Source organism: Porites lutea, chromosome 6, assembly GCF_958299795.1.
Source record: "Porites lutea chromosome 6, jaPorLute2.1, whole genome shotgun sequence".
Classification (NCBI taxonomy): domain Eukaryota; kingdom Metazoa; phylum Cnidaria; class Anthozoa; order Scleractinia; family Poritidae; genus Porites; species Porites lutea.
In genome coordinates, this window is record NC_133206.1 from 4,791,245 (window position 1) to 4,863,333 (window position 72,089).

The 72,089-nt window shown below is 38.8% G+C and overlaps 3 protein-coding genes across 4 annotated transcripts; all 3 read right to left on the bottom strand.

The window, feature by feature from the left end:
* Window positions 1–5,160: 5,160 nt before the first annotated feature.
* Window positions 5,161–8,977, bottom strand: LOC140940739 (uncharacterized). The gene is made up of 3 exons (XM_073389701.1): window positions 8,617–8,977; window positions 7,453–7,771; window positions 5,161–6,605 (listed from the first exon to the last, which is right to left on the bottom strand). Exons 1-3 carry the CDS (start codon window positions 8,725–8,727, stop codon window positions 6,220–6,222), a joined length of 816 nt encoding a protein of 271 aa, XP_073245802.1. The 5' UTR covers window positions 8,728–8,977; the 3' UTR covers window positions 5,161–6,219.
* A 4,627-nt stretch (window positions 8,978–13,604) lies between these two features.
* LOC140940727 (E3 ubiquitin-protein ligase TRAF7-like) lies at window positions 13,605–42,067 on the bottom strand. 2 transcript variants are annotated; one of them, XM_073389690.1, is made up of 25 exons: window positions 41,797–42,067; window positions 39,704–39,764; window positions 38,367–38,494; window positions 36,675–36,779; window positions 35,507–35,599; window positions 33,733–33,825; window positions 32,559–32,686; window positions 32,354–32,429; window positions 31,847–31,905; window positions 30,972–31,041; window positions 30,040–30,105; window positions 29,680–29,761; window positions 28,880–28,953; window positions 28,148–28,190; window positions 27,619–27,671; window positions 27,411–27,479; window positions 26,749–26,831; window positions 26,006–26,045; window positions 25,665–25,781; window positions 25,050–25,166; window positions 24,523–24,642; window positions 24,358–24,400; window positions 14,805–14,893; window positions 14,330–14,449; window positions 13,605–14,018 (listed from the first exon to the last, which is right to left on the bottom strand). In XM_073389690.1, exons 1-25 carry the CDS (start codon window positions 41,863–41,865, stop codon window positions 14,007–14,009), a joined length of 2,010 nt encoding a protein of 669 aa, XP_073245791.1. In that variant the 5' UTR covers window positions 41,866–42,067; the 3' UTR covers window positions 13,605–14,006. The 2 variants fall into 2 exon arrangements, with proteins under 2 accessions (XP_073245791.1, XP_073245792.1); XM_073389691.1 differs by lacking the exon at window positions 36,675–36,779.
* A 2,881-nt stretch (window positions 42,068–44,948) lies between these two features.
* Window positions 44,949–46,089, bottom strand: LOC140940946 (probable G-protein coupled receptor 45). Its single transcript, XM_073389909.1, has one exon. It carries the CDS (start codon window positions 46,087–46,089, stop codon window positions 45,124–45,126), a length of 966 nt encoding a protein of 321 aa, XP_073246010.1. The 3' UTR covers window positions 44,949–45,123.
* Window positions 46,090–72,089: the final 26,000 nt, after the last annotated feature.

Sequence of the window (72,089 nt, forward strand, 5' to 3'; positions counted from 1 at the left end):
ATTAAATGATGAAATGTCCCGTACCTTTCTATTAGTGTCTCCAATACGTAGTTAAGTAAAGATATCACTTCATTAGGACCACTTCCGCCAATGGTTCATCGTAAAAAAAACAGTTCATAATATCCTCATTGGCTGAATAGACCCCGAAAAGATTGGTCCTTAACTTTCTCAAGTAAAAGGAATCTTGAGAGGAAACTTTTGGCGTCGGAAGACACTTATGATAGTCCATTTGGAGAACCAACACTCTTGGCATCATCGTTAAATGGCACCCCTGGGTTACAATCCGGTCGAAACGGAATAATAGTTCAATGGGCCGAAGATTTAACAAAGGTCAGTAGTCGGATGGGCGCATTATTTATAAGTGTGTTCACTTGCTTGTTTTGTCGCAATATTAAAAAAAATGTAAAGTCGCGAAAACTCTAGATTTTTCTCATAAAATGCAGCTATTTTGTAGAACGTGTTTCACAACTCGGGAATTACACCTGAATTCTAGACTTTTCGTGAATCACGCAGTTGAATTTCCTTAAGGCCGACTGTTTCAAGGGCGAAGTTGATAAAGTATTATCATTATTATGCAAAAAGTGAGTGCATTTCTTATTTTTGATGGAGTAATATTTGTGTCTTTTAGGAGGAAAAATTACACAAAAATGCATTTTTCTCTTCTCATCCCACACGATTACAGAGGCTATTTTTAATAAAACTATACTGATAAGTAGCGAAACTGTTAACACCTGGTAGATTGGTTATAATTGACGTCAGAAAACGTTTTTATAGTTACTTTTTTATCACGATGCTAGAAAATTCTAGTAAGCTCTATCTTCCATGAAGAATATAAAATGAATAAGAATTACACGGGTGAGATTAAAACATTTTCCTTTCCTTCAACAATGGGCTCTTTTGCTCAGCAAGAAACAGAGATGAACTTAAGTGGGGTTGATGTTAATCGCCTATTGTACATTTTTGACAGTTCGAATCCGTGGCAATATTTTAGACAAGGTAAACCTCTTGCAAGCTCGGTAGAGAAAGGAAGGAGAACTTTGAGTTCCAGAAGCAAGTTAAAAAAGGTTTACGTGCCAAAGGCGAACCGAGTGAACCGGCGCAAAAATGCTGCCTTTGGTTTGCACAATTTGAACTTGACCTGTTGTGACAATGGATGCCTCCTGAGACACGGTCTGTGTAATATAAAACGCATCATACGGCAGCAAAGGGACCTGCTTTATAAGAAACAATACAATGAACAAAATTATCTTATGTCAAAACTTGTGGAAGTGAAGATCACGCAAACCGGAAAACGAAAAATAACATACAAGTCCCCATCGCTGGGTGAAGTATGCAAGACTGCGTTCCTCAAGGTCTATGGTATCTCAAAGCATAAAATAGAATGTCTGCTAAAAAAAATGAGCCCTGAAGGACCATTTATAGAGCCCGACCAAAGAGGGCAAACCACTCCTCGAAGACTTTTGCCTGAAACAAAACAGACCGTCATCGACTTTATACTTTCACATGACGCGTCCGAGTCTCATTATAGAAGATCGCGAAGTGGCAGCAAAAAGTATTTTGAATCCAATGAAACACTACGAAAAATGTGGTCGGAATATGTTCGTGAACATCCTGATGTCAAGACGACCAGGTTAAAAAGAAAAAACAAAGGACCTGTTATAAGTTTTTCAACTTTTAGAAATATCTTTAACACCGAATTGAAAGATGTTCTTAGCTTCAGAAAATCTAGGCTCGATACCTGTCAAGTTTGTGACAAGACTAATAACCGACTTAAGTATCTAAAATCTTTACGAAATCGAAGCGTCAAGCAAGATCAAGAGATCCGCGATCTGACTCATTCAAAGAACTCTCATCTCAGAGAAAGTGAAGCAAGGTTTGCTTCCTTGAAATATGACGTAACAGTATTGGCTTTAAAAGTGCAGTAAACCCGAGCTGAGACACTTTTTTTAGTTAGTTTAAATAGCAAAAATAAAGAAAAGATAAAAATACGACTGAAATAGATCTTTTTACAGTCTTATTTATTTTTAATTGTGATTATTACAGTTTTCATTTCTGTAACTTTTTTTGTCTCTCTCTTACCATTGCTGAATGATCTGATTTTTATATATTTTTTTTCTGTTAATAGAGGGCCACAAATAAATGAGTTTTAACTGTAAAAAGGTTATCTGCTGTCTAAATAAAGTCTTCACTCCACTTTATCCGACTGCATAATTTGCCAGCCAGATCATAATTACATCATATGGATCATTCCCCTTAACAGGAAGGACGTTTCTATGTTACGCTACGATATACATATGCCCCTTACTGATGTACGTTTGTAGTCTACAAAGAGGCAACACTTGTAAATGGTGAGAAACTATCTTCCCGCTCGTTCGAATCTTTTTGCAATCAAAGATTTAAAGATCACTGTCTAAGTCACAAATTTAATGGGAAGCTTAAAAAAAAAACACGGGAGGAGAAAGAAATAACAAGTATCTTTCGTTGCAGCATTTTCATTTATTTTTGTTGCAGTCAAGTAATATTAAGATAATTTTACCTCAACGGTACCGAGACTTTAACAAAAGCAAGGCTCATATCACTTCCGTACATAATTTTTTATAACATAAACTCCTTTGCGCGGGCACCCCCAACGACAATTTCCTCCTAATATATTTTAAACACTTCTTAGGCTATCCAGAGTATTTTTAAATCTCTAGAAATGCATCGTCAGTGTCGCTATAAAATTTTGTGTATCAGTTCGGTCATCCTACGGTATTTTGAGTCTTTTGAAAAATACGAGGGCTTCACCGTTAATTTACCGTAAATATTAGATGCACTTAAAGGTTTTAAAAAAGTTAAAACTGCATAATTGATTCCTGTTAGGAACATCACATTTTAGAGTCCGAAATTTTCCATTTTTTCTGCCTACGATAAATAGCCTAGACTGGGGGGTAAAATGTGAAGAATTAAACTTAAAATAAAATAATGGAAATTCATTAACTAAGTTTCAAAATTTGTATATGAATAGATCAATATTCATAAGCAGATTTTAAGCAATCCTCAAGCAGTAGAAAATAATAGGCCTGTTCTCCCTCTCCGTAGAGAAATTATAAAGTAAACAGTCGCTGGGTGTGCCTGTTTTAAAAATAAGAAAAAAAGGCTAAAGTTATTTAAGAGTCATCTCCAAAAATTCAATGACTTAAAACCTATCAAAAAACTTATTTAAACAAAATTAGTCGACTAATAAGCCAAGAAACTCCAAATGCATACCAGATGATAGCCCTGTGTCTGTGCAACAACATGACACTTAGTTTGACGGAAGCCCCCCTCAAAAAATATTATCTGGGCCAACGGGGGCAACAGCCCGTCCCTACGGGACGGACTGTTGCCCCCCTCGTGCAAATTTTCTGGAATTTGCACTGATTTCTGTCACTTCCAGGAAGTTATTTGAAGCCCATGGTTAAGAGGTGAGGGTGGTTAGTCCTGAAGAGCGAGATTGTTATTTTTACACTAAAAGTATCAGGGCTTTAAGCAAATTAAGTTTTAAAAGATTGCCTGCAATGTGCTGGACTTGACTTAAGATTTCAGGCAACCCGGTTTTCAAAACTCCAGCTAGGTTTGTATTGCTCAAAATCGCGCGCATTTACAAGGCTGTAAAGTTTTTTTCTGACTTGCAAGGACCCATCTGTTATAAAGATCCCAAAAATAAAGAGATAAATCTCATAGTTTATTTGATATCATCGTGTAAAGTTTCCTTATCATTTTCACATAAATTTGGAAACCGCTAAATTTCTCGCATTGGGTCTTTCCGATTCTGGTAAAAATCTGTTCAACGCAAGGCACTAATGGGCACTATATGTAGCCGAGAGATTTTCACGAAAAAATGCCGGCAACAGCAGAATTTCGACTCAGACCGCAAAGAGGCGTGGCACTATAACCACGTGACATTTACTCCGATCGCCAAAAATTTTACGGCTATATTGTAGATTGATCTATATGTTACCCATGCTATATGTTAGACTTACGATCAAAGTAAAGGTGGGGATACCAGAGAGCTTCAAAGTAGGATGGGACCCTCACAAAATAACTGGGTCGAGTCACCTTAAGAGATTAGACTTCTAAATATCTGTATGCCAGAATGTATGATAACTCATTACTACTGTATATAATAACCATACTGAATTTCGTGTTCAAAATGTTTTGAATCGTATTAACCAGAGCTCGTCGTTGTTTTTGTTTTAGAATCGAAATCTCATTCGTTCGGTCTTCTCACTAACGATCTGTGATACGTCAATACCGCACGCACGTAATACCGCACGCACGCAATACCGCACGCACGCAATCCCTGTTACTTTAAACAATAAATTGTTGGTGTTTTACTATCTGTTATGCCTTTCCAAACCTATTCTATGTCACTACTTACGTATATGCTGTTGTCCTTTTTCCATTTCAACGTCTTGTTATTCGTTCGCCAAAGACGAAAAAAATAAAAAAGGGCGTGTTTGTTTTGTTATCAAAGCCTGCCACTCCTGATTTTTGACGCCACACGGTTAAGATGAAAGAAACTCCCGAGGAGCCTTCTGTGTATTAAAATGGCATCCTTCACACGCACTCGCCACATTTAATCTCAAGAGGTAGCCTTCTGTTAGACCTAGATATCATGGCCACAAAGGAGAAAAGTCTTGCTCAACAACGAACGCCCAAAGGGCAGTCATCAAGTCAAGGTGATCGTTCCCTTAACACACAGCAACATCAAGCGCTGCCAAGGGGTACAAGAAAGAGACATAACCACACCATGTCCTGTGAAAGTTACTTTAACAACGAACTTGCGACCAAGTTCTTGAGTGATCCTCGCGTGGTGACTGAAAATGCCATAAAACTGACTCCAGATGAGATGCACGCAATTTACATGGACATCTTCAAACCTCTGGACTCCTTCGAAATGTTTTACGAAAGGCTGAAAGCTCAAGAAAAGGAGAAAAAGAAGGACGAACAAACTGGATGAAGAGTGAATCAGGTGACCGAGTATGCTGTAAATTGTGACACTTGACATGTGTGTCGTACTAAAACTGATACCGTTTAGGAAATAAACAGAGCAGAAAAAAAAAAAAAGGAAGGAAGGAAGTAAGCGCATAAACTTACCCACTTTATACTTCATGTAAAGGATACCAGGAACATTTAAATTACCCGTTAGTACTCCCGAAGGTTTATTTTATTTATCAGTTTAAATAAATATACACTTCAATATAAAGTCAACATTACTGAGATTGTACATTAATTTACCGGAATATTTATAAGAAAGAAAAACGATTTAATAATTGCTAATTTATAAATTTACCCACTGAAAGATGTATTAACTGCTGTATTGTACGTTTTTCTTCACCCTAGTCTCGCTTGTAAACATTTCAACGTCTTTTCGTATTAATGTCGTACAATGCCTAAAATTAGAATTTATTCTCCCATCACGATTTAGATTAAGCTAAGTTTGAACCCTTTCCAAGTTAGCAATACAGTTTTAACCCATAGCCTACTTTTTCGTGTTGATCGAAATTTACAGTGAAACGAAATAAGTTAAACTTCATACACTTTCCACTTCTTAACTGGATAACACTACTTGGAAATAATATCCATACTTATGAAAAGGGACAACATGGCAGATATACAGCTATTTCAAGAAAGGGTGTCGGAAAAAGTGCACGCCACAATCTCGAAAGGTATTGTGAGTGGTTTTGAGTTCGCTGTTCTGCAAAGAAATTTGAAAGAATGGCACGAGAGGCCATGGAGTATGTTTGCGCGTGCTAAAGGAAAGCAACAAAAGAAGTCTTGACAGCTACAGTGTCTGGAATAGTGTATTGATCATATGTAGCTTTTCCGAATCGAAGTAAGCGATATATCCCATATTACCTTTCGGGATCGTCGCGTGCACATTTTTGCCGACACTGACCTTTCTCGAAATGAATGTCGGTCGTTTCGCCAACGAGTTTGTCAATTTCAAAAATTCTTAAGTGTGGCCTTTTTAAACAGCCACTCAACAGGAACTTCCTGTAAAGTTGTTTTGGATCAATTTCGGTTTCTGGGAAACTACCCACCTGCCCCTCCACTAACTCAACGTTAACATTTGGGTCTCACTTGGGACAAAATGTTGGGTTATGGGAGGGGTAGGTGGGCAGTTTCGTTGAAACCTAAATTGATCCATTGTTTTCTCACTTTCTTTCAGTAATTGGCAAAACAGAAGGAATTTTAGGTACAAGTTGAACACGATAAAATTCCTCCCACCCAACCAGGTGCAATATGTGTCAAAATAAAACAAGGGATGGGATTCATGTTTTCTAAACCAATACCTATGCGAACACAGGGTGAAAATATTTGTTGAAGCCATTCAAAGAAAGAGCAAGCTTTTCTTATATCCACATCATAGGATGTGTGGAGTGTGTTCCAGCTCACATGTCCTTTGACATCACCTTCAACTTTCATTCCTCTTATGTCAGTTTTTTCCATTGGGTTTTTGTGCATCTCAGGATTGAAGTGGAACATTGACATCATATCTTGTGCAGAGGGCAGAGAGTCTTTGCTCCAAGGAAACAAACAGGTTTCAATGAGGCCAACACCCTCATTACCCCACATCACTGTAAGCAGAAAAAACACCACGATTGACGGTATGATAAACCAACTGACTAGTAAATCAAGAAGGCAATAATATGTTCAGTTTCCACAATGTGAAGTGATCAGTTATTTATTTGTAAGGCTGTCATTAAAATTCAAGAGGGGGGTGAAAAGGGGCAGGCAAATCTGCCAATCCGTTATTATTTATTAACAAAATCTGCCATTCCATTTTTGCCCTGAATCCAAAATCTGGGCAAAAACATTTTCCGCCGATCCGTTCGCCTATTCATGCCCCTCTTTCAAGTTGCCGGGTAAATGATACAAGTAGGAGGGGATTCAATCAAAACAACTGGGATACTGTTTGGTTCTATTTTTCTTCTATTTTCCTACTAAAGTAGGTGGGGGTCACATTCACACTAGCTGGGGAAAATCCCTGGCCCCTGGCCCTAAATGAAAGCCTTGTATTTGCTACCAGTATTTCTATGGAATGGGAGCTGGGCTCTTGAGGTAATTAATATTTCACCTGTTCATATTTGTCATCCCTAGATAAGGGGGCAACAAATGAGGTAAGAACTGAGAATGTATTACTGCTGACAAGCAAGTGACAAGGGAAATATGAATCAGTCAGAAATCAAAATTAATGGGAGATGTCTGTTACTGGAGATTTGGCTGTAGTATATTATTGTGGGGAGAGAATGCTCATGTTAGCGTCACAAACATTCTTTGTATAAATAAGGCAATGACTTTCACTAGAACACTGTAGTTCCCATAGTGCAAAGGAAATGATTAGTTTGTTTAAGTTTAAAAAGCATGCAACATCACTTTGATAGTTTGAGTGTAATGCATTTAATTTTGGATAGAGGCACTTACTACAGTCTAATCGTAGTTCCTCTGGTTCTGCTGCCTTCTGTATCCTAGACAGAATGTAAAGAGCACGACAGAAATCTTTATACCTCAGCTCACAATGTGTCTCAAGTTCATATTCTGCTAAATGAACCACTCCACACTTCCAGCGCTTGGGTGGATCAGCAAAGACCCAATAATTAGGATCACTCCTTCGCGCCCAGTAACAAAACCAATTATCAGGATCGGTCCACATGTTTAGAAGACCTGATGGCTGCTCTTCAAGTTCCAGGTTAAAATGGCTTAATACATATCTTTTATAAAACTGCTCTGATGAGAGAAGTTCCTGAAATAAAGAGAAATATTAAGGCAACATGGATTAATGGATCAGTATAGATGATGACGTGGATCAGTATCTGTCAGTACAAATTTTACAATTCAAAGTAGACAGACTGCAAATTATATTAGTTGCTAAAAAATATATATCTACGTGTAGCAACTGTTCATCAACAGTTTTGTTTAGATTTGCCAGTTTGGAAGGGTCACTGCAACAGCATGAAGCCAATTATTACTGTGGGTGGGTAACAGTCCCCTTTCTCCATAAGAGATACACAACGGGGGCTTAACATCCCCTACTCTAAATGAACAATGAGCAGTGTGGGTACTCTTACATTCCCTACCAACTGATAGGGGACGTACTGATAGAGAGACAAAATCTCAAATTACAGTCAGTGATCTTACCAGTTTTTTTTAAACACCACGTGTAGTTGTTGGTCTGCCCGGCCGAGTTTGAAACCACACCCTTCTGCTTAGCAGACCAGCACTCTACCAGCTGAGCTAACTGGGCAATGGTGGGTGAGAATATATATTACCTTAACACAGAACTGGAGGCAAATATTACCTAGACAGCAGTGTTACTTGCGAAAACAAGTCTAGAGATGGGTTGATGTAATCTTATAGATTGCACTGTAGTTCTGGTCTTATTTTTGTGTTTCTTTCTGTCTTTCTCAAAGTTTCAAATGTTATGTTGCAAGGACAACTGGTCAAACCCCCTAAAAAATTAGACTGAAATATTACAAATATGAGATAAAATTGCTCGTAAAAAATTAATTCAACTTATTAAAATATATTTTAATTATGTGTTTACCATAATTTTGGCTTGAGATCTCTCAATAATTGACAGCTGCTCACCTTCCATTGCTTGCAAACTTGCATGCATCTGCTGACATCTGGAAGTGGCAAAAACAGAGCAATCTTCTGTATCAGCTCGGGCAACAGGATTGGTACTTCTCTAGATGCCATGATTCCAGTCACAAGGCTCTCAAAACTTTGCCATTACTCTAAAAAAGCAGCTACCTTTACTGCAGCTGATCTCAAGAGGAAAAAGTAAAAAACAAAAGTATTACCCCAAGGAGTATTTTTGAGAAAAATGGGCACCATTTAGATTTGGATTTGTTGGGCTTAAAATTTTTTGAGTCACTTCCTACACATAATCTTACAAATTACTTTAATCAGGTCAGTAGTTAGACAGGTGGATCCAGGAATTTTTGATTGGGGGGGTCCAAACTTTGGTTCAGAAATGACTGTTGAACTTTTTTGTGGCAAATTACCTCTCACAGAGACACCTGTGGTTTGAGAGAGAGAACGAGGCACATCGCCATTGGCGTGGGAAATACTGCTTCGCAAGCAGAGACAAACAGATCCTATGAGGGTACCCAAAAACAGTTCATTTTTGAATGTCCCTGGAATTTCCCGTACGAAACTTGCAGGGCTGTACAGCGCAACAAAATCGCTTCAAAATAGCTGTACAGCTAAATTACAGCTATTCAGCAGCCTTTTAGAAGCCAAACAGCAGCTTCATTCAAGTTGCAGAGGGATGCAAAAGCGCTGTGCAGCCTTTGAAGGCTCTTTGAAGCTCTCAGCAGCGGTTTTGCAGCGCAGTTGCCGACTTTCAAACACTGCGAAGTAGCTGCAGTAACGCTACAATTCAGCTGCGGTCGATCTGACTTTCTTGAGCGCCAATAACATGAATCGCCAGATAAAGCCTTGGCACAGATTACGGCTTTTATAACGGGAAAACTTTGACTGTACCTCTAAGAAATGTGAGTAAGCTTGTGCGCAAGGAAGATCACTTATTGAATAAACCTCCAAATTCTATGCTTTTGGAATAAAGATTTCAATAAATTTCATTCCGTGACCGGTGAGTGTGGGAATGTTATCCCTAATTCCCTGGAGACATTCTAGGCCGTAATCTAATCGGTCGGTCCTTTCGCATGAGATCCCATTACAACTCTAGACAAACACACGATCGCCCAAACATTTGTGACCGTTGAATGAAAGGCGCAAACATTCTAAGTTTTTTTGCATCTAGTTCTGTTTCGAGATGGAAGTTCTGTTGAAGGTTTTGGATGGAACAGCTCAAACGTATTTGCAAACAATGCACTGAACAGTGAATTCTACGCTTAATATCGACGAATCGAACCAGAGCAAGCAACACAGATACAAGAATCTCAGATGGGGTTCGCACTTACAAGATTCTTATACGCTCTTAGTAACGTTTGTTCCTTAATAGTCCATTGTAAAATTTAACGACGACCAAAGTAAAATTGGGTTGATTTCTTTCATGAAAAAAGTGTAGAAGATCGTGGATCATGGACAAAACGTCAAGGTGAACAATGTCCAGCTTAGCCCGTTGCAATGAATCAAAATATCATTTGGCTGCTGTCCGTGTAAACTTTATGTAGAACAATCGCTGTTATTCTCTTTGTTTTTAAAAAAGATGATTTTCAATGTCTGCACGTTAATGCATGTTCTTACATTCAGATGAGTGACCGTGATTGCTAAATATTTACAAAGCAAGACTGCTGCAGATTTGTTCAATGTCACATGCTTTTGTAACGTGTACGCGTGGATACTAATAAAGTATAAGTTGCATTTTGACTTTCTAGTGGTTTTTACTCTGCTACTAAGGCCTTGTCAACTCCTCTACCATGTATCATGATTATTGTATTATTGGAGCCTGCATTTCTTTTTTTTGTACTAACGAGTGGTAGGCCATTACCGGTAACAACATTCTTTGTCTTTTCGAAGCCACTTTGCAGCGCAGATCGTGATTCGGGAATTTTCTGCACTGCTGCAAAAGCAGTGTTTATCGCTGTCAAAGGGCTTTCCACTGCAGCCAAAATTTGCGGCTGCTGCAGCCCAGCACTTTTACAGCTCTTTTGTAGCGCTTCTTGAAGCCATTCTGCAGCGCTGCAGCAGCGCTGCTCGTTTCGTACGGGTTAGTCTATTGGCAAAATGCAATGCATATTTCTCTATAAAAATCAGCCACTTAAAAAGTGATATCCGACCTGTCGATGTAAGAGTTTCAGTCTCAAACAAGCGTCAGGAGGAGTTCGGACCCCCCAGATCCTTCCTCTGGATCCACCACTGTTAGATTACAGAGTGAACAAAAACAAGGATGTGGTGGATTTCACTTGAACCTACATAAAATTGCCAGATCGGTTGAAAAAGGCAGCAAGAGACAAATTTTGGTACTTTTGGTAAACCCATTTCCCCCTGATCTGCCCATAACCACCTCTCTGGATCCACATCCCTTATATCGCTCAGCTCATGACATCATCTGTTTCAGACAACTAACTTAAGCAGAAGAGGAAATCTTTAAAACCATACCCAAATTACCATGATTTAGTCAAACAGGCTGGTTGGAGAAAAATGCACAAAGCCAAATAATTTATGTTGACCCAAAAATTCCATTGAAAATCTGGTCGTACTATACACCTGCACCATCAATCGTCCCACACAAAATTGAAAATACAAACAGGGCCACCAACTACATCAACCCTGCAATTTGCAGTGATCAAAGGTCACAAAACTCATGAAGCTGAGACGATATTTAAGTTTTGTCGCCATGCGACCACAACCTTCTCCTCGGGTACGGTCGACATTGTAGTTTGATTTGTTTCACCGGCCACGAGGTGAACATTTCTGTCAAAAAAAAAAAAACAGATAAAGGCCAGAAAACTGTCTTCGATGCATGATAGTTGCTGTATAAACTATAACTGTGTTCTAATTAAGCCAATTTTTTATAGTTTTTGATTACACTCACCTTGACTTGTCGGCCATATTGAATTGAACTTGCACCTTGTACCCAGTCTCTCAGCGAGGCGTCTTTTTTTGTGGGGCGAGCGGGTGGTGGTGGGGAGCACGAAAGTTGGAGCAACCGTAAAGGAAGAAAAAAAGAAACATCCCCTCCCCTTAGTCACAGTGTGCAAAGAAGGCGTAGCTGGTGGGATTGTCGTCGCTCGGGGTACTTTTTTGGGGATACAACGAATTCAACTCCGGGGGGAGCGGGGGGTGGGGGTTCACCTACTTTTGCTAACATATACAGCTGTTTCGAGAAGGTTGTCGGAAAAAGTGCACGCGACAATCCCGAAAGGTATTGTGGGTGGTTTTGAGTGCACTGTTCTTCAAAGAAATTTGAAATAGTGGCACGGGATGTTTGCGATGTTATGTTTGCGATTGCTAAAGGAAAGCAACCAAAGTAGGTTCGACAGCTGCAGTCGTTAGGAACAGTGTATTGATCATATCCCATATTACCTTTCGGGATTGTCGCGTGTACATTTTTTCCGACAACCTTTCTCGAAATAAGTGTATATGCAGCAATCTCTGTAGGCTAGATTTCCGCCGCTCTCTCAAGTCCTGTCTTTGTTCCTCCCGGTTCACTTTCCCGAACAGCGGCTGAATTGATCGAGCCTGTCATCTTTGTACATGCATGTGGTTTTTATCCGGCCTCGATCTCATGTTGACGCAACTAGGAGCTGCTCGTAAGGTCTTAGCTGATTCGTTCTTTTAAACAAAGGTAATTAATCTTTTATTATTGTTTTCCGGTTTGGGTAGCAAACCAATTGGCTTTCAGCTTCCGAGCAGCTGCTACATACCCAGAAAAGTACAGGAAAGATTTTTGCGAAAAGATTATCACTATTCTTAACTGGAATATCTAGAATGTTTTAATTGGCGAGAAACATTTCTGGCGTTTACAAAACACCATTTTTTATTGTTTAAGCCGCATATTGACTTTTTTTTTATTTCGACCCAACCAAGAGTCAACCTGCTTCCCAGGTTCTCTCCCCTATCCTCTCGCTCTCGCTCCGTAGGGATGGGTAGGAGAGAACCCTGGGAACGAAGTTGACCAAGAGCCATTACGGCTCTTGGCCTAACGTATTAATTTTCTTGGAAAGGAATGCTAGATTGCACTGTCTATAAGATAACTTTTGGACTGACAACATTCTGAACCTCTGGTATGCCACAGAGTAAACTTGTTAGCTTCATCTTTTTACCGGTCCACTCAGGAAAGAAGACAACATACCTTTCGCGAAAGGATAAGTTCAGCATTATTGGCCACTTGAGAAACGAAAAAGGAAATGCGTCCCGCAGTTGTTTCTGGGTTCGTTACTGGGGACGCGGCCGTCAGCTATCGGCCAATTTTTTTCCCTTTCCCTAATAATAGTCCCAGAAGTCTTTGCGAAAGTTAACTCGGTCCAGCCAGTGTCCCTTCTCGTTTCTAAAGAGGCGAATTGTAGCAGAAAATACTACAAGATTATCTTCGTGGCTAAACGAAAAAAGTGAATAAATAAAACCCAACCATTGACGTTGTGTGAGAGTAATCTGTTTGACTAGGAGATACATTGGTGAGTTTAAGTAACCAAAACGACGTAAGCATCAAAAACGTAAACATTATAAAAAAATTCGGCTTCTTTTAAATTTCAACGCGATTATTCCAACTCGCTTATCTTGCCGACTAAAGGCGAATTTTTATGGAGGCGTTTCAAATGAAAAAGCCACAGAAAGTGAGATAATTTCGCTTTAGTCTATAATGTAAAACTTCGCATGAGGAAATTTGAAGTCGTGAGGCGCATCTACGATGAACGAAAACTTGCTTGTGTAAATTCTTTGTCGTCGTTACCGTCGCCGTTTTCGTTCTTAAGCTCCCTTATGATGTTAAATTCCTCTTCGGATTCTTCAAATCTAGTTAAATTTTAACAACCTAAAAATCTCTATGACTTAAAACGAATTTGTTCTCAGGAAGCATAAAACAAAAGTTAGCCGGCTAAAGAAACTTTTCAAGACAAGAGTAATTTGTTGGACAGCTCTTCAGTAAAGGTACAGAGACTTCCCCATTCTCCTTGTACAATTTATTTGATCAAAGCGGGATAGCAAGAATATTTCCCAACCCAGACTGGGGAAATAAGCACCTCTTTTGATAATTTCTCGTACAAGTGATTAAATGGCTTCTTACTAATCACTCCACGTGACAGATGGGCTGAATCATGCTGCTTAGAAACAAATATTGGTTAGCAACCTCGGTCAGAAGTCTCCTATCTACAGTTTATTTTTCCCGATGAGCTCGAGAACTAAGCAGATTCAGCCTTCTGCAGAAGACTCGATAACATCTTTCCTCCATATTAAATAGAAAAGTTCATGCCGGGGACAGTTGCGGTAGATCACTTGTTAAAAGCATGTACCAACGCAACCGCAGGTAAACACAAAACAGCGTCCGAATAAACAGGCTCAACTTCACATCACTGCCACACCTAGAAAACAAATGAACAGTTAACAGACATTTGCTTTGAAGGGATCAGGTCACGTGTCACACAGTCCTCTGCAAGTTTGGCACACTCGTTCCCAGTCTCAAACAGAGATCTCACTTACAACTCTACTAGTTACATGAATTAAAAAGTATGTAGAAACAATTCCATAAATGCTCATTCTTCAGCTTGGAAATGAAAATTGAATAAATAAATTCTAGTCTCAATAGGTTTTAGTTTTGCGTTTTACTCATGTGTACTCCCCCAAATGGAGAGTTTGCTCGCAGGCTATCTGTTACACGAAAAACTCTTCTCACCTTAACTGTGCTATCCACCGCTCCAGAGAATATCCTGCCCTTATTGAATGCCAAAGCAGCCACGCTCCCTTGGTGACGTAAAAGGGTCTGGACGCAAGTGAAACTTTCTAGATTCCACACCTATCATAGAATGGAAGTTCAAAAGTCTCAGATTAATTTGTGACTCTGCTTCCATGCACTCGTTTCAGTTATCTAGTTAGAGGGGGGTCGATCTGGAGACCGTTCGAGATACTATCCATTCACGTGTAGAGACAGCCCAGTCCTAAGGCGTGCTCTATTACCCTGAAGTCTGAGAAAGGGTGGCCCAGTCTCTCTCGGTAACGTCACAGCCCACGGTAGAGTCCAGGATTGACCGAGCCCAGAACGCCTGGGGACTAAGCTGGAGTAGACGGAAACTGCAAACAGACGCGTCTCTAGGAGTTCACAAACTTAACAAATCCTTCAGAGATAGAGTGAACTGATCTGATCAAATTACCCTGAGTGATCTGTCATATGAAGCACTGAACAAACGCGTCTGCCCAGGGGCACTTAACACAGCAAGACCATACACTATACCAACGTGACCTGGTAAGAGGAAAGAAAGAAAATTATTCAAGACTATACTATACTTTTCAAAAGGGACATATAAGGCTTAAGCAGAAAAACTGGGGGCAGGGGCGATTCCAAAGTGGTTTCTATTATTTTAGGGGAATCAGACACCAATTTATATAGTAAGACGCTGTTCACACGGGTCCGGACAAATTTTAGAACGAAACGAATTTTTTACGTGTGCAACTTTACACGAAACTGTGCAAAACGCGTTACAGATTGCAGTAATGTTTGCCATTCAAAAACAAGCACGGTTCCGCGGGTCCCGTGTAAACGAAAGGCGCATCCGTGCAAGTGTTTGTCCGTTCAAAAATTTGTCCGGACCCGTGTAAATGGGGTCTGAGTTTGTTTCAAAAAACATGGCTAAATAAATTTTCAATTGAAACTGGCCATTATCCCAGCTGGGTAATCCGAAAAACACAGGAAAAGGGAAAAACTCGCATTTTTTTCGGTAAGTCACCCAAATGGGTGTAGATTAGGTGGTATGCACCCCACGACCACGGTGTATTATATTGACACTTCCGCAAGGTATCGGTCTTTCTCCCTAATAATCGTCATTTTTCAACGCAAGTTAAATATGAATATTGGGCACAGTCATTAATTATAGGTAACGAAAGGGTACGCATTAAGAAAATTAGTGCTTTCGGATTATGAAATTTATTTCTGTGGCTGGATGTGTGTTCAAATTCCTCTGCTTATAAATTGTGCATGACACGCGTGTCCGAAGCGCCCTGAAGGTCTCTTGCCTCTCAGATATTTTCTGGGAATTATTCGAGTTCCAGTTCCCTAAAATTTATACAATATTTCTTGTTCTTTAAGATTATATCAGTCGCACCCCAAGGCACCCCTTTATCTTAAGTCGCAAACCTGGGCTGGGTGTAGACAAAACACGAATGGTTTTGACTACATTCCGATTGGCCGAGAAACGACGCATGATCTTTTCTCAGCCAATCAAAAGCGACTATATACGAAAAAAATGTTTGTTCTTGTATTTAGGAGGAGAGTGTTTTGAAAACTACGATGACTCTGACTGATTTCAAAAGCAGGCATTTATTTACAAATCTAACAAGAGTGAAAATGAGTCGCTGATTAAGTAAAACGAGTCTCGCTGTGTGGATCGAGTTGTTGTTGATTTCCTTCAACTCGACTGTTTTGGACGCTAATTGCATTAAAAATTACCGATACTAACTAATTAACTATAAAATACTTTGTTTTGAAAAACACACGCCAGATTTTTGCACATAAATTTAATTTAGTTTCTTTCAAATTTTAGTTTAAGACTTCCTCAACATCAATTGCGCTTCGCTCAGATTTTTCTTGCTAATCATAAAACAAAACGTTCAGATTTTTTGTGCTCCTCCTTGTTTTCGTGCGCAGCTCGACTTAGACAAGGAAGGTAAAAAACAACGACGTCGGCAGCCCGCATACCACGTGATCCTCAAAAGGATTAAAAGAAGAAGATTTTAAATCCTCCTTCAAAAATACTGGCAAACAACCAAAAGACAAGATCTAAAAATCGAAGACTAGGCAAAGAGAGTGAACCGTGATCGAGAGCAAAATGGACAGACTGGAGGCAATCCAAGCGGAAACAAATGACCCTTTACAAGTTCCCTTAGATCCTAAGCCACGAGCTAACTCAGACTGTATGGCAAAACCACCACGAGGCACTGAAAAACAGCCGCAGTTGGGTATGCCACTCGACAAGCCGTCCAGCGAACCCGCCATACCATCGTCGAGGACACAGTACGGCCACGACGACAGCACCCCGAAGAAAAGGAATAGAAGCGGATCTGAACCGGTGACGTACGACAGATCAAAAGCTTATTTTTTCCACCGCAGCGACTCACTCACAGAACAAGCAAAACATCTGTCCGATGAAGAAATACAGGCCCTAGAGATCGACATATTCAAACCCCTGGATTTCTACGAAATCTTGTTTGAGAGAATCAAGGCTAACGACAGTGGCATGGTGATTACGTCTCTGAGTGAACTAGACAATTTGTGCACGTAGCATATTTCGTGCGAACTAAGCGAGTCTAAAATCAAGCTTTATTAACGATAAGTAGAATGTAACACGACAAATAAGATATACTTTTTGACTTCCATCGTAAGAAGAAGAAGTTGGAGCAATAACAATGGTAAAAATAACAGCAAAAATTTTAAAGGAATAGACAATGAGTACTTCAATGAATTGTAGCAAAAAAGGGCGTGATTAAAACGGAAAAATTTTCCGTGCATTTGATTTACTTTTGACTGAGAGGTCTTTACTAATTAGTTTATACTTCGCTAGTGAACACCAACGCTTATATACCAGCTGATCAAATTGTAAATATACATTAAAAAGTTAAATAAATATGTAGAAATAAAACTGATTGTCCTTCTTAAGTTTTTTTCAAAAAGCTTAACCCACAAATTGGCAGTCAACAGAGAGAGTTTGAGATTTCTTTGTGCCGGCAACTCGTCCAAATAAGTCGAATAAATAAAATAAATCAAATTGGATGTTAAGGTCCAATCCGAAGACTACTCTTTCAAAATTAAGGGAATCTCTCCTCAAAGTTCAAAAGCTGTGCGAGATCTGTCAAGTTACGCAAATTCAAACATAGCAAATTAAAGGTTTACCGAACACCGAGTAGTACCTGCGCGAGATCTGTATGTTTCAAGGCGAAACGCGAAACAACAGCCCATATCTACTAACTATATGGACAGCCCGAAATACCGTTAGTGTTTTCAGATTAAGAGTTGAGTCCCTTAACTGTGTTTTTCTGTTTTCTGGAAACATCAAACTTAGTATTGGCAATTTTGGAAAGCTTGTTTGTTGATTATGAGCCCCAAAGTCGGTGTCAGTGCGGCACTCAAGTGAAAAAACAGCCAAATACACAAACTACTGTTGACGAGAAAGAGGATAAGGCATAACATCTCAACAAATGGTGTAAATAGGGTCAGTAAAACACAATCAAAACTTGAAAACTTTGCAAATGTATTAAACATTTTTTATCACACTATTTTGTACTTTTCTTTGCACGACTTCAACTTCAAGAGAGTTTGACTACATTTGACAAAGTAGGCGAGTTGGACTAATCGCGAAAAAGATCGAAAGAACGCGAATTCACTTTTTAAGCGACGTCTTCACTGTCGTTGCCGTCGCTACCTACTTGAGGCAACCATGTTCTGAACGCTTTTACGAACATTTCAGTAATTTTCATAGAATTTTCATTCTTAAGAACAGAACTAATAGTATAGAAGTCACCGTCCTTGGATGTCCTAAATTTTCTCTACAGAAATTCGACAACTTGTACATTATATCCGAAATTCAGAAAAAAAAAAGTCAGCTAAACTAACGGACTGATCAGCTCACGATTTATTTAGTCTAGAACTCCTCTTCCCACTTTTTTAAATTCAACAAATTAGCACACTAACCAAAAAAGAATTGGAGAAAAAACTGGCACACGAGCAGGACCAAAGTTTTTCCGCACTCGCGGCAACGCAACGACTCAAAAGACAGGCGGTGAACGAGCTTAATTACCAAAGGGCGTAACGGACTCGTTCAAAACGAACAACAAAAAGAGATTTAATGGCAATAATTCCTGTAATAATAAGTAACTTCAACGAACTGTAAAGCAAAACGTAAATAACAATGAGGTAATGTGGAGATGTGTACTACCACTTCAATCATTTATTTCCTGATAATTATTCTCGCGAAGCAAGTTTATAATTTTGTCGCGCGCTGCGCGCGCGGATCACGCGAGTATCGCAAGCGAAGTGCGATTTCGCTTTGGTCATAAATCTTTTTTTTCTACCGGTTGCCTAGCAACAAGCCATAAACAAATCCTAAGGACGCCATTTTGCATTTTGGGTTTCCAGGCAACCCGACCACCGACTAGTGCTCATTTTATTCATCCTCTGTTTACAGCAACAGCACGTTGGTGAATCGCCTGGCGAATCTCAAAGCATTTCTGAGGCAAAAGAACAGCGGGCTGCAAACACAACAGTGGCCGATTGGACAAGTGGCTGGAAAACCTTGCCGCTTTGAGCTTTAAATCCTAACGTGTTTAAATAAAGGATATGTATGTATGTATATAGGCCGCTCGATGAAACACTGGTTTTAAAGAATAGCGCCGCTATGGCTGATAGAGTTAAAACATTAGAACATGCGAGCTAAAACGCAGGACGATTACGTTATTACTCCTTCTGAAGTTGTACGCAGTGCAAAAAATTTATAATAGAAGATTAAAGTATTCCAGTTGGAGTGTCGGTATACTTCCTCAGTAGGCATATCGCGGGGCAAGCTGTATATTATTATAATGGTTGCCCTACGGTGAATTACTTCCAGCGAATGTTAAAGGTCTGCATTAGGGCAGACGCCCCAAATGGCCAGTCCATATAGAACTGCTAGTAATATTATCTTGAAGTACAAGTCCAATAGGGCGTGTCTGCTCAAGAAAGAACTCATTTTCAGGAGGTTCAGTTTGTTTGATGTAAACAGGAAAGCCTGTCATCGATAGTAACGCCTAAAAGACGAGTGTGTTTCACCCACTCGATTCTCTCCAATACAGCTGTAGTCACATAATTTAGCGGCCCGCAGTGCGGTTTTCTCATCAATAGCATAGCTTCAATAAATATCAGGCCCGAGAGTGAATAAACACGGAAATAATGCGAAATGGTTTTAAAATACTCGTTTAAGCTATTTTTCCTCAAATGTATCTTTGAATTCATAATAAATACAGCTCCAGAAGGTTCAAGGTAACACTATTAGTAACACTAGCCCTCAACACTATTAATTTTAAGAATTGTACAGCGTTCGAATGGCCCAGTGGTATGTGACCTCACTTTTTGCGTTGGAGGAAGTTAGGGTGCAGCTTCAAATCCCGGCGGGGCTACTTAAAGTTTTTTTTTTTTTCCCGTTTTTTTTCTTTCATCGTATTTTTACCCTTTGGCTTGTTTCCGTTAATTCTCACTGCTGACCCTTTTTAGCTTCGCGAGAATTTTGAGATAACGTATTTCAAGTTTGTTTCTTACGAAAGTGCAAAGACGGCTGATATTAAGGACATAATACGTTAACACACTGACTCAGAAAAAGCAGGCCGAGATCAGAGTAATGAAGCGGTAAACCGGTTATACGGTTTAATTAGCGATCAACGTAACAAGCCTCGTTCAAGACAACAACAAAAAGAAAATAAATGGCATTATAATTACTGAAATAATAAGTAACTTGTGCGCAAGTTTCAACGCAGCGTCAAATAGAACGTAAACAACAACAAGCCAGTCTGTATATGTGTTACCACTTCAATCATTTATTTAGTCTAGAACTTAGAGTCCCATGATGATATCCGTAATTTCCCACAACTCACTTTTTAAAAAGACGAATTTTATTACCAGATTATAGGTCCTTGCATAATTAGACGACACCCTCCTGAATATACATAAGTTTTTGAATAACAAGACGACACGAGACCGGACACGAGACTAGCCTTTCACGCCACGCAGACAACCTTTTGCTCGCCTGCGTTGGAGGCTACCACGAGACCTGTTTCACTAAAGAAATTTTCCCTAAAGAAATTCCTTCCACTGACTTTTTTAGTTACACGAAATTTTACCAGATTGTAGGTCCTTGCACGTGACTCAATTGAACAATACTGCCTACTGAATACTGATAAGTTGTTAAGAAGGCACGAGACCGGACACGCGGCCTGTTTGAAAGATAAGGTAAATCGCACAAATAAACAGCCAGTTACACGTATCTACACGGTGAATACAGCAGCTCGACTACCTGTACATTATGGCCGAATTTCAGAAAAAAGTCAGCCAATCGACTGGACTGATCTACCGCGAGAAAATAAGTGACGAGAATCACCTGCCCAAAATCCATAAAAGAACAATTTCAGAATCCGCAGCAGACAAAAGAAGACTTCACAAACAGAATCAGAAACAGAAATTATACCGCCAAATCTCGTGGAACGACTGCAACACTCGCAACCGAGTAATTTTTGCTGAAGGATGGCAAAAGCTGACGGACGAGGAGAGAGCCAAACTGGAGATCGACATCTTCAAACCTCTGGATTTCTACGAAATCTTGTTCAACAGAATAAAGGCCAACATAGTGGCAAGGTTATTACTTCTCTTAATGAACTGGACCTTATGTAATATTTGTAGCAGCAACCTATGTTTAACAAACGGGTCGCTCCCGCCTTGTTTTCTCTGCTTATACTGTTGTAATGTTCCTTTTTCCTGTTCCATTATTATAATAAAAATAATTGTAATAAGATAATTTTTTGAGAAGGCAATCCCTTTTTTTCCGACGAAAATACAATGCAAAACAATAAGAATCGTCTTTTTACTTGTTTTTTAAATAAGCAGAAAAGAGAAAAATTTGGCGCTCGGGTAGCACAAAAGTTTTTCTGCAAGCGTCAACGGACCGAGTTTAATTAGCCATCGACGTAGCAAGACTCGTTTGAAACAAACAACGATGGGATTAATTGATCGCCTTAATTACTGTAATTACGTTACTCTCGGTAAGTGTTATCAGCCTTCGGCTCGGCTGATAACATTTTCCTCGACATTGATTATTCCAGAAATTACATCAAAACCTCATCCAATAATTATTTATTTCCGTTAAAACAAGAACTCTCGTAAAAGGTGAAGTCGGGCTGGCTACAATTCAAGGGATGCGAAGTGGGCAAATTAAGGTCATATTTAGGACTTAAGCCCTGTCCATACTAATGCGTTTTCAAAACGATCCGTTTTCGTTTTCATCGAAAGCGCATTGATCGATTCGCGTACACACTACCGTTTTGATGCGTTTTCGATTGTAAACACTACAAAGTTCGAAAACGATAGATTTGCACGTTGTTACGCAAGTTGAACACTATGTGCATGTTACAAACACACGTGCCTGCGATATTTTACAACCCACGTGGTACATATGACGTCATCGTTTTCATTTTGATGCGTTTTCGACCGTCCGCACTGATACGATATGTATGCGTTTTCGTTTTGATCCACTTTCAAGAGCGTTTTCAAATCGATGCGTTTTCGATGAAAACGCTCAGCGCATTTGAGTGTGGACGGAAGGCCTGAACGCATCGAAATGTATGCGTTTTCAAACGAAAATGCCTTAGTGTGGACGGAGACGCTCTGATTCCTACAATTCGCCTGTAATCAAGAAATCAAGTCAAGGCAAGTGCATTGCTCACTGTCTCTTCTCAGGCTTTCGCGTCTCATCGCACCTTCCCCAACGGTGACCAACGACTTTTCCAGCAGTTTTTTTCGTCGTTGGATAAATAAAAGGCATGGAAAAATAATACAAATATATATGTGTATATATACACACAAGAATCAGTGATATAATATGGGATACCACCCAGGCAAGAAACCGCACCGGCTATCAATTCATGACCTCTTATTACCATAAGAGGTAAACAAACTCGTGAAAACAACAAAAAGGGAATAAATGGCATTATAATTATTGTAATAATAAGTGACTTGTGCGCGACTTTCAGGGCAACGTCAAATGAAACGTAAATATTACAACAACGAGCCAGTCTGTATATGTGCCACCTTACCGATCATTTATTTAGTCTAAAACTCATGGTCCTATCAAGATATTAGCTTATTAGCTACCCTAAAATTCGAGTATATATAAAGTCTATGTTATGTTATGTTATTTTTATGATTTTCGTAATTTCCCTCCACTAACTTTTTTAGTTGGACGAATTTTACCAGGTTATAGGTCCTTGCACGTGATTCGATTAGACGATATGCCTACTGAATATTAATAAGTTTTTGAATAACAAGACGGCACGAGACCGGACACGAGACCAACCTTTAACGCCAGGCAACCACGAGACCTGTGTTGTTGTCTTTTGATTTTGTAATTTTCTTTTTTCTTTTCCACATTACATGTTTTAAACTTTTATAAATAGCGTTCCCAAATCATATAATCAGGTTACCCCAAACTTCACTTTTAAAAGATATTAATCGTTAATATTAATAAGGTGGTATCAATTAATAAACGCTGAAAATTTGAGTTTTCACAGATCTTTGTTAAGTAAATAACAATTTGGACTAATTACAAATTAGCGTGACGAGACGTCATTTCGTTGTAATAGGATAATATGTCTTAAAATTAGCGCTATCAATTGGCATTGAGGGAACAATAAAATTTCGACAAATATTATTTCAATAAATAATCATAGTACTTAGGATAACCGGCTGAATTAGTCCTTAGATCATTCGACTAATTGAAAATCAACGTGAACAGAAGACACGTCGCTGTTATATAAATAGATGTTTACAAATTAGCGCTATCAATTTGCAGGAAACAATACAATTTCAAGAGATATTATTAAATCGAATGACCATAGTACGTAGGATAACTGGTTAACATATCCCTTTAATTATTTTACTAATTACAAATGAACGCGATGAGACCCTCAAGACCCATTTAAAAAAATTTACTTGGCACAGATAAGCAGTCAGTCACTCGCATCCAAGAAGAATACAACGACTCGAGCAAAATTTGACAGCTAGTACGCTATGGCGGAACCACAGAACAAAGGTAGCCAGTCGCCTGAACTGCTCGTCGTTTCTTGCGACCGCAGAGGCAAGTGCAGCTCCGAGACGACAAGTCCTATAGATTTCCCACCCAAACTCTGTCAAAGGCCAGTTTTAGATTCAGCAGCAGAAGGAAAAGCAGGTCAGAAACAGAAACAGAATCAGAAACAGGAAATCCACCGCCAAATCTCGTGGAACGACTGCAACACTCGCAACCACGTAATTTTGGCTGAAGGATGGGAAAAGCTGACGGACGAGGAGAAAGCTAAACTGGAGATCGACATCTTCAAACCTCTGGATTTCTACGAAATCTTGTTCAACAGAATGAAGGCTAATAATAGTGGCAAGATTATTACTTCTCTTAATGAACTGGACATCTAATGTGTGTTGCATCAGTGGATTATCACGTTCACGCATGATATTTTGTCGAGTAGCTCTTTCAGCCAAATTGTAATGGGTTAAGTAGTTGGCTTAAATAATTATCTGAAATAAAATTGTTTTTTGCACTTTTTAACGATACGTAGTCGTTCATATTAATGTGTTTTCCTCGCCTTCTCTTTCCAGCTCCATTTGTATAACCAAAGTTATTGAAACAACGACATTTTTGGTATGGAGAAAACTCATTTGTTTCCGGCCGCACTGAATAATCTTTTTGCATGCGTTAATATCGAACGCATCAACAACTCGGGATTCCATGAACTACCAATCAAAACTGAAAATGTCATGGAGGAGAAGCAGCGAAACAAGAAACGTCGCTGCTTTCGTGACGAAAAAGAGGATATGAGCCCGCGTGAAATTCAGCCTTTCACGTGTCTCCCTCGCTTTCGAGTGTTATCGAAGTAGCGCCTAAAGCCACAAGAGGCGATTAAAAGTGACTACAAGTGACTCACCGTTCAGCGTTTCCAAGTGTTTGTGTGTGCTTATATCATACACCTTAAGACAAAAGGGACGGTTATTGGTATCATCATCAGTCATTGATTGTATTTACTCTATGAGCTCCACAGCCATTTAGTAAGCTACAACTCAGAGAAAAAGAAAGAACTCAGTTCTGTTACCTGTATTTGATTCTCATACGTTCCACATACTATATAGTCCTTGGTGACTGCCAAAGAGTACACGCTGCCCCCTGAAGTCTGAAGGACTCGAACACACTCTAATGTATCTAGATCCCATAACTGCAAAATAACATTTTAAGTTTTAAGTGAGCTGAAACCAATATTCCACGTTCTATGTACAGCATAATAAACAGTACTACAATGAAGTACTGCTCAGTAGCTGTTATTTCAATGGCAACACTCTAGGTCCTCATCCCACGAACTCAAATCACCTGGTAAGCAGGCTCAGAAACACCTAACTGGCAAAAAACAATACATATACCAATAAGATGAACTTGTATTTTCGCGTTTATATGGCCTTTAATAGCAACACCTGGAAAATAACTTTAAATCCGAATAATCAAACTTGGGAAGTTTGTTAGCCAGCTCTGAAGTATGTGTCGTCTTATCAGTTACATCGAGGAAAAAAAAGGTTAACAGAAAGCACCAAAACTGTAATCACGGTGAGGACATAAAGAATTAAGTACCTTAATGGTTTGGTAGGAGCCACTGAAGAGGTGCCTTTCTGATGCCACCAACGCACGCACCCAGTGATTAAGGCCTGTTAGTTCTTGGATAAGCTCCATGGTTTTTAGATTCCAAACCTGGAAAATCAACGAGAGAAATAGAACTCACAAGACGAGTTAGAAGGAACTGTAGGTTGCGTGAAACGTCCTCCTAAGGGCCTGGATATCCCAGTTCCCAGTCGTTTGTGTGAAAAAGCCCAGTAAGTATTTGTAGCGTCAAGTCCAGGTGGTTTGCTGTAAACGCGGCAAAGGCACTTCAATAGTTTTGACAGCGAGGAAGGTTTCATTTTTCGTTTCTTTTCGGACGATAATGTAAAGTTTCACGACAACATGGTGCCGTGTCTTTCACGTATTTTCCAAATTGAAAAATAAGAATATTTTTGCGTTGTTTTCCACACATGTCAAGTTGTGATCTTCATCAAATGTTATCGACCTAAACCAGTACTTTCTCCTTCTTCGGCAAGCGGAAGAAGCCTGGCTTGCGACAAAAATCAGTTTTGCGGCCCCAAGTAAGTAAGCTAGTAGTTTTTCTCGCTAAGTCTTTAAGAACAAATAAGAAGATTTCATTCAGCCTACCTTGATTTTCTTGAGCGATCCACTAAACAGCATGTTCCGTTTAGTAACCAGTGTGCAGACAGGGTTCTCGTGACCGCGAATAGAGTCGAGCAGTTCAAGTTCCTCTAAACACCAAACCTAGTGCACACACAAAAAAATAGCAATTATTGTACAAGTCTGTTTCACCTAGTTTCATCAAATTATCTTTAACAAAAATACTTCAACTTTTAGTCAAAATTAAGGCCTTGACATGAACGCTTCTCAAGAAGCTTGAAAAATCCCTATAATGTGTTTACCAAAAGTAAGAAAATATTATCAACGTTTTCTCCATGTGAAAGTCATTGACCGACAATGCTACATACATTTATTGTGCAGTCTGCGGAACCACTGTAGAGCTTTTTGCTGTAAGACAAAACAAAAAGGCGAAATGTGTGACATACTGAGTTTCTGGCTTAATAAAAACTTATAAGGAAAAACAACAGTACAAACAGTAAATAAAACAACAAGTCTTGGTTCTACATAGTCAAAGAAAGGGACAAATCGACGATGCCTGCTAGCGCCCGCATAAAAAAAATGGCGCGAAAAGAGGAGCACGCGCGTATCTTTCCTCTCTCTCTCTGTTATCTAGCACAGAAATTTCTATGCAACCGCAGCGCAGGCTAGCTAGCTAGGCTAAAATAAAGCTAGCCTGCGTAGCAAGCGTTTCTGTGCGGTTTAAGAGCAAAGAACGGCGCGAAAAATGGCTCTCGTTTCATTTGTCGCGCGGTCAAAACCGAAAATCCCGTTCTCTGGTTTTGTCTGCTCCGAAACTAAACGGAAACGCTTGCTACGCAGGCTAAAATAAAGCAGGGAGAGGTCATGAAAGGAGCGAGAAAAACTATTGGATACGGATGCATTCAGAGTGTGGGAATAGATTTCAATCGCGTGAAAAAATTACTGCGGCGCGCGGGAGACCTTGTAACAAGTAACCGCGGCTGAACGCGGGAAAACATGGGACCGTTAACAGTGCTAAGCACTGTGGCAGACAACTCAGGGTGTAGCAGCAAAATTAGGGGAGATACAGAAGTGATCGTGATTGAATAGTTTACGTAAATGGTTAACATACTCGTGAGTGCACAAAGCCAATACAATGCCACTATGTCCTTCCATTGTCTTTATACATTTGTACGTCGTCAGTGTATCCCATACCTTGAACGAATGTAAATCATCATAAATTAACAAGGTTGCATAGTAAACTAACTTCTGAAAAGAGTGTTTCCACTCCCGCCAAAATGACGCTAGTTCACGCGCGCGCAATACTTAGTATTACGAAAATCTCGTTCCCTTAGTCGTCCTCGTCTTAGAATAAATAAGGTCTCCATTAACAAGATCCTAGAATATCTGTCCAGACGACAAGATTGAACAAACCTTCTAACCATAGACAAGCAGAACCAAAAATGTTGCTCTTAGGTTACGGTACTTGTAGAGACGACGAAAGATTGCCCACGTCTAATGGGAAGTCCAGGTTCTCATAATGGGTTCTTCAACTATATGTGTGGCTACGAAGCTATACGATAAAAACCCAACACTTATGCCAGGACTGTATCAGTATAAAGGAACGATTCCTGTATGAGATCGTTTCGGTCGAAAAGGAAAGTTCTGTTTTGTCTGTAGTACAAGAAGATCGCAATAAGTGGGTAAAATTAGAAAACTTCCCGATTTTTCTGCAGTAAACGAGAACACTGTTGTTATGAACAAGTAAGCGGGTCTCCATGTTGTCACACATACCTTGATTGTCTTGTCAGATGAACCGCTAAATAGCCAGTCTCCATGGGTACACAAAGTCCATACGGGACCCTAGAGGCAAATCAAAGGAATATTTTTCAGTGGTATGCTGAGTATTAAATGTAAGGTCTACTACAGCTACGGCCTTGCGCGCCGAGAGTCATGTTCAAGTATTCACTGGTTGGAAAGATTCTAGAACAACAGAGCATACCTGGTGACCGACAAAAGTTCCCTTGCACTTAAACAATGGCTGGATGTCAAACGCTGCAAACAAAAAAGAGTAGCAGACTGCTATTAGCATTTCTATTCTTTTTCATACAGCGAACGTCGCATTTGCAAAAGCTACTACCAGTGAGCGACATCAATAAAGATATTGGCATTATATTGTAGCTACTCTTAAATTCTGCGAGGTGAAATTAAGGTTAAGTACAGTACGTATGTATGTAATCGTTCTAGGTAACACATAGGCATCACTGGGTATCAGATTCGGCGCATGTGGGGTTCGGAGTCACAGAACGGGAATAAGACTCGTCAAACGTTAGCATCAATCCTATTCACTTTCAGGAGGGCTAGAAAAGAATGTGTGATGCAAAACCCAAGAAAACAACAACAACAACAAAACTTTAAGAAAGGTTATAGGCAAGCTGTTCAAACTTCATGAGGGAAATCAACAGATCTTTGATGACCCGTTTCATGTTTTAGCTGATATTTATGAAAAAGGGTCATGAAGTAGAACTTACTTCCAACGCCCCACAGTCGAGCTTCAACATTAGACAAGTCAGTCTGTAAATAAAACCAAAATTTACTGAAAAAAGATAGACTTTGAACGGTCATGCAAGACAAGACAATCCATATACACAACTGGCATTGGCATGGTGGAACAAGTTTGTAAAGTATCATAACCAGAAGCCTGTTAGCAAGCTCTCCGAGACGCTCCGGCAAACATAATGCTGAGTTATAATAGAGAGGTTAAGCATCACGTTTACGTCAAACGGCGAACGCGAATTTGTTCCATGTGACCAAGCTTCCTCTTTAAATGTCGTTTACTGTTCATTATTTCTACACCTAAAGTATTAGTTTCATGCATTTTTCTAACCATAAGAATTGTTTTGAGCTGTTTTTAGCTGCTCATTTTCTACTTTGAGAAATTCTCAACTTGAATCTGCCGTTTGCCGTATAAGTAAAGATTGAACTCTCTATTTACTCGAAACAAAAGTAAAAAATTTGTCTGGCAAACGCGCAACAAAATTGGGAGAGAAGCAGCGTGAAAAATTGCGTAAAGTAATAGGGCCTTAAGAGCCACATCACAAACACACTTTTGACTTTCCTAAAAAGGGAAGGAAAAAGAGCCTAACAAAGATGGCCATCAAAAAAAATATTCAAAATGAAGAAAGATTATACATAGTAAGAATACTTGCAAAATTTTCTTGAGTTCACTTCTGGTCTTCTTTACTGATAATGATGTAAATTACCTGGATTTGCGAAATGCTTTGTCTTGAATCCAGCAAATCTGAGGACAGTTTTGTTTGGCTTTCATCGAGAAGGTCTATGTAAGCAAAAAATACATGAAAAAAAAAATACACTTACAAGGCCTTGATAAACTAACCAGGTTCTCTTGCAAATCATCTCCGCCGCAAATTATAACGCTGTGCGTTGCGAGACAAATTGCGCAAGACGCCGCCTTCTGCAATTTTCATAGCAACCTTAAAAAAATCCTTACAGCGTTTATACCGACGTTGTTGCGAGAAGTAAAACTTGATTTCACTTCAAAGCAGCATTTGCTTAAACAAAAATGTTACAAGTAAAGTCCTGTACGACGTTCAATCAACACTAAGAATTTTCGCGCAACTTGTGGCTAAACAAAATTGTGAGAAAGATTGCAAGAAATTTCGTTAAAGAACAAGGCCCCCAACGTCTACAACAGTCATACCTTGCATCCAACAAAAATGACAAAAATCTCGACCATAAATCAGTGCTAAAAACAGCGCGTCTTTGTCAAAGATAAGTAGTAAACTGGGAAGACAACAGTGCAAAGTGAAACCAGTCGTTTCGATACAAGTCTTTTCGACACGAACTTAAGCAGTGAAAGTGCGCAACAAATATTACGATCAATTACGAAAAACCATATATTCCCTGTTCTTTAAGCCAACGACGCGAAATTATTTAACTTGAATCGAAACGACCCCATTTCGAAATGCATTGTATCAAAACGACCGGTAAACCCCACTCTTGTCCTAAATAGTTCAGAAAATTACAAAGTTTGCACTCTCACCTATTCTGATGTCCACAGTTTTTTCCATTCTGTCCACTCGCTCATTTAACTTTACTATCATCGCCTTGAGAAATACAATTTCCTAAAAGGAATCAGGTCACAAAATAGGATCAATAGGTGAGGGATGATGGATCCTACCCTGGTTCCAGAGGTTTTTCTTGAAAATTTTCCCTGCGTTCGAGAGAGCGAGCGAAGCGACACGTTTTCGCCTTTTCGTGGTTTGTTCTCTCTTTCTCTCTCTCATGCTAAGACAAATTTCAAGACAAATGTCTGGGACCAGGGAAACTCTTTCCTTAACAAAGGAAACAGAGCCGACTGTTATTTCAAGGCACACGAACAGGACTTATCTGGAGAAAATACCTGATCTTTATCTTTCAGCGCCATCTTTATCTCTTCCATTCGCTTGTCTGAGTGCTGCAGGAATTCCTGGTAAATAATAAAATGAAAAATTGATAAAACTAGTTTATTCATGGTTGAACAAATTACTTTTAAAAATCTGTATCAGATGGACAAGTTTCTCTTTATTGCGCGTTGAGCTTTGTTTGACCCCTAAAATACATCATTCTCAAATGGACAACGAAATAAGAATTATAGTGATTTCAATATTCCGATAAAAAAAAATCGTCATCAAAATAATGCTTTCTTTCTTTCTCTTATTTCTTCATGTGCAGCCAAAAGGGGATAACTGCATGAATAAGAATGTTAGAACTCCTATGAACAACCCAAGTCACACCAAAATATGCAATTCATACCGTTACTCGAGACGATGAACATCCCCCTCGCCCCGTTCACACGAAGTCCCCCTTCTCAGTTATTGGAGATCTTAGATGTGGTCAAAATTATACCGCTGTTTCGAAAAAGGTTGTCGGAAAAAGTGCACGCGACAATCCCGAAAGGTATTGTGGGTGGTTTTGTCTGCCCTGTTCTCCAAAGAAATTTTAAAGAATGGCACGAGAGCCCACGGACATATGTTCGCAAGTGCTAATGGAAATCAACAAAAGTAGGTTCGACTACTTTCGAGCTACAGTCGTTAGGAACTGTATTGATCAGATCCCATAATACCTTTCGGGGTTGTCGCATGCACATTTTTTTCCTACAACCATTCTCGAAATAGCTGTATACTGCTAAGGCGGTCTCATAAGCAATCAGGTAGTGTCACGTTGTGCCACTAATACTTTCTGAACTATAAATTGCACACTAATAAAGAATAAAGAGTTTGTACGGCTGGGTTCCACTGTATGTCAGTTTCAATATCTACCGAGAATTTCTTACAAAACGCCATATTAAATTACCTTAACAGCTTCAAACTTGCATGTCTCAAGATGGAGGCAAACTTCTTTATGGTTTCCCTCCATATGACATCTAAAACAAAAACAGCAGAACGGTACATTATTTACACAACATTATTGACCATTATTTACCCTTGACATTCATAATAACACTGATACTAATTCTAACTTATACTTTATAGTTATTGAAAAAATCATAATAATTAAAAATTATTATTATTATGAATGGTACATTACGACCAACTACTGCTGAGATTTCATTCAACCCAAAAAAGGATCAGTTGGGTTGAGTATTGAGTAACAATATTAATGTTTTAGAATCATAGATAATTCTTACAATGATTTTTAAATTGAAGAGAAATGGAGGGGGATGTTAAATTTTATAGGAAAATGCAACATTTAAGATTTCATGGTGACTGAAAATTATAATTTCAAGTGAATAGTAAATAGATAAAGACCAGTCCACAGTTGTTCAAAAGGTGGATAGCGCTATCCACCAGATAAATCTCTATCCAGTGGACAGTGCGATTATTGGTTTCCTTAATACTTATCACTGGATAGTGATTTATCCAAAAGATAGTACTATCCAGCATTTGAACGTTCAACAACCAATACCAGATGGTCACCCAACACACTACAAGGTGCCTCATGGAGCCTCTTGGGGGACCAACTGGTTTACACATTTACCCTTGTCTACAATCTCTCATTCACTCTCAATTCACCCACCTTGATTGGTTGCCTCTTCACTTATAATTTTGGGTTATGCTTTAGTATTCTATCCTCAAAACTGATCGCCTCTACATCCTTTTCTTATTTTTCATATTCTTTACATTAAATGCTTTTCATATTTGTTATAAGTACATGTGAGCTTAACATACCCATATTTTTGATGAGGGCATCTCATGTGCTCACAAACTTGTAAATGATCATCGAGGTCCTGAAGTAAAAATACATTGTATAAATAGCATCTCAGTTGTCCAGTTGCTAAAGTTTCAAAACTTATTTTTTGGATGACAATACCACAAATAAAAGAAAACCACTACCTCACCCTGATGTGAATTAGTTTAATTACTGCCTGCTGCCTACTCTTTGAGAAGGTTAATAAATCTTCCAATTAAACAAATTTACATATATATCTGCTCATAGAGTTACAATAACCTGTGGCCATCATTGACTGTGAGAAATTGCAAACACGCTTGCAAATCTCAATTTGCATGCATAAAACCTAGTCTAGGAAAAGTCTTTGAAAGATGGTGTCTTAGAGAAAAAACTTTCTTCACTCTACTAATACAACAACATATATGGTTAGAGTCCAGTGAAGTGACAGTATTATAACATATCAACAAAAAGTTGTCAAATGTGTTTCCAAGTAAAAGAACACTTACCATTTTGAGTAACACTGGACATTGTGAACTGTTAGGACACTGAGTTGGAGCATATTGACAGTTTCTTTCATGATCACTAACACACAAGTAAATAAATAATTTTGTCAAAAAATGTATCTTCTTGCACAACAAGGACACTAAGAAGTATTATCAAGCAAAAACTGCCTGGAACATCACGATATTACAATAACTTTAATGTACTTACTGCCTGTTTGAGAGTTTAAATGTGACAGGACAGCCAGCAGTATTCACTTCGTAATCATAAGGTGTTCCTGACTTTAATTTACACCCATATTTGCAATGGATGTACAGTTCACCTATCTGCTCAGATACCTGGCAATAATGTAAAGCAAACAAAATTAATGTAAGCAAATTCTCACAAAATACTGATAAAAATCACCATCTCGTCGTTCCAGCAGCTAGCATGGCTGCAATAGAAAATTATTTTTAAGGAGGATAGTAAATTTCTCAATTTTTTTTTTGCAACATGTTGTTAGATAAAAGCAAGCATGATACAAAATAAAGCAAATACAGTCAACTCTCTCCAAGACGGACACCTTTGGGACCGGCACTAAGTGTCCGTCTTAGAGAGATGTTCCTCTTATAAAGAGTCAAAAAAAGGGAATAAGCAAGGGCAGGGACCAACTCTAGGTGTCTGTTTTACAGAGGTGTCCGTCTTATAGAGGTGTCCGTTAAGAGAGAGTCTACTGTATGGGTAAAAAAAGGTACTATCCTCATGACTTAAATTTCTTCCCTGGTCACTCAAGAAAATGCACGGAAATTTAGGGCCCCCAAATTAAATTTTTCCCCTGGGTGGCCCAATAATTATTATTACCCCACCACTAGAGGGATTCAGGTGATTGCCCTTTGCACATCATTTAATTCTACTCTCACCCACAAGCATTGTTTCATCTTATCTCTGGCTGCCTATTCAATGTTTTTCTCCTTTTTCAATAAATTTTCTGGAGAACACTGGTTACAGGTAGAGAAACTTGAAAAACATTGTATGGAATGTCCAAAGAACTTCAAACATAATTAATTCAAAACAAAGCAGCTAAAAAGCTTTCTTGCTTCCAAACTAATTCATGATGGAGAACCACGGGGGATAAAGTCAAGCTTCTATAGAATGATACACTTGACTGTCCATGAACTTGCCTTGGAAAGCAAACACAACTAAACTGGGTAAACAATGAAAATAGACATTATATATAAACATACAGATCAAAAACATTTGGTGACAACAAACTTTGTAGTAAAAACCACAAGCCTGTGAAATTTGATTATTTGACATTATTTATATGTCTACAAGAGTGTAGGCAATGGATAATTGTGGTTGATTTTTTATAAAGATTGATCTTGTAATAAATACATGTACTTACAGCAAGGTTAGCAACAACTATTGAAAGCTTATTATCATCAACTGGACACTTTTCCAAGGCTCTTGAAAGGACACAATTTCGACAAAAGGTATGCTAAAAAATAACAACAACAAAAAGTACATAAAAACTACATACATATAATACAAAACAGCAACATATTAAGCATAACAAGATACAGAAAAGTGTCCTTGTTAAAAGTAATGTAATTATGGACTGTGACTAAACTAACCATAATAGAAACAAATTCTTTCAGAACAAAGTAAAGATGAATTTTAGGGTTGCCATCTATTAGAATATTTGCTGTCTTTTCCTTAAACCATATGATTGCCACTGATCTAACATTACTTACATTTTCCTCAGCCTGACTTTAGCTGGCCACGTCATATTTAGCTCTCTATATTTTTTTTACAGGGGTTCAAGGGGTTTGAAATGGCTTTAAACAATGTTGAGTATAGCTCTTATAGGCACCATGGCGTTTCTATTTCCCTGACGTTTCCACTTTTATGGAACGCCATTTATGACAAAAAGATTATATGCAAATATGAAGAAGAACACAAATATTCGCATTAGAAAATAAATATTTATATCAAGATAAGAATATATGGGTATTATAAAACATACCTAACTATATTTTCGCATCAACATATGTACGTTATAGACACGATGCATAACGTAAATATACGTTATGTTGCTTACCGCGCAAATACGTTATGAACACTGATTACGTTAAGACACATAACCTACGTATACGTTATGCGTAACATGTAAAAATACGTTATGACGCTGCGTTGACCGTCCAGCGGTTCCAGCGAAAAGATGTGAGCATGCCCAAGGCGTCGGGAAAAAAGCGCGCGGAAAAAATGCAGAAATGGCAGCTATGACATTTTTGCAGTAGCACTTGCTTTCATTGAAGATGGCAGGCACTGGCTATGATGCGTCGTCTTCTTCAACCATCAACCAGTTAGTTTGCGGACTGATGGAAAACCCCCACTTTCTTGATGTTCTCGAAAGAACATCAAGAAGAATAAATTCTCCTCAAATGACATCCCAACCGGCCGCCTCGTGCAGCACCTCAAGCTCACGGCCCTTTCAGACGCCTGTGGAGGAATTTAGGTCTCTGTTTAGAACCGGAACGGTATCATCGACGAGGCGGCTGGTTGGGATGTCATTGTCATAGCTGCCATTTCTGCATTTTTTCCGCGTGCTTTTTTCCCGACGCCTTGGGCATGCTCACATCTTTTCGCTGGAACCGCTGGACGGTCAACGCAGCGTCATAACGTATATTTACATGTTACACATAATGTATACGTATGTTATGTGTCTTAACGTAATCAATGTTCATAACGTATTTGCGCGGTAAGCAACATAACGTATATTTACGTTATGCATCGTGTCTATAACGTACATATGTTGATGCGAAAATATAGTTAGGTATGTTTTATAATACCCATATATTCTTATCTTGATATAAATATTTATTTTCTAATGCGAATATTTGTGTTCTTCTTCATATTTGCATATAATCTTTTTGTCATAAATGGCGTTCCATACACTTTCATGATGTCACAGGAACAAGCACCATTCCATACTGGATGATGTGTCACTTATCTAGATCTGGATGGTTGTTCATCATGGTGAAATACTAGCTGTGTTCTTAAAGGCTACGCTGACTTGACAAAAACTAAGACTTTACTGGCCATTTTGCAAAAGTCTCAGTAGTGAAAAGTGCTATCATTACCAACAGTAAGTTCAAGAAACAGAACATTATCCTCACCCCACATGATGTTATGACGGGATCCTTAAACACACGATGACACAAAGTGCAGAACAACTTAGATGATGGCTCATCCACAAACAACACAACTGCCTGCAATGTGCAACATTGTTATTAATATACTACCAGCGAACAGAGGGACAAAAAGTATCCAACATGCCATACTGCCTAGCCAAGTTATTGCCTTGCACTTTAAATACGGATTTATCAATTTAAATTATTGGTAAATAAATTTACAGTGGGATGTGACTATTACATGAATTCTACTGAGATGTATGTTTTCAAATAACTTTTATATTTTTGGCTCCTGAAGGGTCTCTAAAGGCCGATTCACTGGGTGCAACTTGGAGCCTGTCGTTATCTTTATCACAGAGTATAAATCAAACATACAACAATCACAAGTCAGACATATTAACATGACGTAACTCTGTTCTAGAAGTATTGTAGGCAAATTTTATGCTTCAAAGATGTGCAGGGTGCAAAGATAGTCAGTCTTACAGCTTGCCCTTCAGGCAAGCAGTAGCTAGAATGTACTAGCTAGCCCGAGAGTCATTTTACATTCTATTCCGCAACTGGCCCCCAAAGAAATTCTGACAACCAGGATTAATAAATAATATTAATCATCATTTAGTATGTATGTTATTACACCATTAGTTATTGTTAATTAATATATTAATTACTTGTTTTCATGGTAAAAATTAGTAGGAAGTGTAATAATTCACTTCTTCAGATCTGCTTGAAAAACAGTTTTCAATCCACATGAATTTATTAGGACAATTTATCATACAGTACTTCTGTGAGTTGAATTCCCTACCCCTCCCCCCCCCCCCCCCCCGCCACCTCTCAAAAAAAATTAATGATCCACTTTCCACTAGCCTGATTGGAACATCCACCAGCCCTGGGCTATGGGACACAACTTTCTTTGCACAATAACGGATGTGTGTAAATCAGTTTCAACACTGTAGCATGCATTTCAGGTGTTTTCACATAATTTTATTTTAGCAGGTTGATATTTGAATATAACTGTAGGACAAAAGCGTATTTGTTATATTTGAATATAACATCATTTTTAAAAGTCAGTTTTTACTTTTCTCTAAATTCCAGTGTTTGCAGAATAAAGAATGCAGGATGGTGAAGAAAAATATGACTTAATTAGTGTACAACAAACCTCCTCCTCCTCTTCAGCACAGCTTGAAATAGAATGGTGAGAACGAGCTGATATTGTTGAGGATGTTCGGTTATGACGTTTAAAACACACAGCATCAAAGCTCCCCTTAAATGAAACAACAAAATTTCCATGTTGCCACCAGCCTCATTTGGGTCTCTAGGTAAGTAATATGTTAATGACATAGCTGGATGGCCAGTTTAGGGAGATTAAACCCTAGCCTTGAATATACAGATGTTTGTAGGGCTTTATTCCACATTCCTCCCTCATGAACACAGGGCTGTCACTAAGACTTCAAGTTGCCAAAGGAAGGTGGGGAACTGAACAGCTAGCTATAGGAAGTTCTTTTGTTTCTATTTTCCTTTAAATTTGTTTAATTCCTCATGAAAGCCAGTTTATAATTTTGCCGATCGAACGAAGATCCCAAGCGGAGTGTGATTTTGCTTTGGTCATAAATCTTTCTAGGCAACACTTAAATGGCAGCTTGAAATTCAGCCACAAACAACAAAGAAGACACCAACAAGAAACAGAGGAGATGAAAGGCGGATATGGTTATTCACTCTCTGTGAAAAAAATGTTTACTGTTGCTGAATTATGACCAGTTCTTCTCATGTAAATGCAGAGAATTGCAAGCTGTACAACACTGTCAGCAAGAGACTTTGCGATGGTTTTGCGAGACACTTAATATTGCTTTGTCTGCCATATGTTCTTCAAATGAGATGAACAATGAGTTAAAGTGGAGCTTTTACCACAAAAACCCTGCTTATTTTCCTCAAATGCATCTTTAAATTCTTGATAAATACAGCTCTACCAGCTTCAAACAGCATCTACCCGCAGAATTTCATGGGCAAAAACGTTAAACAAAATTAATTTAACACGCATGTTTAACAATTGGTGTTGTGGCACAATAGACAAGGTGATGACCTTACACGTTAATGGTCCAGGGTTCAACTCTCGCTGGGGGAAATTTTTTTCTTTTCTTTTTGGTTGTTTTGTTTTTGTTTTCTTGTTTTTTTTTGTTTTTACCATATTTTACCCATTGGCTGGTTTCAGTTTAGTCATATTGCTTCCCCTCACCACAGCCTCGCAAGGCGTTGTGCTAAACAAATTTCTAGTATAAAAGTAGCATGGGGTGATGCTTAGAGCAGACAAGGGAAATCCAAAGCCCATGGTCCTTAGTGACCGACTTGCCTGAACACTATTTGTTGAGGGAGGATATGTATGATGAAGCCTTACATGACTATGTAACATGTCTATGTAGGAGGCTAGGATAATAGCCACAATGAAAAAAAGCCACGCTTCACAGAATAAAACCATGTTACATTCACAAATGATTGTTTTTGTGCTCTGGAAAGACCATGATAATAAATGCTGACTTAGAGCAAAAAGTTTTGGCACAGTGAAATCTTTCAGAGCATTATCTCAATGTCTTTATTGGTCACATGATCATCCATGTACGACTAAGTCCCACAGTGAACAGGAAAAGAGGCCTGGACCTACCACCTGTATACAGCACTGTATGTTAAGGTGATAGACGATTGTGTGACTAATAATAAGCTATCTTATCCTACCCCACTAACCGCATTTTAGATAGGAACAAAAGTTAATTCAGCAGTGCAATTAGCTGATTCATATCCTAATTAGGGTCCATTGTATATTCATGTATCATTAATTATGACAGAATACACTTTGTACCTGATCTGAGCCTACAGTGACATTGACATCTCCTTCTCTTCCCAGTCCACTAGTGCTATTACTTGATGACACACATATCATACTATTGGACTGATTCCTCTTAAGGCTAACATCACGATCACCATCGACTGAGTGAAGGAAAAAAGATGCAAAGACAAAATAAATAATCCAAAAAAGAAGTGATAAATCACCATTAACTAACTGGGTGAATTCTATGTATTCTTAAGTGATTACATATATATTTATTTTTTGCACTCGATCGCATCAATAATTTTTCAATATTGGCCTTGCTCTCTTTTCGTATACTTAGATACTTTAGTAGCTTATGTTTTATGCTGTATGTTTTGTATTTGTAATTTTGTGAAGTTTTAGTCTGGTATTTGTCAGTGCATGTACACTATATAAGTAATATTAATGAGTTGATTTTGTAATGTAATGTAATTTGAAATGAAAGAAAATAATAAAAAAAATTTTTACAAAAATCTAATACTAACAGAGAGTTTGCATTATCATTCAGGGCTGTCACTAAGTACAGGGGACAGAGATTTCCCCCAGGTACTATGAGCACAACCTACCGGCTCTTTTCATGGGAAACAAAAAGAAAGATGTTCATTTGCAGTGGTAGGAATGGACAACAGAGGGTACTGTGTGTCTCTGTCTTAGGAGGGGGTATGTATGTCCATAATCTGAACTTCAAGGCCACATTTCGTGTTCTGAGGAGAAGGCCACGTCACGGTCAGTATTTCACTATAGTATTTGCGATTGTCCTTATTGCTGTCACAGTCTCAACCTATCTTCATGCTGATTGTCGCTACTTCATTTGTTTTATGTCACTGTTTCAAGACCATGTTGTTTGACAAAATTTTATACTAACAGGGCATCAAGGAAGGTCTGATACTCAGGCTACCAAGATTTCAAGTTGCCATGTACAACGTATATTCAATTACTTGACAGTGGCGGATCTAGGGGAGGGGCCTGCCCCCCTCCCCACCTTATTTTTAGACCAAGGCTGAAAAAAATTTTTTTTGGAGACTGGGCCCCCCAGTTATCTCAGGACCTGGATGGCTGGGCCCCTGCTTATCTGAAGGTCTGGATCTGCCACTGCTTAAGAGGGGGGGGGGGGGGGGGGTGGGGGGTGAAATTGAACAGCTAGGAAGTTCATTTGGTCTAATATCCTTTAGCATCCGAGGGAAATCCCCCCTTAGTAACAGCCCAGATCTTGTTAGTTTGACCACAGTAGTGTATAGCTCAATTTATGACATCTGTCAATGAATTACTTATATGCACAAGCAGATTGAAAAACTTCAATTTTAATTAACACCACAAAATGCCATTACCCCTTGTTATTGTAGTCACTGGTGAAAATGCAGATGTTCCAAACGTGGTTTCCATACGTGCCTGTGAAAAAAAAAAAACAGTTTCAATTTAAAATTGTAGGGAGCTATTTTATATGTCACCCTTTTACACTTAACGGCACAAAGAAACAGTCATGGTTTGAAAATAAAGCATGGCTTGCTCTTACTTCAATATACCTGTACAAACCCACAACTTACAAAAGTGGTGTACTTTTTAATGAATACAAATACTGTAAGCCCTTGTACTTATATGAACATTAATCAAGTAAACATTAAACATTTTCATCTTCATTACAATCTACTTTCTGCCCAGAGACAAAATTTATGAGTTTTTGGTCACTCTAAATTATGTAGGTAAAGCACAATATTATTGAGCAAATTTATTATTTTGTAAAAGCTGTGGCCTAAACATTTTAAGTGACAGTGAATTCATGACCAAAGCCTGTTAGAAAGGTGTTGAAAAGTAATGTTAGTTATGGAGAATGTTTAGCATATTTATAAAAAAAATGTTTTAATTGTTATTAAAGAATATACACACCTATGCTATCATTCATTGCCCCAATTAGTGAATTCGCAACTTATTCTCTATACTATTTGTTTCTTTTCAAATTTTGCTTTTTAGAAGTTTCTGATACCAAAGGTCTCAATCTAGTAGGATGTAAGATCCTTATAACTATGAAACTAGCAACATGTTATGAGATTCCTCATGGGTGAGCACTGTTACTTAGAGTAATAAATAAGTGACTGTTAGTCCAATAAGCCTAATGGATTTCATGTTTTACACCTAGTTGACCATGTTTAGAAACTGGTGTGCAAAAGAATTCAAGAATTGCTCTGAATCCATACAGTTAAATTAATGTTGATTACGGTTCCAGCAGTACAACTGAGCCAAAAATCTCCAATTTAGATTCACAAATCATGCAGTTAGCTCTGCCAAGGTCTGCCTTTAACATAACCATATCATGTGATAATAAAAAAGGTTGTGCTAGAGTAAGGAACCAGCCAAAAAATAAATTTATATGATTTAAAATACTATACCATTGTAAGCATTTGTTGACAACTTCGCTGCTTCTTTAAATGAATCAGAGTCTGATACCATGTCTGAATCAGAGTCATACTCCATGCTGTGCCATTGTCAAAACTAACTGTTACTCAAATTTTATAGGATGATGCAGTTGAATGGAAACATATAAACTTACTGCGTGGCCTTTGGATTTACATTGAAAATTTAAAGTTTATATCAAACTATCTCTTACTATTGCACACAAGAACTCTTCCAAGTCTTGTGTTAGCCTGGGAAAAAATACAAGGCTTAGGCTTTTTTATCTTAATGTAATACAAACTAACATCTAAATAGGTCTCATATATATCTATATACAAGTTTGAAGACATTCAACCCAAAAAAATTAATCCCAGAAAAGGAAAAGATATTATTTATTTTCCAACATTGAATGAAGGAAATCGAAAGGTAAACCATTTTGATGTGATGTTTAATCTGAAGTAAGTTTCAAGGTTACTTAATTTACTCACTTAAAGTTAATTGACTAAAATGGAACACATTTTTTCATTCTAGAATTTATCTTAAGATGTTTCTATTTCAAAATTCAGTATTAACAAAAGAGAAAATGAAAGTTGTACCGACACCGGAATATCATTAATAATGTAGCATGTACAAACCAGCATGCGAAAAACATCCCAGGATCATGATCAATGACCATGGAAATTTTCAACATTTATTTACCACTAAGTTCTTTTCAAATGTACAATACAACTGAAAACACACACGGAGTGTTCGAGTTAAGGGTAGAAAAACCACCTACGAAACCTATGATTTAACGCTATATCAACACGAAAGAATAAACCTTATTTAAGCCTATATAAATTCAAATAAATTAAAAGTTAGGCTCACTAAAGGACTTTTGACCAATTACGTGCGGGCTCGCCATCTGCTTCTCGAACGTCGCGTAGTAAAATTTAAAAGGTATTGAATTTTTTCAAACATTTTTAAAGCCACAACAGGAAAAAAAAAAACATTACCTGACCGTTCACAGTAAAAGTAAGTCAAAACGTCTCACCTTAGTGTTGATGGACTCATAAGATCGCGATCTTGCGTCGGCTTGCATATTGCCAATGATCCCGGACATTTTTTCATTCCTTCAAACAGGGTATATCACGCGAAAGATGAAGTGCTTCGATATTACTCTGAAGCAAAATAGCTACACCAGCCACCAAGCTAATCTTGCAAGCATTTCTTAATAGGCTTTCAGCTCATTTCGGTGGTTACAAATAGCTTTTTTAAAATGATGACTTCTACCTCTTCGATCAAGTTGACGTTCTTGCTCGGTTCCAACCCTCTTCCTGTGGATCGGAAACTGCGTGCGCAATTTTTTATTTTGGAAGAAAGCGCGGGAAATACGTACCGTAAATCCTCTATTAAGCCCCCGAAGGGTTTATTTTTTTCAAGCACTTTTGAGGTGGGGGGGGGGGGGGATTAAATATAGCGAAAAGCATCAACAAGAGCAAGGCTTCTCGAGGACAGACTTGTGGTTCCCGGGCGTTATACTGCTTTTTCTAACAATAAGAAAATCCGGCTGGGTAACAATTCTCAACAGAGAACTAGAGCGTGAAGTTGAAAAAGTTAAGCACATAAAGTTGGAGGTCATGCGGCCGAAGACCAAAAGCAATATGAATTTCCAGCCTGAATAAACCTTAACTGATCAGTAAACGTTAATTGTTTGTGAGGAATAAGGATGGAGGGGAGGGGGGAGGGGCGCTTAATAGAGAAGGGGGCTTATTAACTTTCCTCTTCTAAAAAGGGCGGGGGGCTTAATAGAGTATTTACGGTACAAGTGGGGCCCTGGATTAGGGATAACCGACCAAACATTTTAAAGGATAAGGAATAATTGACAAAATTATTTTGGGGATAAGGGATAAGTGAAATGTTTAGGGATAATGAACTTACGTCCTGGTTGTACATTAATCATAATCGATTCGCACTTTTTTCACTTTTCCGCGCCGTTTTTTTTTTCTTTACCCCTGACCACCTGTGTTCAGTTATCCGTTAACAAGGATCTAAGTTTTTTAATTTACTTGACATGAAGGTCAACAACTCTCAATCCCTTTCCTCAAACATGAAAACCGATCATAAATCTTTGCACCTTCGACTTTTCGCCATCTTTTCTTCAATTGATGTAAACAGCTCTAGCCCGTAGTTCGAGTAGGCCTAACCTCTCATAAGCTCCAATAGTCTCTGTTAGGTCTCCTCGCCACTTGTTTTTTCTGCTTTTCCTATATTATTTTTAATTTCTATTACTGGGTGCCAAATAAAATGAAATAAAAACTGATCATGAACAGGAGACTAGGATGGATGAAAAGGCGGGAATATCTAAACCGTCAAGAAAAAACGTTTTTACCATACATCTCTTTTGAGAAAGGTTGTTCGAAAAAATGTACCTGCAACAATCTCGAAAAGTAATATGGGATATGATCAATACACTGTTCCTGACACTGTAACTGTCGTACCTACTTTTCCTGCCTTCCTTTACCACTCGCAAGCATAAGTCCCTCTCGTGAAATTCTTTCAAATTTCTTATCTTTGAAGAACAGTCACACTGAACTCAAAACCACCCACAACACCTTTCGGAACTGTCGCGTGAAGGTTTTGTGACAACCTTTCTTGAAATAGCTGTATTCGCAAAACCCACGAGACAATGACTGCATGGTTACTATGCTGTATTGAACTAAAACCAAAAAAAACGAACAGAAAAATCATATATTTTGCTTCGGCTGATACTTTCAGCAAATGATTTCAATCATTGTAGTAATTTTTTGGACTGTTATTAAGTCTAAAATTGAAAACGCCATAAAAACCAGGAGCCGCTCGTTTCGAGCCATGTCCCTTTTTTTCACTGTTCTATTTTTTTTTTTGCGAGATTTTACATGACCATAATGGTAGCGACAAATGTAAAAGGCAGCAAATTAACTGACAACCTCTTTCCCAGGGTTCTCTCCTACCCACCCCAAGGAGCGAGAGAGGGTAGGGTAGAAGAGAACCCTGGGAACGAGGTAGATTAACTGATACCCACTGTTTACAGCTGTTACTTAAAAATCAGTATGCGGCACAAGATTCGAACCCAAAATGATTTGAGCTGAGAACGCTAAGAGGGGACGGCTAAGAACGTAAGCAAAGCAAAAAATTCGAGTGCGAAAGCAGTAGAAAGAAGTAGCGAAAAGATTTGCGTGAAACACAAGGGATTTCTTTTACGTCCCAGAGAAAGGCGGAGGCTTTGAAGGGGAAGAGGTACAATTATAGAAGAACTTTCATTCAGGGGGGGAGGGGGACTCATTTGCTGTATTTAGAAAACTTTTGTGCAACATCATTTTCCAAAAAAAGCGTTAAACATGGAAGAGATTCGTTACAATCAATCCTGAAGCCATTGTTTGCAATTTTTCAAGACCCACACGCAGTATTGGTCAGCGGCTTTACCCATATACATAGCCTGCGAAAACAGGCTGTCGCGAAAACATCCGTTTCTTCTCGCTCTTCACACAGAGTTCACGATTTTCACAACATTGCCCACAGTAATATTAACACTTCATTTGATCCCCTAAAATTTTATAACCATTCTTTATAAGCTTTTTCTTTGGACTACTGTAATACCCAGGCGAAATTTAAATCAATGGCTATGCAACTTTTGGGGGGGTTGACAAGGTATCTTTTAGGCAAGTTGATAGCTGTGAATTTCTAGCGTTTGTCCAGGTTTTGTCAGTGAGTGCAAAATGCTGGCTCAGCAGATCTTGTTGAGTTCGCCTTCCAAAGCTGCTATAGAAATCTTGCACCAATCCAACAGGTTTTTGATATGATTTGACTTTCAGTTGTTTTATGGCATTCATTTTCAGAAGTAAAAACCGGATTTTTTAAATGCTTATTATGCATTCGAAGATTCGAAACCGTAGCGATCCTCACTGCAAAAGTGACTACATCGCAACTACTAAGACAAAAAAACATGATTCTTTATTATTGTCTTTTTAAAAAACATTTTTACCTGACAAATAACGGCTTCCACTATTCTGTTCACTAATTAAATCTATAATAACAGGAAAAAGGGGCCAGAAGTCGCCTACATATTACGTCTAATTCGCTATACATTCTACTTCCTCGTTTAATACACTATTCATTTTTTTTTTCAATGCTCTTTTGGATTAAACATTTTATAAGAAGACGAAATATCACTAGGGATGTAATAAAACTTTTTAGCTTTGAGATACTTTCTGGTTTAGTATTGTATGTAGACTATATCATGAAGGTGATAACAAAAACCGCTCGGCGTGTTCAATCATGAAGGACAGTAAAATCAATACTTTTAAAATAACATGAATTTTTAGCTGAGAGGTATGGTAAACTAACTCGATAAACGAAAAAGTTGCCTTAATGTTTCTTTTACAGCTTGCCTTAATTCTCTGATCTTCCAACCGTAAAGCAATGGATTAAAGGAAGAGTTTAGATAAACCAAAGTAGTCGCAAATTGCGAAGCAAGCCAAACCGAAGAAGACACCCTTCTTCCTCTTTGAGATGCCAATACCATTGCGGTAATAAAGAACGGCAGATAGCAAGCAACCAATGCTACCTGCACCCACAGTGCACTGTACACTGCCTTTCTGTATCGACTTGTGGTCAAGGCAACGGCTTGGCTCGGTTGCTCTTGAGAAATGTGGCTGTGTACTTGATGTTGGTTATGGCGAAGAGTGATAAAAATTTTTGTGTATGAAAAAAAAGAAGTAAAAAGACATACAATGATTACTGTGCCAAGGAGCCGTGATGGGACATGACTCTGAGGATTCCAATAGTAGATTAATGTGAATAACGCGAGGACAATGGACAAAATCCACATGGCAGCTACAATTAAATATGTTCTCCTCAAAGTTACAACTTGTCTGTATCTAATTCCAAGCACAAGAGCGAGAAGTCTGTCAACGCTTAATGCAGTGAGTGTAAATAAAGAAACCACACATAGAAGTAAACCTGAGATAAAATTTGTTACACTTGCGTAATAGCAAATATTCCATTTTTCGTTCAGCATCGAAATCCAAGAAACAACATTCAGAGGCTCCACAACGATACCAACACACAGATCAGTTAACGCGAGGTTACGATACAGGAGTTTGGACGGCGGACGAAGTGAAGATTCTTTGTGTAAGGCAACTAGGATCAGACTGTTGCCCAGAAATGCAGCAATGGAGAAAAAGATATTTATCGCTGGAAGAAAGAGCAGTTTACCATGTACGACCCCAGTAAATTCTGCCGAGCAGGACTGTTCTAGGGATGTCTTTTGGTTTTCATCTTCCGTAATATTGCTTAGTTCTGCCATTTCCGTCTGGCTGCAAGATAAAATGACTACCTGTACGTTCGCGCTTTTTTCCTGTATTTATTTCTTTTCGTATATTTTAATTTGCCTGTCAACTGTTCTGCTAATTAAGAGACTAATTTTGCTTTGTTTACTTATTCCAACTGCTTTTACAGGTATTAACAAAAGGGGCCAAATTCTGCACTATAGGTTCTAAAGTTTAAAAGCTGGAGGAGCATTAAACCCTGGGGGGGGGGGGGGGGTACTCCCATACATTACCTACACGGGTATGTGCCGCCCAACGGGGTCGTGATTTTGAAGCTCCTGATTTAGAATGGGGTATCCATTTCAGAGTCGTTTTCTAGAACGGGGTATAATATTTCGAACAAACGAAAGCTCCAGTTTTGTAAGCAGCCATTTGAAATTATTCAAGGACAGATTGCTTTTAAAAATACGGTTCAATGCGTTAACAAGCAAACTGTTGTAGTCTTTGCACCTTAGAACGGAGTATAAAAAATTGGCCCATTTCTAGAACGGGGTATCAGTTTTAGGGCGAATTCTAGAAAGGGGTATCAATTTTAGGGGAAATTTTTTAGAACGGGGTGCCAATTTGGAGTCCCGCGCGGCACATACCCACCCAAAAAATACCCAAGTGCCCCCCCGGGGCATTAAATAACAAAACAAAACAGAATTTATACTCATTAAGTCATAAAATCATTCCAAGAAAGAGAGGCTTAGCTTAAATTGGACACAATGTCGATTTTCAGAATCTCTTTAGTTTCGGGTCCTGGTGGGTATGATATAAAATTGTGAATAACTTCATTGCGACATAGAAATTCTAACCAGTAAAGATTAAAAAGGCGTCTCTTACGTTATTTAGCTGATTCCTATATAACATTTTTCAGATGGTTAAAGCACATGTTTGTATGTTTTATGGTTTCAATTAAATTGCTGGCATTGTTAGGTTTGACTGATGAGCCTATAAACATTAATCGTAAAAGGAGGCGTAGAAAGGAAGCTTTTTAATTAGAGGTGCAAACCTGTCAGGATGTCTGTAGATTGTAATTTTTTGGACTGTTATAAAGTCGGAAATTGAAAACGCCATAAAAACTCGTGTCGATTAAGAGAACTAAGATCCAAAACTCATGGGTATATACGACATAGCTAAGCATTAAACGTTTTCTTTATCAAAGATTCAACATCATCTTTTATTAAAATTATAACGGATGTCATTTTTTAGTAACAGAACTGCCCTTATCAGTATAAACACCTGGCTGCTGTTTATGTTAATATACGTTTAAGGCGATAAAATATAAAAATTCATAACATGTAGTTTTTTATTCGTATTTTTAGTTTTATTGCCTGTACCTTTTTTCACTGCTCAATTTTTTTTTGCGAGATTTTACATGACCATGATGGAAGCGACAAATGTAAAAGACAGCAAATTAACTGGTACCAGACTGGTACTAACTGTTTGCAGTTATCACTTAAAAATCAGTATGCGCCACAAGATTCGGACTCAAAATGATTCGAGCTGAGAATGCCAAGCGGGGACCGCTGAGAAGGTAAGCAAAGCAAAACTGAATACGAGTGCGAAAGCAGTAGAAAGAAGCAGCGAAAAGATTTGCTACACCAAACACAAAAGTGGGAGTCGTATAAGCAGGCTGTTGCTACTACTCAGTGCTCAAAAAAAAAAATTGAATACATAATTAATACAGCTTGTAAAAGGTATATTGAAAACGCCATGAAACATCGTTTCCATTCATAGAACTAAGCTCCAAAAACGATGGGTATAGCTGACTTAGCTAAGTATCAAACGTATTCACTCTCGGAGATTCAACATTATTTTTCTTAAAATTATAACGGGTGTCATTTCAGTGTTCTTATTGGCAGAACGGCCAGTAATCATTATAGACACCTAGCTGCTATTTAGGATAATCAGTACGTTTATGGCGGGTAAATAAGAGTTCATAACGCGTAATTTTTATTCGTATTTTTACTTTCTTTTCCTGTACATTTTTCACTGCTCTTTTCTATTTTTTTTTTTTGCGAGATTTTACATGACCATATAAATGGCAGCGACAAATGTAAAAGGCAGCAAATTAACTGACAACCTCTTTCCCAGGGTTCTCTCCTACCCACCCCACGGAGCGAGAGAGGGTAGGGTAGGAGAGAACCCTGGGAACGAGGTAGATTAACTGATACCCACTGTTTCCAGCTGTTACTTAATAAAAATCAGTATGCAGCACAAGATTCGAACCCAAAATGAGTCGCGCTCAGAATGTTAAGAAGGAACCGCTAAGAACGTAAGCAAGGCAAAAAATACGAGTTCTAAAGCAGTAGAAAGAAGTAGCGAAAAGATTTGCGTGGAACACAAGGGATTTTTTTTACGTCCCAGAGAAAGGCGGAGGCTTTGGAGGAGAAGAGGTACAATTATAGAAGAAGCTTAATTCATAGGGGGGAGGGGGGCTCATTTGTTGTATTTACAAAAATTTTGTGCAACATTATTTTCTAAAAAAAAGCTTTAAACATGGAAGAGATTCGTTACAATCAATCCTGAAGCCATTGTTTGCAATTTTTTAAAACCCACACGCAGTATTGGTCAGCGGCTTTACCCGTACATAGCGTGCGACAACATCCGTTTCTCCTCGCTCTTCGCCGATGGGAACGTTTCGCACGAAACGTCCCCAGCGGCGAAGAGCGAGGAGAAACGGATGTTTTCGCAGGCTACCCACACAACATTGCCCACAGTCATGATATTAACACCTCGTTTGATCCCCTAAAATTTTATAACCATTGTTTATAAGCTTTTTTCTTTGGACTACTGTGATACCGAGGCAAAATTTAAATCAATGGCTATGTAACTTTTGGGGGGTGAGCAAGGTATCTTTTAGGCAAGTTGGCAGCTGTGGAAAAAAAAATTCTAGCGTTTGTCCAGGTTTTGTCAGTGACTGCAAAATGCTGGCTCAGCAGATCTTGTTGAGTTCGCCTTCCAAAGCTCCTATAGAAATTTTGCCCCAATCCCACAGGTTTTTGATATTATAGGAATTTTGGATTTGACTTTCAGGTGTTTTATGCCATTCATTTTCAGAAGTAAAAACCGGATTTTTTTAAGGCTTATTATGCATTCGAAGATTCGAAACGTAGCGATCCTCAGTGCAAAAGTGACTATATCGCAACTACTAAGACAAAAAAATCATGATTCTTTATTATTGTCCTTTTAAAAAACATTTTTACCTGACAAATAACGGCTTCCACCATTCTGTTCACTAATTAAATCTATAATTAAAAGAACAGGAGAAAGGGGCCAGAATTCGCTTATACATTACATCTAATTTGCTATACATTCTACTTTCTCGTTTAGTACACTATTCATTTTTTTACAATGCTCTTTTGGATTAAACATTTTATAAGAAGACGAAATATCACCAGAGACGTAATAAAACTTTTTATCTTTGAGATACTTCCTGGTTTAGTATTGCATGTAAACTATATCATGAAGTTGAGAGGGATGACAAAAACCGCTCGGCGTGTTCAATCATGAAGGACAGTAAAATCAATACTTTTAAAATAACATGAATTTTTAGCTGAGAGGTACGGTAAACTAACTCGATAAACAAAAAAGTTGCCTTAATGTTTCTTTTACAGCTTGCCTTACTTCTCTGATCTTCCAGCCGTAAAGCAATGGGTTAAAGGACGAGTTTAGATAAACCAAAGTAGCCGAAAATTGCGAAGCAAGCCAAACCGAAGAAGACGCTCTTCTTCCTCTTTGAGATGCCATTACTATGGCGGTAATAAAGAACGGCAGATAGCAAGCAACCAATGCTACCTGCACCCACAGTGCACTGTACACTGCCTTTCTGTATCGAGCTGTGTTTAGGGTAACGGCTTGGCTCGGTTGCCTTATGTGGTTATGGCGAAGAGTGATAAAGATTTTTGTGTATGAAAAAAAAGAGATTGAAAGACATACAAGGATTACTGTGCCATAGAGCCGTGATGGAACATGACTCTGAGGATTCCAAAAGTAGATTAATGAGCTTAATGCGAAGACTATGGACAAAATCCACATGGCAGCTACAATTAAATATGTTCTCCTCAAAGTTACAACTTGTTTGTATCTAAGTCCAAGCACAAGAGCGAGAAGTCTGTCCACGCTTAATGCGGCGAGTGTAAGTAAAGAAACTGCACATACAAGGAAAGCTGACATAAAATTTGTTAAATTTGCGTAATAGCAAATATTCCATTTTTCGTTCAGCATCGAAATCCAAGCAACAACATCCATAGGCTCCACAATGATACCAACACAGAGATCAGTTATCGCTAGGTTACGATACAGGAGTTTGGACGCCGGATGAAGTGAAGATTCTTTGTGTAAGGCAACTAAGATCAGAGTGTTCCCAAGAAATGCAGTAAAGGAGAAAAAGATATTTATTGCGGGAAGAAAGATCAGCTCACCATGCACTTCTTCAGTAAATTCTGCCGAGCAGGACTGTTGTAGGATTGTCTTCTGGTTCTCATCTTCAGTATTATTGCTTAGTTCCGCCATTTCCGTGTGGTTGCAAGATGAACTGACAACCTGTAAGTTTGCGCTTTTTTCCTGTATTTTTTCCTATTTTGCTGATTGAGAGACTAATGTTGCTTTGTTTATTTATTCAAATTGCTATTATAATGATCAACAAAAGGAGCCAAATCTTGCATTATAGTTTTTAAGGTTTAGAAGTTGGAGGAGCATTAAATAACAAAACAGAATTTACTTAATAAGGTGTAGAGTGTAAATTTCTACACGGAAGAAAGGCTTAGCTTGAATTGGACACAATGTCGATTTTCTGAATCTCTTTTCGGGTCTTTGTTGCGTATAATAACTTCATTGCAACAAGAAATTCTAATCAGAAATTCTAATCAGTAAATATCAAAAAGGCGTCTCTTACGTTTATTAGCTGATTCTTATATAACATTCTTCAAACGATTAAAGCATAATGTTTGTATGTTTCATAGTTTCAATTAAATTGCTGGCATTGTCAGGTATATAAACATTAATCGCAGAAGGAGGCGTAGAGAGGAAGCCTTTAATGGTACAAACAATTAACCGGTCCAGGTGCGTAGTTTGTAATTTTTGTTGTTGTTATAAAAGCCGAAAATTGAAAAAGCCATGAAAACTCGTTTCAATTGAGAGAACTAAGATCCAAAAACCATGGGTATAGACAACCTAGCTAAGTATTAATAAAATGTTTTCACTCTCAAAGAATCAACATCATCTTCTGCTAAAATTATAACGCATGTCATTTTTTTTAATAACAGAACAGCCTTAGTCAGTATAGACACCTGGCTGCTATTTATGTTAATATACGTTTATGGCGAGTTAAAATAAAAATTCATAACATGTAGACTTTTGTTAGTATTATTACTTTCATTTCCTGCACCTTTTTCGCTGTTCTTTTTTATTCTTTTTTTCAGAAATACAAGTGGCAAAGCAAAAGAAACGGGGGAAGTAGCGAAAGGATTTGTGTGAAACACATTAAGGTTGTTTAAGAGAGAGATCGTTTCATTATGTCTCAGAGAGAGGTGGGTTTGGAAGAGGAAGGTAGATTTTTGAAAAAAATGTACAAAATGTGAGAGGATTGTTGAACCAAATTAAAATTGAAACAAATTCACGTTTCCTTCAATAGTAGACAAAAAAAATCGCGCTGGTGTGGTTCTTTCTGGCAACAAACAGGAGACCTCGAGCTCGACCTCTTCAATTCTGCTGTGTCGCTGCTTTTAACCTCTGCACAACACACTCCAGCAATAACAAGATTTCAATATTACTAAGACACTTACTAAAGAAAAGATTAGTACTTTTCCTTCTTTACTTTTTCTCGAATTCTACACCTTTTTTCATGCTACTACGCGTTGAGAGACGCGCCCTACCCAGTCACATGCCTCTTTGCTACATTTAGTAGCCACCGTGGTCATCAATGATACAAACGCAGGGTCAAAGAGGCGATCTACATCAGAATTAACACCCGTACAAAATCAACAGAGACCGTGGAATAGAACTTCTAGCAGAAAGCATGGATGCCAGGGGCGGATCCAGGATTTTTTTTAGGAGGGGGTGCACTCGTCTCTTGCTCTACTTCAACACCAATAAACCACATAGTTTTTTTTTTGCAGAATACCAGTTGTATAAGAAAACCGCAGGTCATCTCAGGGGGGGGGGGGGGGGAGGATGCGCACCCCCTGCACCCTTCCCCTAGATCCGTCCCTGGATGCCAACCAGGAATTGGCCAGTGACGATCCGTGGGCCCCTTTCCAGGAAACTGAGAATTGATCAGTGTGGGAGGTCCGATGATTCGAGGTTTGCCGGCAACGTCCGATCTTACGATCCCTATCGAATCAGTGACGATAAAATCCACCGTTAGGATTTAGTGCAAGCATCTGGTTCTTTCCACCAGTATAGCGTTATCGTGAAAGAGGCCCTTCCGCTCTCACATGTCAGACGTTGGAAAATTACGTTTTTACCAGTCGAAACCGATCGCCGACCAGATGATCGGAGCGGTTTTCTGCGATTCTGTTCGGAGACGGTTTTTTGGACACGGAATGCGTGTACCAAGACACGTACCAGGAATAGAACTTAGGTTTATTGTTTTATTGTTTTAAAAAGTCCCATCCTATTCATGAAAATGAATTTTCTCTTAAAGCAGTAGAAAAGAGTAGCGAAAAGATTTGCTACACCAAACACAAAAGTGAAAATAGTATAAGCAGGCTGTTGCTACTACTCAGTGCTCCAAAAAAAAATTGAATACATAACTAACACAGCTTGTGAAAGGTATATTGAAAACGCCATGAAACATCGTTTCCATTCATGGAACTAAGCTCCAAAAACGATGGGTATAGCTGACTTAGCTAAGTATCAAACGTATTCACTCTCGGAGATTCAACATTATTTTTCTTGAAATTATAACGGGTGTCATTTCAGTATTCTTATTAGCAGAACGGCCCTAATCAGTATCTGCTATTTAGGATAATCAGTACGTTTATGGCGAGTAAATAAGAGTTCATAACGCGTAATTTTTATTCGTATTTTTACTTTCTTTTCCTGTAACTTTTTTCACTGCTCTTTTCTATTTTTTTTTTTTTTTTGCGAGATTTTACATGACCGTAATGGTAGCGACAAATGTAAAAGGCAGCAAATTAACTGACAACCTCTTTCCCAGGGTTCTCTCCTACCTACCCCACGGAGCGAGGGAGGGTAGGGTAGGAGAGAACCCTGGGAACGAGGTAGGTTAACTGATACCCACTGTTTGCAGCTGTTGCTTAAAAATCAGTATGCGGCACAAGATTCGGACCCAAAATGATTCGAGCTCAGAATGTTAAGAGGGAACCGCTAAGAACGTAAGCAAAGCAAAAAATACGAGTGCGAAAGCAGTAGAAAGAAGTAGCGAAAAGATTTGCGTGAAACACGAGGGATTTTTTTTACGTCCCAGAGAAAGGCAGAGGCTTTGGAAGGGAAGAGGTACAATTATAGAAGAAGCTTAATTCATAGGGAGGAGGGGGGCTCAACATTATTTTCCAAAAAACGCTTTAAACATGGAAGAGATTCGTTACAATCAATCCTGAAGCCATTGTTTGCAATTTTTCAAGACCCACACGCAGTATTGGTCAGCGGCTTTACCCGTACATAGCGTGCGACAACATCCGTTTCTCCTCGCTCTTCGCCGATGGGAACATTTCGCGCGAAACGTCCCCAGCGACGAAGAGCGAGGAGAAACGGATGTTTTCGCAGGCTATCCACACAACATTGCCCACAGTCATGATATTAACACCTCGTTTGATCCCCTAAAATTTTATAACCATTGTTTATAAGCTTTTTTCTTTGGACTACTGTAATACCCAGGCGAAATCATTTAAATCAGTCGCTATGCAACTTTTGGGGGGTAAGTAAGGTATCTTTTAGGCAAGTTGACAGCTGTGGAAAAAAAATTCTAGCGTTTGTCCAGGTTTTGTCAGTGACTGCAAAATGCTGGCTCAGCAGATCTTGTTGAGTTCGCCTTCCAAAGCTGCTATAGAAATTTTGCCCTAATCCAACAGGTTTTTGATATTCTAGGAATTTTGGATTTGACTTTCAGGTGTTTTATGGCATTTATTTTCAGAAGTAGAAACCGGATTTTTTTAAGGCTTTTTATGCATTCGAAGATTCGAAACGTAGCGATTCTCACTGCAAAAGTGACTACATCGCAACTACTAAGACAAAAAAATCATGATTCTTTATTATTGTCCTTTTAAAAAACATTTTTACCTGACAAATAACGGCTTCCACTAGTTCTGTTCACTAATTAAATCTATAATTAAAAGAACAGGAGAAAGGGGCCAGAATTCGCTTATACATTACATCTAATTTGCTATACATTCTACTTTCTCGTTTAGTACACTATTCATTTTTTTACAATGCTCTTTTGGATTAAACATTTTATAAGAAGATGAAATATCACCAGAGATGTAAGAAAACTTTTTAGCTTTGAGATGCTTCTTGGTTTAGTATTGCATGTAAACTATATCATGAAGGTGATAACAAAAACCGCTCGGCGTGTTCAATCACGAAGGACAGTAAAATCAATACATTTAAAATAGCATGAATTTTTGGTTCAGTATGGAAAACTAACTCGATAAACGAAAAAGTTGCCTTAATGTTTCTTTTACAGCTTGCCTTACTTCTCCGATCTTCCAGCCGTAAAGCAATGGGTTAAAGGACGAGTTAAGATAAACCAAAGTAACCGCAAATTGCGAAGCAAGCCAAACCGAAGAAGACGCTCTTCTTCCTCTTTGAGATGCCATTACTATGGCGGTAATAAAGAACGGCAGATAGCAAGCAACCAATGCTACCTGCACCCACAGTGTACTGTACACTGCCTTTCTGTATCGAGCTGTGTTTAGGGTAACGGCTTGGCTCGGTTGCCCTATGTGGTTATGGCGAAAAGTGATAAAGATTTTTGTGTATGAAAAAAAAAGAGATTGAAAGACATACAAGGATTGCTGTGCCATAGAGCCGTGATGGAACATGACTCTGAGGATTCCAAAAGTAGATTAATGAGCATAATGCAAAGACTATGGACAAAATCCACATAGCAGCTACAAATAAATTTGTTCTCCTCAAAGTTACAACTTGTCTGTATCTAACTCCAAGCACAAGAGCCAGAAGTCTGTCCACGCTTAATGCGGCGAGTGTAAATAAAGAAACCGCACATACAAGGAAAGCTGACATAAAATTTGTTAAATTTGCGTAATAGCAAATATTCCATTTTTCGTTCAGCATCGAAATCCAAGCAACAACTTTCAGAGGCTCCACAATGATACCAACACAGAGATCAGTTATCGCTAGGTTACGATACAGGAGTTTGGACGCCGGATGAAGTGAAGATTCTTTGTGTAAGGCAACTAAGATCAGAGTGTTCCCCAGAAATGCAGTAAAGGAGAAAAAGATATTTATTGCCGGAAGAAAGATCAGCTCACCATGCACTTCTTCAGTAAATTCTGCCGAGCAGGACTGTTGTAGGATTGTCTTCTGGTTCATTAAATAACAAAACAGATCAGAATTTACTTAATAAGGTGTAGAGTGTAAATTTCTACATGGAAGAAAGGCTTAGCTTGAATTGGACACAATGTCGATTTTCTGAATCTCTTTTTGGGTCTTTGTTGCGTATAATATTCATTGCAACCAGAAATTCTAATCAGAAATTCTAATCAGTAAATATCAAAAAGGCGTCTCTTACTTTTATTAGCTGATTCTTATATAACATTCTTCAAACGATTAAAGCATAATATTTGTATGTTTTATAGTTTCAATTAAATTGCTGGCATTGTCAGGTATATAAACATTAATCGCAGGAGGAGGCGTAGAGAGGAAGCCTTTAATGGTACAAACAATTAACCGGTCCAGGTGCGTAGTTTGTAATTTTATTGTTGTTATAAAAGCCGAAAATTGATGAAGCCATGAAAACTCGTTTCAATTGGGAGAACTAACATCCAAAAGCCATGGGTATAGACAACTTAGCTAAGTATTAATAAAACGTTTTCACTCTCAAAGAATCAACATCATCTACTGCTAAAATTATAACGCATGTCATTTTTTTTAATAACAGAACAGCCTTAGTCAGTATAGACACCTGGCTGCTATTTATGTTAATAAACGTTTATGGCGAGTTAAAATAAAAATTCATAACGTGTAGAATTTTGTTCGTATTGTTACTTTCATTTCCTGCACCTTTTTCGCTGTTCTTTTTTATTCTTTTTTTCAAAAATACAAGTGGCAAAGCAAAAGAAACGGGGGAAGTAGCGAAAGGATTTGTGTGAAACACATTAAGGTTGTTTAAGAGAGAGATCGTTTCATTATGTCTCAGAGAGAGGTGGGTTTGGAAGAGGAAGGTAGATTTTTGAAAAAAATGTACAAAATGTGAGAGGATTGTTGAACCAAATTAAAATTGAAGCAAATTCACGTTTCCTTCAATAGTAGACAAAAAAAATCGCGCTGGTGTGGTTCTTTCTGGCAACAAACAGGAGACCTCGAGCTCGACCTCTTCAATTCTGTTGTGTCCCTTCTTTTAACCTCTGCACAACACACTCCAGCAATAACAAGATTTCAATATTACTAAGACACTTACTAAAGAAAAGATTAGTACTTTTCCTTCTTTACTTTTTCTCGAACTGTACACCTTTTTTCATGCTACTACGCGTTGAGAGACGCGCTCTACCCAGTCACATGCCTCTTTGCTACATTTAGTAGCCACCGTGGTCATCAATGATACAAACGCAGGGTCAAAGAGGCGATCTACATCAGAATTCACACCCGTACAAAATTAACAGGGACCGTGGAATAGAACTTCTAGCAGAAAGCATGGATGCCAACCAGGAATTGGCCAGTGACGATCCGTGGGCCCCTTTCCAGGAAACTGAGAATTGATCAGTGTGGGATGTCCGAGTAGTTGTATAGGGATGAATTCTTGTAGCCACTGGTTCGAGGTTTGCCGGCTACGTCTCTCTTCAGCAACGTCCAATCTTACGATCCCTATCGAATCAGTGACGATAAAATCCACCGTTAGGATTCAGTGCAAGCATCTGGTTCTTTCCACCAGTATAGCGTTACCACGGAAGAGGCCCTTCCGCTCTCACATGTCAGACGTTGGAAAATTACGTTTTTACTAGTCGAAACCGATCGCCGACCAGATGATCGGAGCGGGTTTCTGCGATTCTGTTCGGAGACGGTTTTTTGGACACGGAATGCGTGTACCAAGACACGTACCAGGAATAGAACTTAGGTTTATTGTTTTATTGTTTTAAAAAGTCCCATCCTATTCATGAAAATGAATTTTCCAACCCTCTTCCCGTGGATCGGAAACTGCGCGCGCAATTTTTTATTTTGGTAGGGAAAAAGAAAAAAAAATTCGCGAGAATCCTCTATTAAGCCCCCGGAGAGCTTACTTTTTTCAAGCACTTTTGACGGGGAGGGTGGGCTTAATAAAGAGGGGGTTATTAAATGCAGCGAAAAGCATAATGGGAGCAAGGTTTCTCGAGGACGGACTTGTGGTTCCCGGGCGTTATACTACTTTTTCTAACAATAAGAAAATCGGGGTAACAATTCTCCACAGAGAACTAGAGCGTCAAGTTAAAAAAGTTAAGCACATAGAGTTGGAGGTCATGCGGCCGAAGACCAAAAGCAATATGAATTTCCAGCCTGAATAAACCTTAACTGATCAGTAAACGTTATTTGTTTGTGAGGAATAAGGATGGAGGGGAGTGGGGGAGGGGGGCTTAATAGAGAAGGGGGGCTTATTAACTTTCCTCCTCTAAAAAGGGGGGGGGGGGCGGAATAGAGTATTTACGGTACAAGTGGGGTCCTGGATTAGGGATAACCGGCCAAACATTTTAAAGGATAAGGAATAATTGACAAAATTATTTTGGGGATAAGGGATAAGTGAAATGTTTAGGGATAATGAAATTACGCCCTGGTTCTACATTAATCATAATCGATTCGCACTTTTTTCACTGTTCCGCCCCGTTTTTTTTTCTTTAACCCTGACCACCCGTGTTCAGTTTTCCTTTATCAAAGGTCTACATTTTTTAATTCACTTGACATCAAGGTCAACAACTCTCAATCCCTTTCCTCAAACATGAAAACCGATCATAAATCTTTCCAGCTTCCAATTTTTGCCATCTTTTCTTCAATTGATCTAAAAAGCTCTAGCCCGTAGTTCGAGGAGGCGTAACCACTCATGAGCTCCTATAGTCTCTGTTAGGTCTCCTCGCCACTTTTTTTTTCTGTTTAATTTCTATTATTAGGTGGCAAATAAAATAAAATAAAAACTGATCATGAGCAGGAGGCTTGGATGGATGAAAAGGCGGGAATATCTAAACCGTCAAGAAAAACCTTTTTACCATACAGCTCTTTTGAGAAAGGTTGAACGAAAAAATGTGCCTGCGACAATCCCGAAAGGTAATATGGGATATGATCAATACACTGTTCCTGACACTGTAGCTGTCGTACCTACTTTTGTTGCTTTCCTTTACCACTCGCAAACATAAGTCCCTCTCGTGAAATTTTTTCAAATTTCCTATCTTTAAAGAACAGTTACACTGAACTCAAAACCACCCACAATACCTTTCGGAATTGTCGCGTGCACTTTTTCTGACAACCTTTCTTGAAATAGCTGTATTCGCAAAACCCACGAGACAATGACTGCATCGTTACTATGCTGTATTGAACTAAAAACTAAAAAAACGAAAAGAAAAATGATAATTTGCTTCGGCTGATACTTTCAGCAAATGAACTCAATCACTGTTGTAATTTTTTGGACTGTTATAAAGTCTGAAATTGAAAACGCCATAAAAACTCGTTTCCATTAAAAGAACTAAGATCCAAAAACCATGTACCTTTCTTCACTGGTCTATTTTTTTGCGAGATTTTACATGACCATAATGGAAGCGACAAATGTAAAAGACAGCAAATTAACTAGTACTAACTGTTTCTTAAAAATCAGTATGCGGCACAAGATTCGGACCCAAAATGATTCGAGCTGAGAATGCCAAGCGGAAACCGCTGAGACGGTAAGCAAAGCAAAACTGAATACGAGTGCGAAAGCAGTAGAAAGAAGTAGCGAAAAGATTTGCTACACCAAACACAAAAGTGAGATCCGTATAAGCAGGCTGTTGCTACAGTGCTCCAAAACAAATTGAATACATAACTAACACAGCTTGTGAAAGGTATATTGAAAACGCCATGAAACATCGTTTCCATTCATAGAACTAAGCTCCAAAAACGATGGGTATAGCTGACAAAAGTATTCACTCTCGAAGATTCAACATTGTCTTTTTTAAAATTATAACGGGTGTCATTTTTTCTTATTGGCAGAACGGTCAGTAATCAGTATAGATAGCTGGCTACTATTTAGGATAATCAGTACGTTTATGGCGAGTAAATAAGAGTTCATAACACGTAATTTTTATTCGTATTTTTACTTTCTTTTCCTGTACCTTTTTCACTGCTCTTTTCTACTTTTTTTTTGCGAGATTTTACATGACCGTAATAGCAGCGACAAATGTAAAAGGCAGCAAATTAACTGACAACCTCTTTCCCAGGGTTCTCTCCTACCCACCCCACGGAGCGAGGGAGGGTAGGGTAGGAGCGAACCCTGGGAACGAGGTAGATTAACTGATACCGACTGTTTGCAGCTGTTACTTAAAAATCTGTATGCGGCACAAGATTCGGACCCAAAATGATTCGACCTAAGAATAGTAAGAGGGAACCGCTAAGAACGTAAGCAAGGCAAAAAATACGAGTTCGAAAGCAGTAGAAAGAAGTAGCGAAAAGATTTGCGCGGAACACAAGGGATTTTTTTTTTACGTCCCAGAGAAAGGCGGAGGTTTTGGAGGGGAAGAGGTGTGATTATAGAAGAAGCTTAATTCGGGGGGGGGGTGGGTGGGGGGCTCATTTGCTGTATTTACAAAAATTTTGTACAACATCATTTTCCAAAAAAAGCTTTAAACATGGAAAAGATTCGTTGCAATCAATCCTGAAGCCATTGTTTGCAAGACCAACACGCAGTATTGGTCAGCGGCTTTACCCATACATAGCCTGCGAAAACATCCGTTTCTCCTCGCTCTTCGCCGCTGGGGACGTTTCGCGCGGAGGAACGACGTTCCTCCCGGCGAAACGTCCCCAGCGGCGAAGAGCGAGGAGAAACAGATGTTTTCGCAGGCTACCCACACATAGTTCACGATTTTCACAACATTGCCCCTAGTAAAATTAACACTTCGTTTGATCCCCAAAATTTTATAACCATTCTTTATAAGCTTTTTTCTTTGGACTACTGTTAAACCCAAGCGAAATTTAAATCAATTGCTATGCAACTTTTGGGGGGTGAACAAGGTATCTTTTAGGCAAGTTGACAGCTGTGAGCGTTTGTCCAGGTTTCAGGGGCACCCAACGACAATTTTCGGAAAAATATCTGTACGGAAGACGATTTGAGATCGGAACATTTGTTGTAAAATTTCTTGCTTGCCTGCCTCTCCTAGGATTTTCGAACATCTAAAAAATGGCAAAATTGCCCATTTTCAACGGATTTTTACCCTAAAAAGGTCACCTTAAATTTTCGGGAGCCTTTTTTCTGGCTGAAATTTTCGAACAGGTAAGTTTTGATCATAATTTTCGGATCACTAGACTTTCAGCTAGGAAATACCGAACAGATGGAAAATTTATAGGGGACAAAAATAGGCCCATATCCACCGTTTAAATACTAAAACACGTTTAACAATGCTATGTTTAAGTGGTTTTGAACTATATTCTCGTTGGGTGCCCCTGAGGTTTTGTCAGTGACTGCAAAATGCTGGCAGATCTTGTCGAGTTCGCCTTCCGAAGCTGCTACAAAAATTTTGCACCAATCCAACAGGTTTTTGATATGATTTGACTTTCAGTTGTTCTATGGCATTCATTTTCAGAAGTAAAAACTGGATTTTTTAAATGTTTATTACATGCATTAAAAAGTTCGAAACCGTAGCGATTCTCACTGCAAAAGTGACTACATCGCGACTACTAAGACAAAAAAAACATGATTCTTTTGATTGTCTTTTTAACATAAATAACGGCTTCCACCATTCTATTGACTAATTAAATCTATAATAACAGGAAAAAGGGGCCAGAAGTCGCCTATATATTACATCTAATTCGCTATACATTCTACTTCCTCGTTTAATACACTATTCATTTTTTCAAAATGCTCTTTTGGATTAAACATTTTATAAGAAGACGAAATATCACCAGAGATGTAATAAAACTTTTTAGCTTTGAGATACTTCCTGGTTTAGTATTGTATGTAAACTATATCATGAAGGTGAGAGGGATGACAAAAACCGCTCGGCGTGTTCGAATTCAATCATGAAGGACAGTAAAATCAATACTTTTAAAATAGCATGAATTTTTGGTTGAGAGGTATGTTAAACTAACTCGATAAACGAAAAAGTTGCCTCAATGTTTCTTTTACAGCTTGCCTTACTTCTCTGATCTTCCAACCGTAAAGCAATGGGTTAAAAGACGAGTTTAGATAAACCAAAGTAGCCGAAAATTGCGAAGCAAGCCAAACCGAAGAAGACACCCTTCCTCTTTGAGATGCCACTTGTATGGCGGTAATAAAGAACGGCAGATAGCAAGCGACCAATGCTACCTGCACCCACAGTGCACTGTACACTGCCTTTCTGTATCGAGCTGTGTTTAGGGTAACGGCTTGGCTCGGTTGCCCTATGTGGTTATGGCGAAGAGTGATAAAAATTTTTGTGTATGAAAAAAAAGAGATTGAAAGACATACAAGGATTACCGTGCCATACAACCGTGATGGAACATGACTCTGAGGATTCCAAAAGTAGATTAATGAGCATAATGCGAAGACTATGGACAAAATCCACATGGCAGCTACAATAAAATTTGTTCTCCTCAAAGTTACAACTTGTCTGTATTTAAGTCCAAGCACAAGAGCGAGAAGTCTGTCCACGCTTAATGCGGCGAGTGTAAATAAAGAAACCGCACATACAAGGAAAGCTGACATAAAATTTGTTACACTTGCGTAATAACAAATATTCCATTTTTCGTTCAGCATCGAAATCCAAGCAACAACTTTCAGAGGCTCCACAATGATACCAACACAGAGATCAGTTATCGCTAGGTTACGATACAGGAGTTTGGACGCCGGATGAAGTGAAGATTCTTTGTGTAAGGCAACTAAGATCAGAGTGTTCCCCAGAAATGCAGTAAAGGAGAAAAAGATATTTATTGCGGGAAGAAAGATCAGCTCACCATGCACTTCTTCAGTAAATTCTGCCGAGCAGGACTGTTTTTGGATTGTCTCATCTTCAGTAGTACTGCTTAGTTGCGCCATTTCCGTGTGGTTGCAAGATGAACTGACAACCTGTAAGTTCGTGCTTTTTTCCTGTATTTTTTCCTATTTTGCTGATTGAGAGACTAATGTTGCTTTGTTTATTTATTCAAATTGCTATTATAATGATCAACAAAAGGAGCCAAATCTTGCATTATAGTTTTTAAAGTTTAGAAGCTGGAGGAGCATTAAATAACAAAACAGAATTTACTTAATAAGGTGTAGGGTGTAAATTTCTACAAGGAAGAAAGGCTTAGCTTGAATTGGACACAATGTCGATTTTCAGAATCTCTTTTCGGGTCTTTGTTGCGTATAATAAATTCATTGCAACAAGAAATTCTAATCAGAAATTCTAATCAGTAAATATCAAAAAGGCGTCTCTTACGTTTATTAGCTGATTCTTGTATAACATTCTTCAAACGATTAAAGCATAATGTTTGTATGTTTCATAGTTTCAATTAAATTGCTGGCATTGTCAGGTATATAAACATTAATCGCAGAAGGAGGCGTAGAGAGGAAGCCTTTAATGGTACAAACAATTAACCGGTCCAGGTGCGTAGTTTGTAATTTTTTTGTTGTTATAAAAGCCGAAAATTGAAAAAGCCATGAAAACTCGTTTCAATTGAGAGAACTAAGATCCAGAAACCATGGGTATAGACAACTTAGCTAAGTATTAATAAAATGTTTTCACTCTCAAAGAATTAACATCATCTTCTGCTAAAATTATAACGCATGTCATTTTTTTTAATAACAGAACAGCCTTAGTCAGTATAGACACCTGGCTGCTATTTATGTTAATATACGTTTATGGCGAGTTAAAATAAAAATTCATAACATGTAGACTTTTGTTAGTATTATTACTTTCATTTCCTGCACCTTTTTCGCTGTTCTTTTTTATTCTTTTTTTCAAAAATACAAGTGGGAAAGCAAAAGAAACGGGGGAAGTAGCGAAAGAATTTGTGTGAAACACATTTAGGTTGTTTAAGAGAGAGATCGTTTCATTATGTCTCAGAGAGAGGTGGGTTTGGAAGAGGAAGGTAGTATAGATTTTTGAAAAAAGTGTACAAAATGTGAGAGGATTGTTGAACCAAATTAAAATTGAAGCAAATTAGCGTTTCCTTCAATAGTAGACAAAAAAAATCGCGCTGGTGTGGTTCTTTCTGGCAACAAACGGGAGACCTCGAGCTCGACCTCTTCAATTCTGTTGTGTCCCTTCTTTTAACCTCTGCACAACACACTCCAGCGATAACAAGATTTTAATATTACTAAGACACTTACTAAAGAAAAGATTAATACTTTTCCTTCTTTACTTTTTCTTGAACTGTACACCTTTTTTCAAAAAGAGAGACGCGCCCTACCCAGTCACATGCCTCTTTGCTACATTTAGTAGCCACCGTGGTCATCAATGATACAAACGCAGGGTCAAAGAGGCGATCTACATCAGAATTCACACCAGTAGTTGTAGTCGCTACTTGGTGGCACGACCAATCAGAATCGAGTATTCAAACACGTGACTGAATTAATTAACTCTCCACCAATCAGGATTTCATTAGGGTTAGTACTACATGTAAAACCCTCACGAAAAGTCTCCCAACATTCCCCCATCATGTAAGACACACGAAAGTCCCGTTTCAACCAATTTTATTCTGACGTCATACCTAGCGTTACAATCGGGACGTGTGTGACCTCCTATTGACGTCACGTCCATTTCTTTTTAAAAAGTTTAAAAAGTCATCAAAAAAATGGCCAGGAAAGCGGTGGTTCGGTGGCCATCGCCGGTACTGGGTAGAAAGTTCTTGCTTGGTTGGAGCAGAGTCTGATCAGTCGGGTGGACTCGGCTCACTGGTTCGAATCCTGTCAAGAAGAAAATTTTTTTATTTACAAATCTAATAAAATGTCCACATTTTCTTGATCGCACTCTGACCATACTCTGTATCCAAAAGGATAACTAATTTTTTTGTCTGGATGTATCACGTGCTTGTGAAAAACGAGGCCATACTGTTTGGCCTGGTTGACCAATTTGATAGTCTTGTTAGTAGTGTCTCGTTTAAAATGATTTGGGTTGTTAACCCGAATGACCCGCCTCTCTTCCTGTGGGTCCTATGGGTTCTATCTGGATTGGCGGCATGTCTTGCGTGACGATTTCTGGGATGGCAGCGAGGACACCCGTGCCAGAAACAGCCATGAAATTCGTAAACGGTATTGGACTGGAGATCATAGCCGTCCACAAAGTAGCTGTCCGCCACAGTCGTCACACTTTGCTCGCCCCCGTTTCTCACATGCTTAATTCTGTCTGGACTGGCATCCTGCTTGACAAGGCCTTGTTCTTTAAAATACAACCACTGCAAAGCTTTGACAGATTGATTGACATTGGTCCCGCGCCATCCCTTGAGAGGTTCCACGGCAATGGTGTCTTCTTTGAGGCAGTGTTTTCTCCAGTACAGGTTGCACGCACAAGCAATGGTGACACATTTGGCAAAGGGGTTGAAGTCGGTGTGTCGTTCAAATTCTTGGGTGAAAGCTTCGCAACCTGCTTGTAACAACGCCACGTCTGATTTACAATAATCTTCCATTTCTTTGGCAAAATCATAGGGTGTTCCACGTCTCACTTGCTCTGCATGCCATTCTTGCAATTCTTTTTTCTTTTTCTCACTCATGCCATCCGGGTCGAAAAATTCAAGGGCAGGAATTTGACCCACATAGGACTGGTGCTGGGGTAAATTGAACTCATGAGGAAAGAAACCTTTTTTCAGTTCCGTTAGATTGAAGGCGGCTGGAAACGAGGCCAACAGCATCGACAAAAAACAGAGAAAGTCCTTGAAAATGAGGGGTCCACTTTCAAAGGATAAAACTTTACTTTGGTCATGGGAAGGGGTTGGTGAGATAACACCTGACATAAAGCCTTCACACAAAACCACTCCACATACAACCACATGATGATCAAACTGTTGTTTAATGAGAAAAAACGCTTCTTTCTATTTACAAAGTGCAAAAATTTTACCATAACAAATTTGAAAGTGCAAAAAAATTTACCATAACAATTTTTAAACGGTAAAAATATTTACCATCAAATTACAAAGGGTGCAAAAAAAAAAGTCACTCAAAAGATACCAGTTCCATATTTAAATGTTTCGTACGAATAGGGTGCCACGCCACACTCCCTTCTTCGAACATTATTGGCATCACATTCTTGCAAAAATCTCCTTTCTCTCTCGTTCTTGCTTGTCTGTTTCTTTCTTAAACTCCTGTATCCAGGGATCTTCTCTTATCTTTTTCTGGCTCTTCCTGGCTCTTTTTCTTTCTTGCCAGTCCTCGTACTCCTTGGTTCCTGGTTCAGGAGGGGGCTCTGGAAACTACCTTTCGCTTCCAAACCAGCCTACATCATCATCATCATCATCATCATCTATTACGGGTACCATGTGATTACTGGGTTCTTTTTTTGTAACTTCCAAACAAATGTGGTTTTCCATGTACACTCCAAGGCACCATATGATTGCTGCTGTTGTAACTCTTTCTAAAGTAATCTTCCTTCAAAGGTTTTCGCATTGTGATGGGTTCCTCTCTTTCTGGCGAGAAAGGTATTGGTCTCGGCCATCCATTCAATCTGTTTGGGGGTGGTCTGTATTTAGTTTGGTTTTGCTGCTGTGGTGGACGGTACATAAAATCGTCCATGGTGGGTTGACTGGGTCTCTTGGGTTTCCAGGGGCTCCAGTGAGTAAACTGAAAGTAACCACATTTCTCGTCCTTGTTTTTATTGCCACAGCAAAGAAACACCTTGTTATGGTTCTTTTCACTCTTGCTCAGCTCCATGTTAGGCACCAGGTTACACTCGCACCTCAAGCTGGCATCTTGAAACAGGGGAAGCAGCTTCTTGTTGGTGATGTTCTGCAACACATCGAGCACTATCCCATAAGTCTCGCTGGCATACCAAACACAGCAATTGGGATAGGGACATCGGTAGTACAAAGCACCAAATTCTACATCGGGATTCAAACATTTCACGTTCTCACAAGGATGGAATGAACAGGAGGACCCATCCTGATTGGGCAATACTTGTTTCATTCTGATGGTGCAATCCACATTCTTTCACACCCACACCCACATTCTTTCACACCCACACTCGCATTCCTACACTCTTTGACCAAATGAGGAAACATTCTTTTTTCATGATGGTGCAATCCACATTCTTTCACACCCACACCAACACCCACATTCCTACATTTTACTTTTGATGGTGCAGTCATACGTATATAAGAAACCACTCCACTCTCATTTTCACTCAGATAGATAGATAGATAAATCGTTTATTAAAAAAAGAAACACCTCGCAGTCCGAAGACTGAATTACGTGTATAATATACAAGTTATAGTTAAAATGGATTTAAAAAACTATAATAATAAAAATGTACAAATCTAACAAAAACATTTCACTTAGGATAACCTTGTGTTAGGAAAATATAAATATTTAAACAAATTTATTTACATTCTTAGGCTATGGCTCACAATAGAAGATTTTTTAAGACGATCAGTCTTGCACACTGGCACGTTAAACTTTCTATTGCTGCGCAGCTGCCTATGGTACTCAGCTTTAGGTGGGAGCAGACCTGCGAGCTTGTGATTAATGTAACACTCACACTCAGACAGAAGCAAGGTCGAATCAACAAGAGCAGATAACAGGTGAGGACGTGGCTTTAGACGATATTGGCACCCTTATGTTTTCCCACAATATCGGTTTACAAAACAAGACCTATTTTTATAGAGAAATAGGGTTATGTAATTTGCATGGGGACAGCCACGCCCTATTTTCCTACAACCTTCCCAGCCCTGTTCATTTAACCAAAACAGACATAGCCTTAATGAAACAAAAGACTGTCAATGAACATGGTATGCACTATGAAATTAGTAACGATCAGCTTCACCCGTTTGAACACCTCAAGGCAGACGTGACGGCTTGGCTGCAAAGCGTGTTGACCAAGGACAAACCCGCTATGGGCGTGTGCGATGACGGTCCACTCAAGTCCTTGCTGAAGTCACTTGATATTCCCTTTGTTGACATAAGTGGATTTGACCCCAAACAGCAGTGCATCGGAACCACAGGTGTGTTGCCTTCAGGTCAAGGGTTACCCCTGTGTCGAGATCACTATTATGGAAACAATGACATTGGCTTTGAGGATTCTGGCGAGTGAGGGCTTGTCAGATGTCGTGGTGGCTTCGCAGACAAATCTGTTACTCACCCTCGCTAGAACAAGTGAACAGGCAGGGTGTCATTTGGCAAACACGACGCGACAGATTGATGGACATGTTATTGTGCAAACATTGTATGAACGAAAAAAACAAATCCTATGAGGAAGGGGAAGGTCTACAGTGGAACCCTAACTGTGACGGAAGTTGCAGACGCGTGGCTTACATTTTGCGTGACATTAATCACAGACTACATGCCAAACCAGACTACGAGGATGAAAAAGTAGAGTGTTTGTGGATGTTAAAAGAGGATTGCAAAGACATTTAACTCTCTCTTTTGTTTTTATTACAGACAATGTTGACCATTTTTACCGGAGCGCCGAAAGGAACCAATGCCGTTGTACAAGCCTTGTGTGCCAAACATAATCATCAATGTGTGAGCAAAATATTGCCTTGTTCTACTTGGGCCAAGAAAATCACGCCCCTTCACCCGACCGAATTGGAAAAAGCTAGCAAGGATGTTCATGCTGTCGCTTTACAAACCTGCAAAGTTCTATCCTCACAATGAGTCTCCCTAGACTCATTGGCATATCGTTCACGATGCTTCGTTGGTTCTGGTTCTGGGTTACAGAGAGCACATGGTCAAAACGACCGATCCCAGGGTGCAACGCGGTCTATGCAAATGGACGGTGCAGCTGGCGAAATTCATGAACAAACCCCTCTATTTTTATGACTTAATTTATGAGGAATGGTTGTGGTGGAGTTATATCGACCGAGAATTTGTTGAAGTCGGTGGAATGCATGAATTCGATGTAGCTTCTCCCTCTTTACAAAATAATGTCGCTATTGTGGGAACCAGTGACATGACCTTGAAGCACAAATAGAAATGACTCGTTTGTTTGAGTCTTACAAGTAACAATTTTATTATTATTTTCTTTTGCTAGAATGAATGAAATTTGCCTTTGTATTGATTTGAACGGATTTCGTTTGGAGGATGATTTTATCGTACGAGAAATGGGGTGGTGTGACAAGTTGTGCCTTTACATGGGATTCCACCATTATTCGCACAACCATAAATGCTCGACCCTTAGCAAAAAAGAGTAAAGAACTGTCATTTATGTTCGGGACATGGTGACTGGGTTAACGTTTAAACCAAGACCAGTGGAATTTCAAAGAGGGAGTATTGGATTACAAGCGTCCGTGGCCAAAGACGTCTTTGCGCTGTGGGAGCGATTCAAGACCCCAAAAACAGTGTGTGGTAGCCTACAAGGGAGGAACATTAGAAAACAAACTTTTCAATTACAGATACCTTATGTAAATTTAGAAGATTTTGGTTGTTCGAAATTTGAATATTTACCGGAGTATTACTTTTCACCCATTCATTGCAGTTGTCATTTAAATAGTCGCTTTCATTGTAGCATGGCCAAGTGTCTTGGCTTTATGCGTTGGTTCAATAAAAACACACAGTAATACTTTTAACAAACAACTTTTACTGATTGTTTCCTATTTGACCCTTGATCCACAAATATTGAACTTCCTTGGGGTACAAGTACTGAAGGGCTTCTGTTTCTGCCACGTGCGGCCAGTGAGCCATGACGACCTTCACATGATCCGCATTCAACTCCGTTTCTTTCCCAATAACTTGCCGTTCAATCTTTCTGGCGTGATACCTTGCTCTCCTCTTTGCATTGAATGTCTCTCTATTTTCTTGCCTCCATTTTTTGGTCTTTTGATTCAACATCACTCTGCTTTTCTCTCTGTACCTTCGACAGCTTTCTCGGCGTTTCTCTTTGTTTTCCAGACACCATTTCTCGTTCAGCATGGCCTTCCTTTCTTTATTTTCCGGTTTGGTATACCATTTTCTTTGGCTTTCCTTTCTTTTTTCTTTCTGCTCTTGGCTCAGGTTCTTCCACAATTTACGGCTCCGTATGGGCATGATGAACTAATGTCGTTGTGCAATAACCTCTTCGGGTCACCTGTTTTGACAATGGGTTTTCCTAGAATAATAATAATAATAATAATAATAATATACAGTATTCATAGAGCGCTTATTCCCAATGGCCCAAAAGCGCTAGAATGATGGTGCAATACTCATTTCATCCTGATGGTGCAATACTTGGCTATACAAAAGAGTTCGCTTACTCGCCAGAGCACCATTCTTGCATTTGACAGCATGGAAAACCAAATCCCTTTGCTCGCCGTTCTCTCTGGCAAGAACATGACGCTGCAGGATCAAGTCCATTTTCTTTACTACTTTCCGTTTGCGACCATTCTAAAACGGCCGTTTTTTCAATGCATCTTGGACGAGATATTCAGTCGCTGACGCTGCACCAACTCATGCAGTATGCTGAGGACCAACCAGGCAATCCACACATGACAAAGAAAATAGTCGACGAGTTAATGAGTCCATTCTCCCTCGAAGGATTGGAGCTGATATCCAGATCGTTTCATGTGGACCATCCATTAGCCAGAGCGCTGGATTTTGCGATCCACAAACGTCGAATGTCTGGTACGGTGGTTTTATTAAAAAGATGGGTAGTCCATACTTTTCCTCAATTTTATCCCGTAAAGATGGTGTTTTTAAGATGTCGACAATGCAACATCACCATCACCCACCAAATATCCTCCACTAGGGAATACGAATCTTGTTTTTCGTGTGAAGGCTAAAACTTCGTTTTTCTCAATTATACAGGAACTCACATTGTTTGCAATCAAAACAGATTTCATAAAAGATTTATTGCTCCTTATTCTTGGTACCACGTTGAGGACAACATTCAAACGATTCAATTACGCTGTTGTATTTGCTATGCACATGTGCGTTCTATTTATGACATGGATATTCCATGCGGTGGATGCCAGATGATGATGGACCTTGGTTTAGAATTATAAATGTTTTGACTTTTTCAGTACCTATGAATATCTTGGTTAAAAGAATGGAACTCTGGGGAAACACAAGACAGGGACGCAATTATGTGTGAAACTCACCCTGCCCCATTTACATTACTGATTCTTTTGCAGACACGTTTCACATCATAGAGTGTTTCGTAGGACATAATGACAACAGAACAGCGTACACATACTTTTAATTTTTAATTTTTTTGCTGTCACAATCCATTGGGTCTCGACACATCATGTAAAAGAATGTGTCTTAAAAAAGTACCGTTTCCTTTTTCAGTCTCCAACCTTGTCATAAACAACAATGAAATCAATTACCACACAAGGGATGGCAAATTACGAATGCAATGTAAAGACTGTGGTATTCACGTCAGACCTATAACCATGACCTGTCAACCCTGTGGAGGATGTGAACTTTATTGTTTTGAAGACTTTCTTGATTTTATGTTAGACGATTAAAAACACTTTTTATTTTTTTTAGAATCGATTCACGTTTTATCTCACTACTTTATGTTTCCCAATTGGCCTTATGAAGGACAAATTTCCGTCGTGATACCTGGCAACTGGTGTTTACCCCTCAAGGACAGAAATCTTTCTGCTTTTCTTGTATGTATGGAGCATGGTGGTCGACCCTGGATGATTATCCTTGATTTTTTAATTAACAGAACTGTGTTTATTCATTTTTTAGAAACCGATCATGTTTTGAACTATTATCCCACATTTCGAAATTGGCCTCTTAAGGGACAACTAAACCTTTTGATGCCAGGCATCCAAGTTGTACCTATCAAGACAGATCTTTCCCCTTTTATTAAACAAGCGATGTTTTAATTTTCATAGATTTAACGTATAACTACATAAATCACTGGACTGTGCTGGCAAGTACCCCTCTGGAACCATAAAAACTCATTCGTTTTCGAAAATACAATTCACCAGTGTCATTAGAGGACACCTTTTTAGTTTTTTATAAAACCATAAACTGTACACAAGTAAAAGTAGTCATTGTGGATTTGTAATCTTTTTTTCACAGAGGGATTTTTCAACATAGTTCGAAAAAGAGATTGGTGTATGTTTCCATGAACCGTGACAGGCATAAGTCATTACCTTTATTGGCCAAAACGAAGACATTTGTTCTTGTCCTCCAAAATACACAAACACTGGAAAAGAAATCGATATAATCTTTTTCACGATTGGTAACTTTTTTTCAGATGGGTTTTTGAAAACAGTGCGTGAGGGAGAGTGGTCTTCTTTTCCAGGGTCTATTTCAGGGATTAATCATTACATCACATGGCCAAATAAAAGACATTTAATGTACCATCGAAATCCACTTATACTTTCATCACTTTCCAAATTTAGTTACTTGCGTTATGTATGTCACCATTATTAAAAATCAAATTACGTTTTTCATTTTTGTGACAGAATTCTTCGTGCCACTGATTGTTCACCGTTGTCATGATCATAAACCGTCTCTGTTGGTGCTCAACAAGCAATTATATTTCATATTGTGTTTATGATGGTTTTAAAAAATGTAAAGGATATTGTGTTTACAATGGTTTTAAAC

Bases quoted from the DNA above. Each gene is read 5' to 3' on its own strand.
- LOC140940739 (XM_073389701.1), bottom strand. From the start codon at position 8,727: ATGGCATCTAGAGAAGTACCAATCCTGTTGCCCGAGCTGATACAGAAG. The intron at 7,772-8,616 runs GTGAGCAGCTGT...TCTTTATTTCAG, and splicing joins AAGTTTGCAAGCAATGGAAG to GAACTTCTCTCATCAGAGCA. The intron at 6,606-7,452 runs GTAAGTGCCTCT...TTCTGCTTACAG, and splicing joins GGAACTACGATTAGACTGTA to TGATGTGGGGTAATGAGGGT.
- LOC140940946 (XM_073389909.1), bottom strand. From the start codon at position 46,089: ATGGCAGAACTAAGCAATATTACGGAAGATGAAAACCAAAAGACATCC.
- LOC140940727 (XM_073389690.1), bottom strand. From the start codon at position 41,865: ATGTCCGGGATCATTGGCAATATGCAAGCCGACGCAAGATCGCGATCT. The intron at 33,826-35,506 runs GTGAGGATAATG...GTTATTTTTTAG, and splicing joins CCGTCATAACATCATGTGGG to CATACCTTTTGTCGAAATTG. The intron at 32,430-32,558 runs GTAAGTACATTA...CTTGTGTGTTAG, and splicing joins TTTAAACTCTCAAACAGGCA to TGATCATGAAAGAAACTGTC.